Source organism: Brienomyrus brachyistius, chromosome 22 (genome assembly GCF_023856365.1).
Source record: "Brienomyrus brachyistius isolate T26 chromosome 22, BBRACH_0.4, whole genome shotgun sequence".
Lineage (NCBI taxonomy): Eukaryota > Metazoa > Chordata > Actinopteri > Osteoglossiformes > Mormyridae > Brienomyrus > Brienomyrus brachyistius.
The window spans coordinates 948,628-1,020,716 of record NC_064554.1 but is presented as its reverse complement, the minus strand read 5'-3'; the positions used below and the strand labels follow the sequence as shown (position 1 = coordinate 1,020,716).

Sequence of the window (72,089 nt, the reverse complement as noted above, 5' to 3'; positions counted from 1 at the left end):
ATGGTTTGGAAATCCTTCTGTTGTGCTATGCATCCATCCCTCTCTGGGGTACGTTTGCTGCTCAGTACACAGCACTTCTTCACATCTGCTTCGCGTTATCCCCAAAACAAGCACAGACACACACACACACACACACACACGCGTCTGCTCCACCTTCAGACACGGTCATGGTGCCCCCCATTTATTTATAATGCTCTATCATTCCGATGTAGAGCATTAGCGATAATCTACTAGGTGTCATTTCCTAGGGTAGTAAGCAAGACTTTGGAGCTGGGAGCCTTTATTAAAAGCATTTGTCAGAGAGTGTCGTGCTCATGCCCAGGGCTTTAAGCCCCTTCCAGGATCCTTCATCTCCTGTTGGATCCCAGTACGACCAGAAGCATTTCCCCACCTGATATAATACATTACAAAGTCATTGCATGAGCTCTTTTCTTGTTAAGAACCTTCTAGATCTGTCACCACATGTAACCTCACATGTCAGTCCTGTATAGGAATCTGATCCCTAAGTCACTGGCACCTTTAAGTTCACCTTCCTTGGAAAGAAAGGAAGGGGAAAAAAAAACCACGACGGCAGATTAAATGATCTTGACATCGGACCCGCATGGCAAGCAGTACAGCAGGATCGAGTAAAATCTCCGGTTTCATGTAATTTTCCATCACAGCAGGAAAATCTTCCTTATGTCCTAGGAGGCGTTCCTTAAATTAATCAGGCTGGATAATTAAAGTATAGATCTCAACGTGATGTCGTTTGACTCAGAAAGGTCCCAGCATCACTGAGGTTCTCTGGCTGGAATTGTGGATGGATGGATACATTATTGGAATGCAAGCCAAAATGTAAAGGCTATGCAAATTATTATAATATCATCACAGCCATGTAACCTGGAAAATTCTGGAAGCCGGCAGCATTGTCTCGGGTAGGATGATAAGAGCGGATGTATGTAAACCGTCTGTGTCTCTGATACACCGACAACCCAGAAAATCCCCAGCAGATAATCGACAGGTCAAATGTTTGACTTTAAACTGTTGCAGTTTGGGGCGTGATTAATGGTGTAGGTGCCTGGGTTTAGAATAGGTGCAGTCCGAGAGGCCTGAACTGAACACAAAAACGTTATTCACGTTTATTTTGCAGACACTGTTATCCATATTTTTGTATTTTTGAGAAAGCAGGGGCAGACAGTCCCTGGAGCAACTGGAGTTTAAGGGTTTTGCTTAAGGGCCCAGCAGTGAAATTGCTCTGGCAGTCGTTGGATTCGAACCCACAACCTACTGATCATGGGCATGATCTTAACCTGCTGAGTCACACACATAAGAAAAACAATTCAGTTGCATACAGGTATTAGATGGGCAGCGGTTTAATTAATATCAACATGTTTGTATGCATTGAAGAATGCTAATAGTATAATACAAGTACTACAGAAACTAGGTTGGACACGCCCCCCCCCCGACTGTGACTTGACACAAATCAGGAAACATAAGGCTAAGGCTCCTTAAGGTCGTTTAAGGTTCGCCTTTGCTAGGAGACACAGCCTGGAATAAGGGTGTGGCTCTGCAGGGAAGACTGGCAGCCAGTGTAGTGGGTGGTGCTGCAAATGGGCACAGACCATGGCCAGAGTGCACAGCTGATGTCAGGCCAGCCAATCAGCCGGCACAAAAGAAAAGCCTGAGGACGGCCCCTTTCTATTGAGCAAACACCGGACCAATGAGAGCTGAAGTGAAGTTCACCCTCAGCCTCAGAGCCAACTCAAACACCGTGCGTGTGTTTGTGCAAATGTTCTCCTGCACATGCCTCTACTCTGTGTTTATTGCTGAGTTCATCTGTGTCGTCCAACTCGCTTCTCCCCAGTTTACGAGAGGAAGCTGGACTGTAAACAAGCTCACCCACTCTCAAGAGCCCTGTAGTACTTTGAAGTTTCTTTTCCAAAAGGAGGATTCAAAAAAAGATTTATCCAGGAAATAATACATCCTAGCATTCCGCTGTTAGACAGATTTACCTCTTCGTCAAACTGAGGTTATGGGTTTGCTTCACAATCATGACTGAAGCCCCCCGTGTGATGCGGCAATGTCAGTTTTGTGATATGGCCGCATTCTGACCTGCAGTGCATCTGGGAGAAAATGGAAATGCACCATACCCTGCCCAGCTGCTTCACTGTGCATGGGAGCTGCACCATTATCAGGTTGGCGACAGGAGCCTCAGTGACAAAGGTTCACCCTACTGCTAAAGTCCAAAGAGTCACATGGTTAGCAAGGTGAAGGGGCGGGGCATTTAATAAAGGGGTGGGGCATTTAAAGGGGCAGAGTATTTAAAAGGCATACAGAAAGACTGACAAAAATATAAAACTGTCAGACTAAAAATGCAAGTAAAGACAGATATAAAGAAGTTGCATGAATTTATCTTTTTTATTAATTTAGCAGATGTGCTTGCACAGTAGAGAAAGCAAGGTCTGACAGCTCCCGGAGCAGTTGGGGATTAAAGGCCTTGCTCAAGGGCCCAACAGTGAAATCACTCTCTTGACCATGGGATTTGAACCAATGACCTGCCAATCGCACACATAATGTCCTAACCCTCTTCCCCGTGAACCACACACTGTCCCCGTGCATGCATGTGTACTTCTAGAAAAATCTGCATGCCTGGTCTTTTATAATCTTGCAGGGAGGGTTTTAGATGGGATTTGTATATAGGTAAGCGGTATTCGGCGGAGATGTAAACACTACAAGCATGCCAGACGGGAACCTTAGCGAATTCCATCAGAAACACATTTTTCATGATTGTCCATGGAGCCTAAGAGGTGAGTGAAGCAGGTTTAAGTGACTATCCTGTAAACAATTACAGTTTATTAAATACACACTTGTCATACATGTCAGGCAATTCACAGGCACGTTTATTTAGATAACATTAACGAGAGAGAGAGAGGGAGGGAGGGAGAGACAGCTAAACGTCCCAGACTAATGGCGACAGATAAACATCACAAAACAGGAAAAATGACTGAATTTATCTGCTAAGTACACATTTTAAACCTCTCATATCGGTCGATCCCTAGAATCTATGGTCAATAATCAGTCAGTGAGGGACGTTTCGAACGGTTTAATTTAACCAGTTTAACATTAGACAAGTTTATTGTTTTGATTAGAATGCTTGTTTGTGTTTAAGGTAGCGGATGAAAAAGTTGGAGAAGCTATTATGCGGCGACAGTTTATTAAAGCTTCTTATCGATTAAAGGTGAGTCACCGAGAAGCTGGGCGGTAAGGGGCCCACCCGGGGCCCACCCTCCCGCGCTACCGCCCTCCTGTGCTGCCTCCCGCCCGTGCTGCCTCCCTCTTGGATGCCCTCAGGTGCAGTATCCCTGCGGAGATGAAGACGGTGAGCTTACGTGCAGTGTGGCCGGGAGGCTGGGCGGCACGACTCACTCACTGACTAAATGAACCCGTTTTACACGCAATGCGGAAGGAATGCTGGGTAGCCAGATTTTGTTGCTGTCTAAATTAACTTTGCCTAATTCATTTAATTCATATTCAGTGTGGACTTGAATGCAATGAGTAATTCTAAGGAATAATACAGCTGGTAATTTGGGTGATTGTGTATATGTCCTATGATGCACTGGCCTCCCATCCAGGGTGTCGTCCAGATTGTGACCTGGCTCCCTGCACTGGATTAGTGGTTGGAAGATGGATGGGTGGATGGATAATCGGTAATTGATCAGAGTACAGAAGCAGTGTCAAACTAACAGATTCTCCTCCCCCCCACCACCAGGATGGAGTCACATCAGATACAAGACACGAGTGGTAGCATCATATCAGCCTATCCCACAAACAGGATGAGCGCCCCCTATCTGTTTCCGAGATATTCACCTCATACTGCAGCGTAACCAATGCAGCGATTCTGGACCTGGGAAAACTGGGAAGGGAACGAAGTGCGCGGATGAAGTGGACCAAAGAGGGTGCACGTTTCGGGGGCATGGTGCCAGGGCAGAGCTGACTGCACCCTGGCTGCCAAGGCCCACACCGGGGTGCTGCGGTCCAGGCCAGCGGCTTGCACTCATGGTAAAATCTGTTAGCAGCTGAGCGTCGCCCCTTTGGCTGCCCCGCACATCGCATTATACGGTGCTTTGCGAAACATAGCGAGGGGGCTTGTAAGGTTAATATGCTCTGGTGTTCGCCTTTCAAGCCGCTCACAGGAAACATAAAACGATGGAAGAACACGGTCATGACTGGCAGCTCGCCCCACCCTCGCCCCACACACCTCTTCCAGTCACACAATTGCCCGCACTTACGTGTATGTACCCATCTGCCGTGGGTGATTACTACTCAGACAAAGCTGCTCGGCTGTCAACAGGGAATAAAGCAGTGGGAACTGATTATGAAACAGCAGTGTGTACCTGGAACAACTGGTAGTTAAAGGCCTTAATCAGGGGCTCAAGGGTGAACAAACCTGCAGACCCTGGGGTTTTAACCAACAACTTTCTGCTTATATGCACAGCAACCTAACCTACTTGCCAAAGCACAAGCGCATATCTGAAGCATTGACATTATTTGTCAGGCTTCTAGAGAATGTACATTGGCTCTTTTCTACGTGTTTTTCCAGCAAACGGACAGCCCTGTACTTCTTTATGGCCTCCAAAGTCCTTTTCTTGGATTAAAAAAAAAAAAGCTATGCTGAAATCCATACCATCTTCATCGTGGAAACCGCCCCCGACACAGAAGCACCCACATGGTTGCCAGGTGTCAATTTCAATCCATCTTGCCGAGGGAAAGGGGACGTTTAAATATAGCTGTTTTTTTTTTTTGGACACCCTCCTGTAGGGAAAGGAACGCGACCCGTGAGCCGCCGTCCCACCACGACTCTCGGGTTGAGCAAGAGGACACCAACCTGCTGCCCACAGGCATATGGATGGTATAAACCTCCCGTTTCCACAGGATATGCGTGCTGGCTCAAGTTCGGGATTAAAGCGAGGGGCCGTTAAGTACTTCCTGTCTGGGGGCACCAGCTCTCCGTTGCTGCCGTAGTCGGCCGGGGAAGCTGACTCAGTAGGAGCAGACGATTCTGAGGACCAGTGCATCACTGCGAAAGGACATCGTGAACCCCCCCCCCCCCCCCCTTTGAGTATATCTAGGCAACATATAGCCTCATCGTAGGTCTTCCGGCAGAGAGGTAACCCTTCTGGCCGCCACACCGGGTCCTCAGTTTCAGTCCCACAGTGGTGAGGCACCTTTAAGCAGCTACGCTTGGCTCACAGGTTTACAAGTTACTCATACAATGCCGCATATTTCATTGAAGCACTACGGCTTAAGTGCATCTCTCGTGGGCTGTATAGAGACCGAAAACTGTTGATCTTCCATCGGGAATCTGGTAGCAAAACCGCCATGCCCCCTACTGGCCTGTCAGCCTCACTGCACGTCGGGGAGCTGGTGATGCGGGACACGCAGCACTGTCAGCACGTACATCCCCCATTCACGGGAGGCGGGCGGTGCAGAAGCTGGCAGCAGCCCCAAACTGAGCTGGGATCGCAGCCTGTCGGGGGGGGGTGGGGGGGGGTGGGCGTTACGGTTCAGACAACCGTGGAAACCAAATAAACCTGCAAGTAAATGAGTGAAATCTGGAAGGAGTGCTATGGAGCTTGCCGGCACGTTCCTGCCAAGCAGAAAGTACGAGCATACTTCCCCGATGCTGATGTGTAGATTCTGAACACACGGTGGAACTGTTGTCGCTGACCGGCAGCAGAGCCAGGTGTTAAAAGTAGAACAAGATTACTGAGATTATTGATCCAAAATGAACAGGGACTTCATTCCTTCCCATAGAGACTTAACCTAACAACTAAATCTGCCTCTGACATTCAATAAGCATGCCACCTCTGTAAGCCTGAATCTGTTGATGTGTGTGGGAGGTAATATTAGGTCCGTTACGTAGTAAAATCACATGGGTTTAAACAACGTTTAGGAGCAATCAAGCTTTATTAAATTATAATCAGTTCAACTACGACCAGGATAAGATAGTTACCTTTTAAACGTCCAACGATTCCATCGCATTCGAAGTTTCATGCTCTCGACTCTCACCAAGGGGCAGTGACTCAGCGGAGCAGAGGGGCAGTTTGGCATCGACGTTTCCTCCGATATGCTCGATGAGCCGCCATGGGGCAGCCCTGGCACATGCAGGAGACGCAACACAGTTGGGGGGGGGGGGGCACGTTGGCGTAGCTGGAAGGCAGATTAAAGAGACTATCATGGGAAAATAATCCATTTGTTTCAATTCTCATATCACCATTACTAAATAAACTAAGATTATTACAAATCACTGCGCCAGAAAAAACACAAAACACAGAACATTCTAGAACTGTAATGTTGGTTAACGTATCGCTGTCAGCATCAGCAGTGAACTGTTTCATATCTGACACTAGCCAATGGAGATGCATACAGATTAGTGTCACCAGAGCAAACTGCAGCACCGATGTCACTTCCTGTTAGTGTCACTTCCTGTTGGGCCGGGTGCCAAGGCCAGATTTCAGCTTCTGTAACCCACTCATGGAAGTAAAGGCCCATCACTGGAAATATCTGCTCCTAATCTCTCCGATTGAAATAGAAAACAAGCTCCTCCACTGTAATCGAGTGTAACCTCTGCTGTTGCGTACTGACCTCCTTCACAGACACATGGACTGGCTTACTGGGGAAGCCTGTGGCTACTGACAGGTAAACGGATCAGTGTAACGGGCCGCCTGGTGTGGACCCAAACTGGCAAACATTGCACCTCGCTGGCAGATTGATTCAGTATAACAAGCGACTGTACCAACTCTTACGGCGCTTAATGATTGTCTGCTGTAAGCTGGCTTTTCTGACCCCCCCACTCACCCCAAGAGAGCACAGCTTGACAGCCATTTAATGGCTCCTTGAGGCCCTGGGGGGGGGGGGGGGGGTCTTCAAACCACACATATCTAGATGTTGGATTTACAGGACGTAGCTCAGGGGGCCAGTATGCCCCTCAGATGGATTAATGGGGAGGGACGTGGCTGTCGGTTTGTGGTCCATCCGTCCCCCCCCCACACACAGGGCTAGTTTCCAATAGGGACAACTGATACAGTCAGGGACAGGAAGCACAGATCCAAAGCTGGCATTTGAAGGGGTTGTGGGATGACACAGGTCCTGTGGGGCGGTTAAACTGGTGCAGGATCAGTAGGAAGAAACAGCAGCAGAAGCGAAGAAGCAGAGAGGAGGGTGGGGGTCCTTTCTCTCAGACGCAGCCACAGCATTGGGCGTCCGCAGGTAGAGAGGCCGAGCCGTAACAGAGTTTTGTGCTTGTTAATCTTTTTTTTTTTATTATACTTCGAGGTTTTAGCGCTTTCCTGCCGTTGCCGCGACACAGCACTTTATCAGTGTAATAATCTCTCCTCAATGTGTCTCACTCATTCTCCGGTAACCGAAACCACATGCGGGTCCCTTTTACTGGCTCAGTACGGAGACCTGACAAATGAGGTGGATTTTATCAGAAGATAAAACACGGGATGCTCTACTTCTCATAAAGAAATCACAGAAGTCCGATCACAGAGTCTCAACGTATCTCTAGTTGCTCTCTATTTATAAAAGAAAGGGTAAAAAAAGCCTGTTTTATAGGACAGAAGAACTCAAAACCCTTTGTAAGGTCCAAAACACAGACGACACATGCATTTGCATGAACTCACAAAAGATGCAAGCTTTTCTATGGCAGATTTTCCTCGAGAGGGACAAGTTAAGTGCATGTGTTCGTCAGCGTGTCTGTGCTGATCGCGCACAGGGTTGCACTGACCGGCCTTTGTGACATCAGCATCATGTCGTTAATTTAGATTCTCTTTCTCTCCCCCCCTTTTCCCTTCGTCCCTTTTTGTTTTTCGGAGCTGACTGGTAGCATCTCACAACCCCCGCCCCATTTTTTTTTTACAGAGCCAACCTATTACCATAACAAGGGGAGCTTGGATGTAGCCCCAGCCTTTAGCCGTGCGGAGGCCCGATCGACGGCCTGGGGGCTTTGGGTTTGAGTGCATTGGTGAGGGGGGTGGACCTCCGCAGCTGGGCACGGTTTTTGTTCAGCATGCAGCTGGCCCACTCTAGGTGCCCAGATTCCAACACACCGCCTGCATAAATCTTCACCACCCCCACCCCCCCACCCCCAATTGGAGGCGCCCACCCCAGCAACAATGCCACCATCTCATTCCATGCCAAGACGGCCTTTTCTCGTACATTTGGGGACGGATAAATGGCAGCCATTGTTGTGTGGTGGGGGGGTGGGGGATCATACTCCCGCCATCGCTCTTTGTTCTCACAACTCCGATTTTTTGTGACGGGGTCCGTTGTCCCGTGCCGGGAATTGGCCTGCTGGCAAGTCATGCCGGACAAGAGACAACATAACTTTTTGTCGGGGGTGTGGCCAGCCGGCTCAGAAGGTGCCAGAAAAATCCGATCTGATTTATTAGTTTAAACCCATTGGCACAGAACTATTAGCGTTTTGTTTTGGATCGAGGAACGAAATCGTTTTTACTGCACATGATATTGGGGCTGGCAAATAAGCCTGAGACCTGAGATAGATGCGGCCATCGTGCAACATTATAAAGTGCAGACACTGTGGGCGGACGGCTGGCCTTTGAGCTCGATGTAAGTGCAGCCATGTTCCGTGGTAACGGGATGCAGTAAAGAACTCCGCTAAACAGGCACGTGCGCACTGACAGACAGCGTGCCCTCACACAGAGAAGCCTGTCATCTCTGGCCCTGCCCTTCGGGTGAAGGTGGGCAGGGGATGGGAGGGGGGATGTGTGCACCTGAAGCCCCCGGTCGGGCCCCCACACCGAGGTCTGGGGCCTCCATGGCGGTCCCCCTTCCAAAGCCAATTCGCAGTTTGGGGCCCGTCATTAATAACCAAATAAAGAGGTCTTTATTGGGGAGGGTGTCACTTTTTGGCCTCGTCTGGGGCAGGGGGGGTGAGTGTAGACAGATGAATGTGCCGCAGCTGGGGCTGAGCGGCGAGGAGGGGGTAGTGGGGGCGTGGTAACAATGGGTACAAGGCGACGCAAAGATGGCAGAGAAGGAAGGCTTTGTTTGGCACAGGTGCCCATACCCCCCCGCCCCCCGCCCCACCCCGTGCCCTGTGTGCATTGTGCGGCTTTGTCGATTATGCATGCGACCTGCGGACGGGATTGGCAGCTTCCTGTCTGCGGCCGGCAGCCAAGCCAGTACTGCACAGCACCCGGGACGGCAAAAGAAAGGGGCCAAAAATGACCCGCGAGTGAATAGGGCCAGGAGTGTGTCGGCTTTGCGCTTCTCCTGCACGACTGCGTGCTGCATGGCTGCCAAGCCAACACAGACAGCTGGAAGTGGCACGCGGTCAGAGAGCCAGGGCTCTCCGCCACCAGCAGTGAGCGAAAAGCTTCCCCACAGGTCACATCGGACAAGTGTCACAGTGCCACTTTATCTGTTTATTCTATTCTTTCAAAAAAGCTAAGTTAATGGGCTATAATTACATGACAGAATTACAGTAATAGGCATGTATGAATCTTCTGTGGTTCAGCATAGGGTGAAATCAGCCCAATTACGCTTAATTTTTGTCCCACTGTGCCTCCTCATCAATATTACCTGACCCAGTGGCGCCTATATCCCTATCCCACTGCCACCCCCCAGCTGGATCGGTCACCACAGCCTGTTATCAGTCACCAGGCGATAGAGTCAAACTACCCCCACGCCCCGTGATAAAATGCCTTTTCCACTCTGGTACCGACTCAGAAATACAGCCCTTATACTACATGATGTTTTTGGGAGAAAGACCTCATATCAACCTTATGTCATTAATCAGGCTTCCCATCGCTCAGTTTCACCCCACTGAGACATGGGTAGCCTCGCCTCAGTGTCTATCCCACCCACACACCTGAATGATGGATAGCACTGTTTAAACGAGCAATTCCAAGCTTCGGGTGTAGAATCCACAACCTACAGGAAAACATATAAACTCCTGTGGTGTTTCTTTAAAGTAGTATGATCTTTAGCAGCCCAGAGACAGGAGCCTATGCAGTTCTGGCTCTGGGAGTTTAGGTAAAACAGAATCTGGTGTGACAGGGCTGCTCTTTGTGTGACATTATCAAGGACTCGTAATGTGGGACCAGCATATAGCCAGACACTGTATACATGTCATCAGACAAACTAACATAATACCAGATTGGGTTACAGTGTTGTTTTACAGACCATAATGCAAATTCACTGTACGGCTTCAATCCCAAGCCCTCCTACCTGAGCCTCTGTCTCTTTAGACTGTTTAGAGTCAAAACACCTTACAGGATGCTTTTCTTTTTTTTTTTTACACTGTTGTCCATGTGCACCGAGACTGAGAGACCAGCGGGGCCCGGCGTTCCATGACAGCTTTAGCGTGGATGAAACCTGTGGCCCCCATGGAAACGTGACCTCCGACCCCCGGCCCAGGCTCTGACGGATTGCGGGGGCACCTCGAACTGACACCCCCGGGCCTGTGCGACGTTTGCACCTTTTCAAACGGCACCGTTGCCCCCCAAGTCTGACAGGAGGTAAGCCTTTGAAGCTGCATCCATTTCCTATGTGTTCACAACATCCATGAAAAAAAAAACGAAACCAATTTACATGCGCGTGTTTGCCAGTGAGCGGCACGTCGAGACAACTTTAATCCAGACATTAATGTAGTACTCCGAGTATTGTAAATGGCTCCAGATGTTCTTCTAGATCTTTTAGTGGTCAGTTCCAGGTTACTGTCTAATTGTTGCAATATTGGTTCGACAGAACTTACAGTGACTTCATTTCACATGTAGCCCATTTGCGAGTGAACGCCCACAGCAACAACTGTTCAGACTCCTTCTCTTGACTTTATTTCTTGAAGCTTTTGTTTCCCCCTCTCCTCTCTAAAGCGACAGCGATGTCCCCTTAAGGGCAACAACGGCTTCATTCGCATCTCCCTCAGATCGATAAATTGCAACCAGACACATCTGCCAACACATGTGGAGGGCGTTATCTGATCACTACACAGTCAGGCCAGAGCTCACAGCGCCGCCTCTGATGTCTGTGGTCACGCACAACAAAGCACTGGTTGAACAAATATTGTTCCATAGATCAGTGGCACAACAATTTTTTTTTCTCAGTCTGGTGCCTCTCGTCCTACATCTGTTGTACACAAGAAAATAAGCTCATGACTTTTCCCTAGCAGGATACGGCCATTCCGGACACAGAGAAAGGTTTGGAAGGGTGATCAACCTGCTGAAAATGGCTCTTACATTCCTTAGATACGTTAAACTATCTTCTGATGTCTTCTGCAAGGGCACAGATTTGGGTATGGACAAGTACCTAGTTAGTGTCCCTACCCAAAGCTTAATTTGTAAATTAGAGGGTGCCGGAAATAGAAGAACGTATCACAGCAGACGGGTACGAAGGTGGGCGCAGGTCCCGGAAGATGTACAAAACACAAAACACAGTGCCTGACATACTATATGTTTTTAAGAATAAATCTAACCTAAAAGCACTAGAAATTGAGTGAAAAGTTGCTCTGTAAATAAGAATACTTATTTAATTGTTTTTTTTTATTTCGTTGGCTTTTTTTCACCTGATTGCTGCAGGATCTGGCACAAATTAAGTACTGCTCCACCAATATTTTTAAGATCTTCAAGCTTTTGCACCATGAGATCCTCAGAGTAGAATTAAAGCCGGAACGTTTCCTTCTGCTGTCATTTGTTGTGCATAATCGAATCGCAATACGGTTCCGTTTCCTTGTTCGACTAGCTCATCGTCATCCTCATTATATTTCACAGAGATGGAAGAAGGGAACAAAAAATATTGAAACCACACCTAATGTGCAGGTTTCTGACTCCCAGTAGTGACTTCCTGTGGTGACTCTGAGCGTCCAGTCACTCCAGATGAGAGAGCAGTCAGATTGACAGTATTGTTTAGTTTGTGTATTATAAGCACATAACCACGGCAATTTCAGATGATTATGTTTGGCACCATTTTTGCTAATGGCACAGTTTCAGTGGTTCACGCAGTGTGATCGCCCAGTGTGATCGTGCAGTGTGCTTCACTTACTTTTACACTCAACTTTTACTTTGCTGGTAACCAATTACATTGTTAAATGTGTTGCGATTTTGTAAGAGCATATATTTCAATATGGACGGGGCGAGGGGGGCATGCCCCTACCAATATTGCGGGATTTCCGTGTGTGTTTAGGCGGGTGGGGGGGTCAGTGCTGATTTGGTCCCTACCAATGTCAAAACCAAAGCAACACCCTTAGTCTCATATGTTCAGTTTCAACAGCAAAACATCTTCAGAAACCCTACCTGATACTATGAGAGCAGCTGAACCATCCAAAGAACCATGAAGAAGGGGTCCTTCCACAAACCTGCATGAAGAACCATGTGATGGAGCTCATGGAAATGCACAGTTTAGCAACCTGGCTGGTTTGAAGCTACTTGGACCCCAGGCAGGCGTGACTAACAGGCTTGATGTTTCCCAGAGCGGGCCTGCGGAGTGCCGCGAGCAGGACCCGGCACCCTGAGTGCAGCGGGACACTGCCCCGGGTCTAACCTGAAGGGGGGCGTCCCCCGGCCAGCAGGAGGCGGTTAAAGATGTTAGCAGTCAGGCGGGAGTCCACCTTCAGTCACAGCTCCTCACCTGGGGAGCTGATGCAGGCCCAGTAGGGCTCGGAGCCCGAGACTGTCGGCTTTTTGATCTCTGCTCCAGGACATTAACTAGATTTTTAAAATACATATAATCTGTGGAATGCAGCCTGGCCGTCTGATGCCCCCTGTGAGAGCAATCAGCTGGACACCATCAGACAGCAAAGCAGAAGTTTCAACCGACAGTGACCGATCACGAGTACAATAAGTTCTCCTTAATAAAATTCTCTTCTTTTGTTCGTCTTGGTTACAGCTATTAAAGAAGCGGTTGCTTGCAAGCTAAGAATCAAATTTGTATTTTGTATTTGAGGATTCACCAAAATTTATGGCCCGTTGTCAAACGGCAAGGGTCTCTACGCTTCCAAAACAAGCAGCAATTTCTGTCAGAACCATTTAAAACAGTCGACCACGGTTTTAAAATCTAAACATAGCACATGTTGTAATCCCAATGAACACAACTGCTTGTGTTCTTTTCAATAATCACAATTAAAAAAAAAAATCAGAGTGCTACGTTCCCATGTGAAGTAAACTGCGTGGAATTCTCATGCTGCTTAAATATCCCCAATTATGTCTGAAAGGTAAATAAAATAAACAATCAAGAGGGGAAATAAGATAGCTTACATGCCACAGTTTAAGTGTTGGTTAGGGTCCGTGCCAAATTTGCATACCTCTCAGAAAAACAGAAAGGAAAATTACCTATGAAAAGAAGTCATTTAGGTCGTTAAGCAAGCTGTGTACTTTAATAGCATGAAACAGTGACAAAGAACACCTCACACACACACCCAAACACACAACAGGTCTCATGTATCCTGAATGTGGCTATTTTTAAGGGGGGGTGATCTTTTTTCTTAAATTGCTGAGTTGTATGAAGGGGTGGAAAAAATAAAGCAGGTTTTTTGAGGACGGCGCCGCCCAGCGCTGCTCTGTGGTCCTCAAATTGACCGTCATTTTGCTCCTGAGCCAAACTTGACGCCACAGGGGCCTCAAAGGCCCCATTCATGGCGAGTCGAGGTGACCAAACGTCTGCTTGAGCGTGTGCTTCGGCAGCCATGTTTCCTGCGGCGGACGGGACGCACGTACTGGTGACGCGCTGCCCGCTCTTCTCTCGCCTCCAACGGTGTCTGGTGGAACCTTGGCCACTGATAAAAGCTGAAGAGGCCGACACAGATAAATAAAAAGCTTCCAGAAGTCTCCTGAGGCCAGTCCGTCCAGGAGGCCGCCAGCCCCTGCCAAGTCTGTTTGTTTAGTGAAGGTCCATAAAAGCGCGCAGTAGGTGGTACTGGTGTATTTAAATTACACACTCAAGATAAGTAATTTCGTTTTGGGTTTTTGTTACCATAAGAGTCGCTTTTTCCCCTAAAAAGTCAACAGACAGTTGGACTTTTGGCCCAGTCCTTCACAAATACGTTAACCACCGAATGTTGCCAAAATTGGCAAAAGGAACTAATAAGAATCTGACCCAGCAGAGCCTGAAGCTCAACAAGTAGAGCATCGCACTAACAATGCAGAGGATGTGGGTTCAAGTCTCCATCAGCATGTGTAAATTGTAACCCATCGATCTATAGGAAAATGCTTTTTAAAAAACGTCAGATTGATGTCAAGGACTGACAGGCTGACGGAATGAAAATAACTGGGAAATGTAAGGCAGGTTTTTATGCTGAGCAGAAAAAAGTGTACTTATTTCCAAGGATGCGGAGAGTCCCAGAAACACTGGATTTGTTCGTCTTGCATCTATGTTCAAACCCTTCAAAGAAAGCTTACAAAATTACTGTAAGGATGAGGATTACCAAACAGGACCACAGCAGGCAGTGAAGGGGGTCACCCCCGCTGCTCTACCCAGCAGAGATATTACACCACTGGACTCTCAGGTAAGCCTGTCCCACCCCCACCCGTGGTAATGAAACGAGCCACAAGCCATTCGCTGGTCTTGGGAAATGGTGCATGCATCATCACCAGTAACTGAACTGAACTACTGGTCATGTTGCTGCAGGTATGATTCAGTCGCCCATAAGAATACCGACACACACACACACACACACACACACACACACACACTGTCTTTGTCTTTGGCCCCAGTCACAAGTTGGCCTGCAGGCACATCTGAAGTGATGATGAGTGGAAGTTATATTACAGGAGCCAGTTCCCCCATACCATCCCATAATTTCTGAGGGACTTAGGAGGGTCCAAACCCATTTCACAAGCCTATTGTCTTCTGGCTGTCAAACAGCCCAATTAGTATCCAATCCCCTCCCCCAATATTGGAGGGGCAACATAACTGCATCCCAGGGCAGCTGACGTGGGCCCCCAGCCATCAGACGGGAGGGGGTGTCAGCCCCAGACCCCCAGGACATTTCGCATTACATTCCAGAGGACACAGATCCTCATTTGGTGACTTCTACTTAGTATCTTGATCTTCTATTCAGTATTCTTTCTACTGCTGCTTAAAGGTGCACTTTATAAATGTGCTGGCAGTGAAACATAAAAGTAATATAGTTTGGTGTGTCTGAACGCACTTTATAAATTTTTTTAGAAATGTTGTTTTTTTTGCGATGTAGACTGATGTCCACTAGGGGCTGTCAGGAGACCACCAATGTTGCATGCAGGCTTTGGCCACAGGACAGGTTGCAAAATGGGTCTTTTGGCATCATTTTGAGAGAGAAGTATTACTAGAAGAAAGGGAAAAAAACGGCCTCCCAGGTACAACCCCAGACCTGCCACCATGTCCAACTGAACAACTGCTAAACCACAATGTTACTCAGTGTATTAGCAATGCACTCCATTCCCTGCATCTATAATTCAGTCATATGATAATTTTATAGTTCACAATTAAGATTTAAACATACACTCTGTGGCCACTGTATTAGGTACAACGTATTAAGTAATGTATTAGGTACACAGGGTGCAATTTTCCCTCTAAAACTGCTTTGGGGATGGCCCAGCTGTGCATTCGTAGTTGCAAATCAGTTGTCCTGTGCTGTTGTTTTTGTACTTGTTTTGTGTTAGCTTTGACGAGTCTGGCCATTCCCTACTGACCTCTCTCATTAACAAGGTGTTTTCAGCCCCAAAATATCATTGACTGGATTTTTTTTGTTGTTGTTCGTTCGTGCTTCACACCATTTTCTGCAAACTCAAGACACTGTAGTGCATAAAAATCCCAGGAGGGCGGCTGTTTCTGAGGTGCTGGAATCACCATGTTTGGCACAAAAAATCACACCATGTCCAGACTCACTTAGTGCCACATCTTAGCCACGCTAACGCTTAGCCAAACAGTGCCAGAACTTGGAGGCCCTGTCTGCATGCTGTACAGATTCAGCTGCAGTGACACGATTCATTGTATATGGCAAATAGCTGTTTGTCTTAAAGAACAGATATAACTAATTAATTAGCCAATGTAAGTATAAAATAAAAACATATTCAATATATAATTACATAATCTGGTAACTACTGGAGGGGGCACAAATAATGCAGTAGTACATGCTTACTTAATCCACTAATTAATCAGAAACTAAGTATTAGTTACGTACTGATCTCATGTTCGTTCATCATTATTCAATCATAACTTCATGCATGTCACATAGTTAGTTACTATATTTGCTCATGTTTTGCACTTGACTAGTAACTCGGTAACTAAGTCATTTGTGCCCCCCTCCAGTAAAATGTTACCTATAAGAACATAAGAAATTTACAAACAAGAGGGAGCCATTCGGCCGATCAGGCTTGTTTTGGGGAGAACTTAACTAATAGCTTAGAGTTGTTATAATTTTACCTAGCTCTGATTTAAAGGAACCCAGGGTTTCAGCTTGAGCTACACTAACAGGAAGACTATCCCGTACTCTAACTACATGCTGTGTAAAGAAATGCTTTCATAAATCCAGTTATAATGTTCTGCTGTTAATTTCCACCTATGGCCACGAGTTCTTATATTTGAACTAATATTGAAGTACAATTCTGATCTGTTTTGAAATTACACCCATAATTACACCCAGACCACAGGGAGGCTGAGGGGAAAATCGTCAAATGCCGTTCAGTGGTTCGTTTTTCAGACTGGCCAGACTTGCTGTGGCATAATGAAACGAGATTTTGCGGGTATATATACTCTCACACTACAGGGAAGTGACTCTACTGCATTGCTGCTCGCTTATTAGCGTGATGCTAGTAAATGAAACAGCAGTCCAGTTCTCTGGCGTCCCAAAGCTTAACTTGAGACAGTCGCCTGTCCCTATGGGTCTGGCGTTTTATACATTTTTATTCGTAGCTCCAGTTATTTCAAGTCATTATATTTTGTGCATTAGCAGAGAAAAACAAGAACTTATGTCCTTTCTGCATAAATGACCAGGCAACCCTAAGGCTTCTGCACCTACTATAATCTTTGCCTGGGGCAAAATGGGCGGGTCACCTGCACAGGATATTAGCGGAAAATAAAAGCAGCCTTTTCAGGGCCGGTTTCCATTGGTTCACCTTGATAAGGGGATCTGAAAAGATCAAAGAGGTCAAGGATCACACCAGAGGAAGCGCGGAGATCCTGACCCGCTTGCAGGCAGAGCAGTGGGCAGACGGCCGGACGGCGTCCAGAGCGTGACTGAAATAAACAGACTTCACATGGTAGACTCCCATCGACCAGCTGCAGTCTGAAAACCAGAGGCACCATTAGCTGAACCAGTCTGGGTAACAGAAGAGACAGAACCGCTGTGTTCGTGGCACCCGGGTTCGTATCTGCAGCGCTAAGGCCGGGTACAGCCCTGTGTTGTCCATAACATGTGTATCTAGCACCCCAGAGGAATCGTTCTCGCACAGGGTGAGACACTGGGCCAGTGTAGGCGTCACATGACCATGAGGACAGGCACTGTCTGATCGTTGACAGAAGGTTGGAGGGCCAAGTGCTGGCAGCATTTACATTTCCCATCATGCCTCATTTTCCAATTCCCTCGCTGATCAGGAGTAGATTCAGAAAATCCCTGTAGAGCAGAGACTAATCTCCTCTGGCCATCTACGGACTCGGCCGCTAAATGGCCTCTTACATCGCCGTCGCGATCACGGTGCTAAGTCCATCGCTGTTTCCGAGACGCTGCGTCCAGTCGATGTGCGGACTTGGCGCCCTCCCCACTCGGGGGCATTTGACCCTACAGATTTTAAATTTTTTTTCATTTCGCTTTGTGGTTTTCGAGCGCACGCTTTTCCCTTAGCGAGACCGAAAAGACTCAAAAGGCTGGAAAGGCAAATATTTTCTTAAGTCTCCTGGACGCCAGGTTGCATAAAAGCTTCCACAGCCGTTTGCATCGACCGCAACCGTCAGGAACCACAAATTCTGTTTTTATAGCCGTAAAACTGCCCCCACCAAAAAGCATCAATATATTCCATTCGCTCGATTCTTATAAATTTAAATGAACTGAAAAATGAGGCTTACTCCCAAAAAGAAAACAGCCAAATAGGCTTATCTGTCCACTTGTTTTGTAAACTATATTAAAGTAACAACTCAAACACTTCAGTGTCAGTTACCGCTCCCACAGAACATCATCCGCTGATTCAATTTACTTATTTACACAAAAATTCACATAGTGACATATCATACATTTCCAATGTATGAATCATTTTTGCTTCAGTTGGTATAATAGAATACTTCACAGATTAATAAGATAAAGCTGTGGTACATTTTTTCTCTGTGTACTCAGCGTGGGAGTAGAGGAATTAAGGATTTAAAAGCTCATTTTAACCCGTGACATATACAACATTCCAGTTTAATTGGTGCCACATAGATGTTCCAGAATTTGCGTATATTTTCCCTGCATTTTACAATAACAAGAAAAAAAGTGATAGGTCTCTCAGTGGAAGTAACCTCGGGGGAAAAGGTCATATTTAGGGTCAGTGTCACAGGTGGTTTGGCGCTGCTTGGCTCCAGTTGTCATAACAACGGTGGTGAAGCACATGTAGACTCTTAGACAGCATTTAGGCTTTAAAAAAGGGGGGCGTAATGACCCCTCCTTGTTTACTGATGGCTATGCCCCCTGACATCCCTTTGGTCTTCTTTCAAGGCAGGGGGGAGGATGCCTAAGCCCTCTTAGTCCCCCCTCCTTGTATGAGCAACAGGGTCGATTACAGGTGTGTTTGCAGGCTTGTCCTGTCGCAGTAATTACAGGTTCCAGCTCAATCACTCGGCGACCTGTCATTGGGATGGAAAGAGGGCACGAGCTGCTCCTGGTAGAGGAACCTCTTTAATCTGGTGAGCAGAGAGGCCAGCAGAAAGGCCCACGACCTCAGATAACAGGCCCCCCCAGCCCCAGATACCAGCCTAGATATCTATAAACCCACAGTGCGCAACATTCACAAATAAACGAAACCCTGCAAAACGATTTATTTAGAAAACGATTGGCTACCCTTCCCGACTCAGTTACAAAATCGCAATAAACACGGCTATCAATCTTCATCACAGTGCTGGGGCCCTAAGGATTTTTATTTTTTTTTAATCGAGGTAAAAGGGGTCATATATACGCCAAGTGGCTGGACTGGAATGTCCACAGTAAGACCTTAAGGTGGATTTCGGGGAAAGATGGAGGTGCTTCAAAGCTTGAGGGCGTCACCTAAATCCCACATTACTCTACCGAGTGGGAAGCAGCTACTTGTGTGTAAACGCCACGTCTATACGCAAAGGAGCCCAGAACAGAGGGGTAAACAAAATCCTGCCTGTAGACAGAGCGACCACAGGCTCCCCCTTGATTTAACGACATAAAATACGATAAAAAAAGAACGGGGAGTGATTAAAATCCACTGCATACTTCAAGCGGTAAGTTTCACTTTTATCCATCTTTTCGCTCTCTTCTCACCGGTCTTGAATATAAAGCCTCTTTACTCTGTGACATTAATGGCGTGTACGATTTTTTTCCCCAGTTCTTCATAACACACAAATGGCCACAGTCCTGCAGGCGAAAATGAAAGAAGATGGTTCTGTTATGGTAGTGCTGGCAGTTCAACCAAATGCTCAATTGGAGAAACAGGCCGAAAGCTGGGACTGAGAATCGCTGTCCGTAGCACAAACACGCCATGTGAGAGACACCCCAAAAACAAATGGGGAGGATAGTTTCCCCTGAATCACTGTGAGCAGTGGCTTACTTGGCGGGATATTCAGGGGGCCCGGCCTTGCAGCACTGTTTTGGGTGCCAAAATCTACCATCACCCCCCGAATATCTAGCTTTGCCACTTATCTCTACCATATAGTACAGGGCAGCATACTTTCTGACACCCAGTGGTAAATTTACGGCAGCTCAGCAAAGCAGATGGTGTTTTATCATTTTACTTGAATGTAAAATGGCAGTGCAAAAGGTCTTTATTTATATTTAAATTTGCAGTTAATTACAGTGCAGTTCTTATGACAAGTGCATTAAGCGACAGAAAAAGAACATCGAGAGGACCACATAACCATCCATCCATCCATTTTCTGAACCGCTTATCCTACTGGGTCGCGGGGGGTCTGGAGCCTATCCCAGAAGCAATGGGCATGAGGCAGAGAACAACCCAGGGCGGGAGGCCAACCCATCTCAGGGCACACTAACACACCATTCACTCACACATGTACACCACATAACCATATAAGTTATAATTAAGACAGACTTCATGTAATTTTATCTCAGTTTGTAATTACAAATTTAAAGGCACGTAGTAGGATAGTGATTAGAGTGACCATCTAATCCATATCAGGGAGGAAACTTGGAGCTACTCCTGGTTTTACAAACTACTTTAATACGGAATGGCTCCTGCGCTTGGCTAAGTAGTTCTATAAAGTATGGGAGACTGACCAATCAGCACACAGCAAGAACTCCTTTTAAAGAACAGGTCTTTTTAATTGAAATAGTGGTTTACAATCCCTGTTCTAGCTGAAAGTGTCCTCCCTTACCTGTAATGTATAATGAAATTAGTTATTTTATCACCAGCATAGAACCCTGCAAGTCCCTGAGTCTGGTGTCTCTTTCATTTTGGTTGCATGGCAACATCAGACTGACCACCACCCTCCACGAAAGTCCTGCAGCATAAAGTTACATACCTTACAATACACCAGGGCCCATCACACAAGGTCCGCTCACCCCAACAAGTCATCAACAGCACTACAGTCGGCCAAAGAGACATTTAAACCCCCAAGCTTCATTTAAGCCCTCAAGAGTCACTTGACATCACTTAGCAATCAGCTGATGGAAAGAGCCGCTTTAAAGCTCACGATTGACATGGCTAAGGAGGCGCATGGGCAGGAAGCGGAATGCGAGAGAATGTGAAGGTCACATGGTATCTGCGGGTCATTCTGCATCAGCGCTACCTAGCTGCCATCCTTCGGAGGGACGATCCTGGACTGGGAGGTGTGAGTGCCCCACTGAGTGACCTCTTCACGCAATTAGGCCTAACAAAAGGCCAGCAGGGTTTAAATGCCACGCCTCTCCCCGTAGCAGATAAGATCTTGGATCACGGCACCCCCGAATGCGGTCTCTGTGTGCGGCCAGGCGGATACAGTTGCAAAGGAACACCGATGGGGACAGTGTGCGGCCAACAGGCCACCCCGCCCTCCCCAAGACATCGCTCCCCCATTAATTGATCGATACCTGATCTCTCAGGTAGATTCAGGGGCGGTTCCCCGGGGGCCTGACCACGGCAGAGTGATACATGTGGGAACTGAGCAACAGCACATCGGCGCACCTGCTAAGTGACCGTACCCTTGCGCCCCCCCCCCCCCCCATTGTGGCCAGTTTATATCCAGTTTCCCACTGAGATGGTTTTGCGAGGGAAGAATGGCAGAGCTGAGCCGAGCCTTTTTAAGCGGGGCGCAAGTCGGACCTGCAGAGACGTGGAGCCTGAAAATGGGCCGCAGAGACAGACTTAGAGGCAGAATCTCCGACAGCAGAAACAGCGGCGACTCGGTTCACGTTTCCGCGCCTCCGTTTCCACGAAGGCTCCGGTTTCCGTCTGCACCGCCGCGAGGTGATTTCATGAGACAAGCATGTTAATTCCCAATCAAACAGCGAGTCGTACGCACACGCACCCACCCGCAGACCGGTGGGGGAGAGCATGGCTTTCTGAGGCTGCTATACGGCAACGCCACAGTCTGACGACATAAAATCAATACGCACCGGAAATTAAAGCGTTATTGCGATATCCAAATATCGTCCACGGGCCCTCTACTGAAACGAATAGTTTATGCTGAGGTAAATTAAAATCTGCTCGCCAGTTGCGAGTCTGTCCCATTGAATTAAGCTCTTGGGCAGAAAGACAGGCCACACATGTGTGTTTTCGTTTTTAATACCTCCAGAATGGCCAGCTGTGAAAGTGAACGCTGGATGTCGTGGGCAGAGATTTCCACAGAGAAAATGTTTAAACCCTTCAAAACAACTGACATGGAATAATGTCAATGTAAACCATGCATTTACCGTGCCAACATGATCTAACCCAACACTTACCCCTTTAAGAGCTTTTGTGAATATCGTGAATATAAAATGTATAGAATATTAACTATAATTGATTCTTTTGGGAATTGAAGTTCAGCTATGCAATATAGCAATTTTATGTCTAATTCAATAAATGCTATAAAAATATATGATGTACCTTTAAAACAACTTACAATGATTTAATGCATTTTAATAAAAAATGGTTAAATCAATCCCTCGAACGTCATTGCGGGTGAACGGCAGCACAAAAAGCTGTCCTTACCTCAAGTTTAGAAAAATTCAAACCCAGAATGACAAGACAGTAGTTACTAGTTACAAACCCACAATTAGATGTAATGAAAGCAGCATATCATATGGATTGTTACATGACCCCCTGACCCTGCTTAATGAAATCCATAATACTGGGTATCACTCTGTCAGCACACCGGCTCATGCGAGCCTTAACGACCGGCTGGATGAAAGTCGCCCGATAAGGTGGGCCATGCAGAGAAGCGTGGCTTCATTAACCCATTTGGAACAGGTGTGGTGATGGCTAAAGCCCTTACATCCCCTTACATTTCACCGAAATGAACAGGAAATACTTGTGATATACACTCCTTGACCAAAGAAAAGGTCACAATTTGAATTTAAAATCAGTAAGTACTTAAAAGCCAATGACTGGATCAGTATTACAGCTCAGCAACATTATGCAGCAATAAAGTGAAGTTAGCTGAGTACCCGAATCTCCTGAAAGGCCAGGTTATCCCATCAATGGATTCTTCTTTCCTAACAGCCTGGGCGTATTCCAGGAAGATAATGCCAAGATTCATTGGACTCGAATTGTCAAAAAGTGGTTCAGGGAGCATGAGGAGTCATTTTTACACGTAAACCGGCCACTGCAGATTTTTGACCTTAACCCCATTGAAAGTCTTTGAGATTTGCTGAAGAAGAGTTTACCGAGCGGTTTGACTCACCAATCATCAATACAAGATCTTGACAAAAAATTTATGCAAATCTGGACGGAACAACGCATTGACGGATGTGCACCATAATCAAAGATAAAAGCAGATTTGCAAGGTTAACAAATCCATAACCGCTGACCTGATCTGTGATGCATCTGACACACATAGTTTAAAATACATAACTAACAATAAAGGATGGTCTCAGAGACAACAGAAAACAGCCTTAAAATATTTTTTAAAGGAGTATGTCTGCTTCATTCATCCACAAAGAAATTGAATTTCATGCCAAGGCACAGTAAAATCTCACTGAAGGTAAAGAACTTTGCAAAAGTCATGAGTCGTCAAAGAAGATAAACTTTAAATGATTTTAATTTTGGTGTAAAACTATGATATTATGCCTGCCGACGTGTGTCCGATTGGCCACTGCAAAGCCTCTCATAAAGTCACCCCAGTATTTGCAGCAACTGTCCAACACACCCATGTATGTTTGGACTCGACCAGGTGGTGAAATTTAATGAATACATGGAATGGTTGCGCTGCCCCTGAGGAGAGATTTGGGAACGGAAGCGGTGATAATCTAGACATCCAGCAAGATATCAGTAACTTTCTGGAGAAGATAAGAAATTGTCAATTTTTGTTGCGTTACTATTAATTTGCATATGTGTCTAAGTTAATTTGTGTCTTTTGTTCTGAACAAATATGCACTTGCTGTCATTATCTCTTTATGTCTTTAAAGGGCTCATTATGTTCCTAAGGAAATGTCATATAATTAGGCATAATTAGTTGAGCAGGTGGCTGTACAGGACATACAGTGAAGACCAGGAAGGTGGTGTGGGGGGTGGGTCCAGCAGATAATGATAGAATGCCCCCCCCCCCCCCGCCTCAGAGAATGGATCCGAAAGCTCAGTTTGTGTACAGGGACAAACCCCCGTCACACCGCTGACTGATCAGGCTGCAGCACTTGGTCACAGGCCTCCAGGCGTTTCCTACAATCAAAGTGCACGCCGACCCGCAGCTAATTGGCTGTCATGCAGACATCAGCTGCTGTCCTGGTGGGCAAAAAAAACAGAAAAAGAACAGTCCCACTCAGGAAAAGTGTCCCAGATCGATACTGAGCACCCTAAGCACACACCCCCCCCCCCCCAAATTGTTTGCAGTTCAGTTTAAACAAATCAGATAACGCAGCGGGAGAAGAATCCCAGGTTCCCACGGCTCCCAGGACCACTGTTCCCAGTCTACCAGACTGGGACCTACCTGATCCAGCAAGAGGGAAGCGTGGCCCACTGGGTCCTGAACAGTGAAAGCGAAAGCCTAACAGTTGTGTCCTACACTAGTAACGCAATGCCAAGCCTCAAAATCAAGGCTTTTAACCTTACACCCCTATAAAAATTATCCAGTTTACCAGCAGAGCTGAGCAAATAAAATAACAGAATATCTCTTACATTGCTGTTTAGGCAGCAGACTGGCTGACTATTCCAATGGTGGCAAAGGCCAGATGACATCATCAGTATCGTATCAAAAGACACTGTGCTGCTGTCCCCCGAAAGTGACCCTAGAGCCATTCTCGGCTTAGCGTCTGCTTCTGGGGGGGGAGTTAGGTCTGACTGGCAATGATCTTTTTACTATGCTGTACTTTGCATCACAGATTATTCTGTCCAGCAGTCATTGCCACAGAAACCCAAGCGTTAAGCTGGTTTCAATTTAAGTCAGCAGAGAGTTAATAAGTTTGTGATAAATCCTCCGGGCCAACTCTACGGTGATTGGGCCACTGCGTGCACTTTCTGCCTCCTGATTGCCTTGCGTCCTCACTTCGCTGGGAAAGCACAAAGGGCAGTTCTGTTCCCCTGCTTTTGTATGGAGCCCCCCCCCCTCTCCCATTGCAGCCTGCACCCCCCCCGGTCACTCTGGTATCACTGTCATCAAGCGGGATCGGGTTACCAGTGCCCAGCGTGCGGGTGACAATGCTGTGGAAGATTCTAGAAACACATCATCACACCTACCATCACTCTGCCCTGTGCCCTGTCAGGTCACCAGTAGTTTCTGTAAACACCGGTGACAAAAAGCCCCAAGAGAACCAATTTTACTAAGTATAATACTCTGATTTTAGAATGTGGAGTTACGCTACATTGTAACATCTCCACGTAAAAGCACTATGTCTCGCTCAATGCAGTATTTCAAATACAATACAAAGTGATGTGAAACAGTAGGCAATCAAGACCTGTTTGGCTGCAAATCATTTATAAAAAGATTAATTAATTTCTATTATGTATAATACTCTGTTTTTATCTTTATTGTGTGAGTAGAGTTGCACTACAGGTACATTAACAAACATGACACATCAAAGGCACTATGCCGATGCAATATTTTGAATACAAAATTAAGTAAATATGAAGAAGAAGGTAAGGTTACCATAACTGGTTTATCTGCAAATAGTTAACAAAAAGATGAATTCATGTTCTATTTAGGAAGGGTCAACACAATAGTCAGGTTACCACAGAAACTGGTGGTGCCAGTGAGCATCACATGCACAAGGTTATGGAGTTTTTAACCAGCAGAGGCTCCGTACTTTCGGTGTCGCGAATATGAGACCCACCACCCGATCTTCTCTGTGCAGGTCAATTAAAGACAATTTAGGGCTGAAGCAATTAAGTCTGATTTCAGGGGGGAAATCACTGTAAAGGTTTTGCGGCTGTCACCTCGCGAATAAGGGGAAATATTTTGACAGGTTTCTGCGAGGTGCGTTCAGAAGCCGCGGGGCGGAGGGGGGGCTAATTTCGCTGGCTTGATTGGAGGGGTCAGGCGAGGTCTGGTTTGCACAGTTCTGGATTGCTTGAGAGGAGATTAAATGAAATAGCATATTCGTATCCCACCTTTCAGCCAATTAGCTTTAAGTAAACAAAAGGGGCAGCGGGCAGCCACACACAAGAGCGTCAGACGCCCCCTCTCGGAGGTCCGACCTCCCTCGCCACGCTTACTGACCTTTCGAGGGTCTCCCAATAAAACCGAGCACGTGTAGCCACTCACTTACCGAAACGGCGTCGTTATGTCGAGCGGCCGCCTTTCACACTGGATCCGTCCTAGGAAGAGAGTAAACATCTCCTTTGCAGACAGACAGGCTGCAAAAACACGGATCTGAGGGGTCCGTGATTCGCTGACTGAGGCAGCATCTGCAGGCCACATTTATGCAACCTGTAGCACAAAGGATGCCGAAATTAGTCCTGTAGCTCAACATGTAGAGAATTTTGGTAAAAGATGGAAAGGATGTGGGTTCAAATCCCAGTGAGCACCTATAAATTAAAACCCTCCTTTGCTTTGGACAAAAGTGTCAAACAAAACTTGAAATAAAAAAGACACAGCCTTTGATTCTATACTATTCATCTTTTCTATAGGTGTGACAGCAAGGATGAAGGTTTGAATCTCCCGCTCCCCCTCAGCTCATCAGGATCCTATTAGCCCTGGTTCTCCCGCAGCTTCTGGGTCAGCTGAGGACGCGGCCCTGTGACCTGAGCTTCAGCGCAGTGACTAGCGGCACCATTCGAACCCATGATGACATCATAGAGCCCAAAGCCAAAAGACTGCCACATACCTCACATGGATGTTTGATACATACCTCACTGAATGTTGTAGCATAAAAATCTACTTAAATATCTAATTGCTTGAAAGAAGACTCCAGCTCATTAAATGGATACATTTACTTCTTATAAATAAAACTAACAAAACTAACAATTATTCTGATACGCAAATATTTTTTTTGTACCTTAAGAAAACCACTCAGATCTCCTTCTCAAACTGCCCACATCATGCTGCCTCTGTTTAGTGTCAGTAGCGCCCCCCCAGGGGGAGCCACCCAGGAACCCCATCATGCTTTTCCAGTGTGCCCCTCTTCCCCACATGCCAGACGACACCTCCAGGATTCTATGCCAGGGGAGACAACAGCCCTGGCAGGGGAGCCCCAACCTCAGGTGCTAGATACCAGCTTTCCATACCGCTGCAGGGCCCTTGTGGAGAAACCAAGAAGCAAGACTCTGCTGGGTATCTGCAGAAGAGCCGATCGCTACCAGCAGACCTCCATTGCTCCTTCGACTCGTATCCGCACAAACCTCAGTGACTTTGACTCAGCAACTCATGTGTCACACAAGCCTCACATGGCGAGAGGAAGCGTGACTTAATCAGCTCAAGAGTGACTGCTTAATTTCTTCACTTGCATCTCGGCAGCCACGCTCAACTCGGGGTAGGTTTTTGAGTTCCTCGAAGCCGCCTATTAATCATTTGACATACATGTTGCTAATCAAAACAAGCTAATTATTAAAAAAAATATATAAGAACGTCATGGTGTGTGAGATTAATTCTGATGATCGCGATATATAAACTTTTGAATCTGGGAACGGAATTCAGAAGGATACTAACGACGCATCTGTTTTTAAGGATGCAGGCTTGATGACTACATCTCGCTGGCAGGCCCAGGCTTCTATGAAAAGGACTAAGACAAGCAGAAGCGCCCAGAGCACTGTATCGATCAGTAATGCCTGAATTGAGGCTCCTACAATTATTAAGCTGCCTCTTTTTTGGGGATGAGGCTGGGATACATGAGGTCTTTTGTTCAGTAAAACCACAGGTAAGGAATCAGGTTAAGGATTCCTTTAACCAGATTTCAGTGCATTTCACAAGCCATCAATCACATGTGCCTGTGAAGCTGACAGTTGTTGTAGTTGTTATTTTTACAGTTCGATTTTCCTACGAGCAAAGCGCATCATTCATTTCCACCGAGCGCATCATTACTGCTGACGACTGGTTTTGAGCACCATTGTAAAAATGCCGTAAAGCCGCATTTTAAATCATGCACCCGGGATTAGAGATGGGCCACTTGCTGGGAGGTTAAGTAGGTACTAAACCCTCTTGGTTCTCCCTGATTATACCGTTTAGCAAGAGGCCATAAACAGCTTAACAGCTTTCAGGCTGACGCTGGGGTGAAAGGTGTGAGCCTGCTGTCTGAGGGTATCTTCTGCCGGTGATATAATCCCTCATTTTGATCCAACAGATAGCACTGACAATTCAAAGTTGGTCTTCTTTGGTTTGGGGGCTGTGAGGTTGTACAGGTTAGGGTATCACTTGACGGGGCACAAATACAAAGCAGAAAATCAGTTACTACTGAAGTGCAGAACCTGAACAAATACAGTAACTATTTGAAATAAAAGATGCATTGATGATGGACAAACATGGGGTATTTTGTTATTCATGACTTGTTCCTCCAGTATTTCCTTCAGTAGTTCCTTCGGTAGTTCACGAAGGTTTACAGAATTAGATATAGTAACAAATATAGTAACTGTTTAAGATAAAAGATGCATCATGATTCATTAATGATGAATTAACATGAGATCAGTATGTAACTAAAACTTAGTTTGTGGTTAATTGATACATAAGTAATAGTATAAGGTTACATTTTTTGTGCCCCCTCAAATAAGGTGTGACCCATGCGAGCTGTTTTACATAAACTGAAACAAAACTACACATAGTCTAAACCGCAGGCCTTGCTTCCTACACGCCGAATTAAGTTATGTACAAGGAAATTAACGTTATGTTCTGCTTAAAAAGATGAGCAAGGTGGTGAAAGTGCCTGTTCTGTTAATATCAGAGTTTGATTATGAATCATTTTAATGCCGAGTGTTAATTAACTTATGACTTAATAATCATGGGTGCTAAATCACGAGGAGTGTTGCATGAGGACTCCACTGTCCAAATGGATTAGTGTCTCTCATCAGTCAGCCGTCTCAAAGCAGTGAAATTAACTAAACCAGAGCCCTGGAAACTCTACATCCCTGACAGGTGATACAAACTCACTGAATTCCTTCAGTGCTCACCTGGAACCTAAACGTGGCCAGTGGAAAAAAAACCTGTGATCACGGAACCATGCTATCCGGTCATTAGCTGAGTATGTTTCACATTTATATCAGGCTACTACTGTTCAGCTGCTCATATCAAAATGAAAGTGTCATTTTTATGTCTCAAAAGCAATCACAGCTATTGAACAGCTATTTTCCTGAGGTAAAAATGAATGTGCCACTCACAAAAACAATGACTCCACACAGATACATATAAGTCATGTAACTATGAGCATATGCCTGCAATACATATCTTTCTATAAGGGTACATTTGTTAATATGTGCCCATCATGGTATAGACTCTGGATCTGCTTCATCTGCCTTGCCTTGTCGGATGTTTTAAACAGGCACGTCTCAGACAACCCCTGCAAACTGTGAGGACCCAGATGGGGTCCTGATAAATGTCTCCAGGGCATTAGCCTTAGGGACATTCTCAATGTCCCTCCACCACTACAAACCCAAATATGTTCTCCCTCCACCCCCTGCTATAAATCACCTTCAAATATGACAGAGAAGCATGATGTCAAAGTTCTTGAGAAGAAAGCAAGGCCCGCTGAATGAAGCACTCCCTCCTTCCTGCCACTCTGAGGAGAGTGATTCTGCCACATGAGGTGACGAACAGACCAGCCGTCAGTGAGAGTCACGCGTCTGCTATTAAGGCAGGCCTGTCTCCTTGCTCCTCCTACCCCTATTTTCATTGCCAACTCCCCGATCAGGCAGAGGCAGCCAAACTCGCCCGTGTTGAAACTGGACATCACTCCGGCCGTCTGCAAAGCCCCGGTACGTGAGTGTTTCACAGAACACAGGCTCCCCTGCTCTTTCCCAGAGGACAGAAAGGCAAGGCCAGAACTGACCACCGTGTAGGACACCTTCACCAGAACTGCTCCTAGAGATTTTTGCGGAAAGTGTCGACGAGTGATGGACGCCATTCCAAGGCTACTTTGTGATATCTCTCACAATATGGAAGCGATTATTCCGAGATGAGCCCAAAGCGAAGAAGGCTCTCGCAGAGGGAGTGTGTCTAGGGGTCCCGAGCTTTGGGTGTGCTTACGTCTGTACACTCGCTCCATGATGAAGCATATGATTGTAGCATCTGAAGGATTGAAGCTATGCTTTGTGGGGGTGGGGCTGCGTGGGTGGAGGGGCCTCTGGCTGAGATGCTCAGTGTCGGCCTGTATTTGCAAGCACGCCTGGGAGGGACGACAACACTACACCTGGCAGAAACCGTTGAAATCAGCACAGATGGTGCATGTGTATTAAATGAACCCTCGAAGCAGGTATGTGTCTTTCTATAAAAATAATGAGGCATCATGGAAATCTTCAGAGTCTCACGTACCCATATCGCCGCCCCAGTGGGGGTTCAGGAGTGCACCCCAGCATCGTCTCTGACCACAGGCCAGCTTTTAGGCCGTCCACCTCCCCCCGGTCCCACTAGCATGCTGGAAAGGTGACGAGCCGCCCCTGCCTAATAAGACAAATGGTTATTCGTCAGTCTCCCGGCCTCTGGCGATACGTCATAAACGGCCTTTAAGCGGTTCCACGTGGGAAACAAGGGCACTGGCGCATCTGCCACGTCAGTCAGCACGACTGAAGAGAAAAGCCCCCAAGCAAAGGCACAGGCCAAGGGATTAACAGACTTATGATGTCATGGTCATGTGACCTGCTCAGGAACCGCGCCGCCAAGATGCAGTCGTGAGTGTCAGGGGTGCAGTGCAGCATTGCTAGGCGGCTTCTGACATGTCGTAGATCACTGTCGTTCATCTGCCCTGTTCTCACATATGGACACAATTTTCCCATGTCATGTGAGTAATGAGGCATCCTGATGATCATGGATACAAGATATTACAAACACATACACAGACGCACACATGATTTGTATAAAAATATCGTTACATAAACTGGAAGCGTCTGCTGAAAAAAAAAAATCTGCAAAAATTCACGTTTGCTTAAAAGTGAGTAGCATGTGTTTAGCATGGCGGTTGATTACACTGGACTCATCGAGTTCAGTTCCTGATTCCAGGTAATAATGGTAATCTGTAGCTTTCCAAGCCACAGGAGGTCCTTGCAGAACCTTTCATCAAGGATCTGAATCGTGTGGGTAAACCATCCAACTGTAACAAAGAAGGAAGGGACACTATGTAGCTGAGCCTGTGACCGGAATGGTGTGTCTTCAAGTCCCGTCCTTGACAGAATAGTCACATGTCTGGCCCTGGAGCAAGACCCTAGGATAAGCATTCCAATGTACTTGTACTTTACAATACTCGTGCAAATGCCACAAAAATGACCATCAAACTGAAAGTTTCTGCGGATGGAAGCATCAGCTAATCAGCACCAAGTTCTTTCTTAAAACATTGTGAAAATGGCAATAAAGGGCATACATTTGTTTCATTGCCATTCTGTTGTTTGACAGCGCTTGTTCCCTGCTACACACTTGACGTTCCTGGGAGCCTAATTTGGACTTATAGCACGTAAAGGCTACATAGTAGATAATGAGGGGACAGAACTGAGGCACGGTTCCAGCAGTCAACATTAACAACGGGTGAGATGGGGAAGGGGGGGCATGAAAATGGAATCCATTCCCAGCATAAGCCGCAGAAATTAAAGCAGCCCCAGGGAAACTTATTAAAGCCTCATAAAAATAAAGTTCACCAACGCAGAACACTCTAATAAGTATCCTATTCAGTGCTTTACAGGACGTGGCAACTTTACGAGGAACTGGCAGAGGAGGGGACACTCCGGGGCCCCCCATTTATTGCCCGGGTTGCCTGGAGACTTCTGCCTCCTTCAAAGGGCGAGATAGAGAGGAATCTGACCGCTCCGGGCAGGTCATGAAGCAAGCCAGACTTGAAACCCCCTCAGTCACACAACCCAATTCCAAATTAGGCCGATGCAAGCATGCTGCTGTTAAAATGTCACAATTATGGCTTAAATCTCTGCACAAGGACCGGCAGCTTGCTGCTAGCAGGTTATTAAAACACACATGTAGACATGCCCATTTAAAAACACCCTGTTAGTATTTCACTGGGGATGCCATCGTTATTATTGAGAGGACTGTAGCATCCTTGAGAACCGTTAACCAAGGATAAGTAACGTAACCAAGGAAATGGTTGAAGTAAATGAAAAAAAAGTGCCTTTTCAAGAGCCAAAGACAAGGAACACCAAACCAATAAAATCACTAATGAGGGACAGGCAAGCTCAGGGGCCACTATGGGTGATAGAAAGGACCCAGATTGAACTTTGACCTTTTTATTTCGATGGTTAATGAATGACAGTGTGAGAGAAGGACATCGTATGGCGTGTTGTGACAAATTGATACTAAGAGGTGGGTGAGGGCGGGAGAGCTGGGAGGTATGAGCTGTTGGGATCTGCACTCCGTACGTCATAATTGTTGATGATTAGCATTTGAGGGCACGGGGTGTGGAGGTGTGCAGAGGGACATGTGGGCAGGGCTGTACAGTGTATTGGGGAGGCATGTTACAAGAGCTTGGGAACTTTTGTTGCTTCCCTAAAAATAGGGGCTTACCTTTCTCTCAGAGGCTGCGGCTCAGGACAGCTGTTGACAGAGCGAACCCCTGGCTACCACCTCCGTGGATTTTCCTCCGTCATCCGAGGGATTCTTGCTTGCTTCTCCAGTTAGAACCTGGTCTTGCACAGCCCAAGGATGGATCTGAAAGTTATGCTGGTGCTTCCAGCTTTCCTGTCACCAAACCCTGCTCCTGGAGATCTACCACCCTGCAGAGATTATGTACAGCTCTAATGTAACACACCTGATACAAATAAGCATTTCAGCCAACTATTCTGAAGCTAAGTTGGCTCTAATACTGAGATGCTGCTAAAGGACCTGATTATCTGTATCAGGTGTGTTAAATTAAGGGCTGCACCTAAGCTCTGCAGGGTGGTAGATTTCCAAGAGGTTGGTGCCCAGTCAGCCCTATACACCATTGTGTGTATAAAGCTCTTTCATGGGAAATCCAGATAACCACGGCTCAGAGAAGCGTAGCATGGCCAACCTCCCAGATCCAAGGGCTGACTGGTAGCTTCTGATGTGAGTGTTTGGGAAAGGATCTACTGTGCTGGTGATCTTTAGATCTTGTGATATGATGCTTAGGGATCCTGTAGCTTCTGGCCAAACCTGGACTTTCCAGGACAGCCAACTCCTGCACGAGGGAGGCAGGAGAAGGAAGTCTCTCCATAACTCGTATTTGGAGTACTTATTGGGGCTGTTAGCTGGTAACACAAGATGTATCTTAGATCAGGACCCCTCCCTCCCTGAACAATTGCCACCTCCCACTATAATCTCAATAAATTTACAGGGGTGACCCCAAAGTTAATTTGGCAACAGCTTAGGCAGTTTATCAGTGAATGACTCACTTTTACAGGCGTCCGGTGGCACTCGTTAGCCCCCATCCCTCGTTGGGTCCAATTTAAATCACCGCTTAGGGGACCGGGGGGATGGTGCTGACACTGACACCCACACACCCAGCCCCAACCCCCACGGGGTCGGCCACTGCAGATGATGCAGATGCAGATATCTACATGTCCCGGGTCTGCCTGAATGATAAACAGGAACAGATATACAGATAGTGCATTAAAGTTTTTTTTTCTAGCAGTTTCTGTGAGCATCCTACCCTCTCATGTCAGCCTGAATGGCTATCAGGACTGCTTCAGCAGGCAGCGTATGTCACCAAGGTGTTCCATCAAGCCTCATAGCAGATCCATCCTCCCTGCAGTCATTAAACTGTATAACTCCTCCCACACGGTTAAATCTAAACATGGTGAGAGCCATACTATGGCGCAACAATTTCCCTCAGGATAAATCAAGTTTCATCTTACTTTGTCTTTTCTTATCTTTAGTCTTGATCGGGGAAATGTAGCTCGATCAAACATGTACCTAATGCTTCACGCAGGACGTAAACAGAGATGGACATTTCAGGCCCAGAAAGTAAAAATCCAGACCAGGATTTCTTTCAACCAACCAGCTAAGTACTTTGTCACTGTGATTCTTTATGCTGAACTACCTGGTTGAAGCAAAATCCTGGTCTGGATTTTTACTTTCTGGACCTGAGATGTCCACCTCTGGATTTAAACCCACAAAACCAGGGATTCAGCAATCATGGAGTCATCACTGCAGCCATTCGAAGGTTCACATATCCACCCACCCAGGTGTAATAATGACAAACTGAGCAGCCTTTCTTTGATGTTAAAGACTGATAGGGTCATTGCAGCAAACACACAATGCGATTGTTCCAGTCGTGGCTGGATGCGTGAAAGGCTTGCGTCTCTTCCAGCTGACCCAGTGACAAGCTCCGCGTAAGACACGCGAGATTCGCCTGGCCATGGCGCGACAGATTTTCCAGGCAAGTAATTCAAGAGCTTCCCTCCCCTTAATTAACACTGCGGATTTCACCGAAAGGAAATTTGACAAAAGCAATAAGGTGTCATTCTGACATGTGTGCTTTAGTAGGGGCATGAAAGACACCCAATTTTTCAACAATTACACACGTCTCAAAGAAATGAAAATGAGCTTATTCAGTAACAGGGGCCCAGTTCTGATTGGAAACAGATTTCTACATGTTAGAAGCCGAATCATAGGACCCGGCCCGGAATCGCACTGCGGGGTACCAGGGAACACGCTCAACGCAGCACATTAACTTTCAACCTCTGAATATTAATCAACATTTAATAAAAGGAAAATAAAGACTTTGCCACCTCAAATATTTTCAAAGGTGACTCTACCTTTAATTTTGCAGGGCTGTTTTTTTATGTGGGTAAACAATTTTTCGGCTTGCAGAGCGGGAAATTAGAGTTTTTTAAATGAAAGAAAGCGTTGCACTGGTGCCTGTCGCCATGGAAACCCCTCACTTCGAAAGCATGCTGCGGGAGGCATCATGTGGGTCAACAAGGGTGGCCATCGCTTTCCATACGCCTTGTCTGCTACTCTTGGAAGGGAACACTCGTCTTCTTGTTCCCCACATTTTCAGTTTAATACCATTTTCCCACTTGAATTAAGCTCAAATGTGAACAAAGCCAAGGTTACCAGAAATTTCTATAGTAGAGTAGCCTGGCATCATACGTGGGATGATCTCTGTGTCGAAAGTCCTGTAGGTCTATCTAGCTGTTGTTTTTTTCCTAAAGATGCACAAATGGGAATGCAGAAAACAGTCATAGGGTCTCTCTGATTGGCTAAGATTCTCTGGCCTCAAGTGGACCGTCTCAGAGGGAATTGTGTAGTCATGCATTTCAGTGTTTGTTGGCCAGATTCCTCTGCATAGCAGCGCCGGCGCTCCTGAGAGAAAACTGCAAAAATGGATCACCACAGTGCAAATAAAATCAAATAAACTTTATTAACTTCGGGCCCCGAGACTCTCATAATTGCAGCCGCTGACGGTGGACTGAGTTGAGCCTCGTGAGTCAGGGCCTGTTTTCGTTCGTGTCAGTGTAGGAGATATTAAGTGGTCCGGAAACAAACCGGAGGAAGCGGCTAGTTTTTCAAAGGCCCAAGAAATCAGTTGGCACCCAAGGTGGGGCTTCATTTGAAGGTTTTTCCGCAGCTGTGGAGAGAGATGCTGTGGAAAATAAACTCTTGGATTTCCATGCAAGCTTTCAGCTACTGGACAGTCACCTCATCTTTAAAGATGTGTCAGGGCAAATGCTTGGGCAGGACCAAAACACGTCATCATAAAATATGGATGAACTTATACATTACACTACATTTACAATGAGGTTTCCATTTAGTTATACTTATATAAGAAGTGCAAAAAACATACTAATTAACATATTAATGCTAAATTACTTTAGGAAACTGATTATCATACAATTTCCACAATCAAGAAATAAACCAAACAAAGCAAGTTTGTGAAATTCTTTTTCATTAAAAGTGAGTCATTTTAACAGCAGTGTATGCAATTCTAGAAAACGGCGACGTTCAACAAAACATGCCTTTCAAATTTCTCTGATGTCTTTAATTTCATAAAGAAACAAAATCCCATCTTCGCTGAGACAGACTGGCTTTCATCAGATGTGTTTTGACCGGGAAACTCCACGGCCAGGGGGCGGTCCACACAGAAGCCTGTTTGGAAATGCACAATATGAAACGGTAAACTGCTTAGCATGACAGGCTAGGCAGTGGGGATTATCAGTGAGACATGTGGGATTAGCAGTCTGATTATCTTTGACACAGTACACTAGGGCTCTCAGATCTTTCCCAGCTTGGACACACAGCCCTCTTTCTGTGCCAACTAGCAGGACCCACACCTTCCACTTCTCTGGCTCACATGTTAACTCTTATAAAACAGTATCCACTATAAAACAGAATTACAAATTAGTCAATTCAAATAAAGCTATATTGTCATCTCAGCAATAACTAGTGAAACAAAAATTACATTTCTCGTGAATTCATGGTACAACATTCACAACAGGACAGACATTACCATGCAGGGGGGTGGGGACAACAATAATTTAAAAGTCTATTCATTTGGGGGGGGAGATTAAGTCAGACTAAACACTGGGGGGGGTACAGGTCCCCCTTGTCTCCATTGGTTTCTATACTACTGTACAATGCTGAAGACCCAAAGAAGAATATTCCCATAGCGAATGCCTTTGAAGGCTCGTCTCTTCACGTAGACTTTTTAATACACAACTAAGCTGCTTGTAGGGAGAATTCTGATGATCCATCACATTAACCACCTGAGATTGCCTGGGGAAGGGGGATGTCAGTGCCCTTTGACCACCAGTCAGCATGACATTGCCTGCTTCAGCCCCCAGTGTACAAACCATCAGCAGAGTCTACGCTCGAGTGAGAGCTCTCCGCTCGCCTTTCTACTCCCAAGTTTGTACCTCCTTCTTCCATACGCCCACCGACTGATATACTGAGCAGAAAACATCCGGAAGTCTCCTTCCGGCACGTTTCCCCTGAGCGTCATAGTAATGACCCAGGAGACCCTCCCCCACAGATCTCAATAACCACCCCCCCATTCCAAATCTCGGCTGCCCTGTTTCAACAGGCGTCATGCTCAATGTATTTTTCAGCACGTAGTTGCAGTTCCATTCACTTCATACCCCCCTTTCCTTACGTCTGAATCCATTACCGACGGCTAAAATACTATACATGCATTTTTTGACCCAGTTCATCTGTTCTTTTTTCGCACCATAAACTGTTGATTTGTGAGACCAGCATGGCCAAAGCAGGGCTCTTTTATCCCTTTACTGGTGTAAAAATCCTGTCACTCTGTGGATTCTATGCCAGGCTTGGAATAGATCAACCAAATACTGAAAGCGATTTCTGTCCCTGAATCATGAGATGGGACTGTGATTCGCAGGATTACAGTTCAGCCATACTACTGAATCTATGTTAGCATAAATGGCCAGAAAAGCCCCCCACCCCCAACTATGTTCACATTCACTTCATGAAATCTTGGTGTCCCATGAATGTGGTCGAATCACAAATGAGGAACCGCTTCAGTGCCCTCAGGCGACGTTTATGACCTCAGGTTCCCTGTGAAGTTGGTCTGTGTCAGCAGGTCATAAACCATGCGAGACATGGAACTGTCTGCCAGAAAGAAAGAAAAAACATCATGTCATGCGCATCATGATATTTTGACACGGAGGTAAGTGGAATTTTCCAAATTCAACTCAAAGCGGAGGAGTTTACAAGAAGCAGGAAAACAAATAATCTGTCGTTCTTTTTGCTCAAGACATTCTGAGATGCAGGGCTGCTTTTAAGAACCATGACATATTTGTTTTTCTGACACTCGAAAAAGAAAGAAAAAAATTATGGGCACACCTATATCACCCCCTCTGCATACATCATGGGTGTCACATAAGTGGCCTGTTTATCTAAAGCCAATATCTGTAGATGGAGGCCCAGTTTTAAGGACATCAGTAAATCTCTAGAAGACACACCTGACTCACTAGGGGGGCGGGGGGGGTGGGGGGTTAGGGTTAGGGCAACACCCAAAAACAACAAGGGATGAAACAGTAACTCTGGGTCAAAACCGGAATCCCAGATCTCCAAAAGAGCCAAAGAGTCACTAGTGTCACTCGACAGTCTCTGACACCTCCCTGTCCTCATGTCACTCGAAAGACACGAGACAAACAGAACTGTACGAGCAGCAAGCGGAACACACCTCACGTGCAGCACAGGCCCAGTCTACGGGATGGCAGACGAGCCAGGACCCCAAGCCGGGCTAATAACCTCCACCGAAATATGTACCCCGTCTTGCTGTCTCTCACGCTGTTCGAATATTGGAACTCAGGAAGCGAGAGGGGCCAATTTCCTCAGCTGTAACCTTAGACAGCAGGAGCAGGGGTCCCGGAGGCCTGGTGCCATAACCGCTGGGCTGCTCCAATTAAAGTGCATCGCCCCGTGGTGCCCGGAAGGAGAGGCGCTGCAGCCACCCCGGGGATCCCCGGCACATCCTCTCACTCAGACTGCCCCGGTCTCGAGTACCCGTGCCCCCTTCTTACAAACACAGGGTCGACATGTGCGAGCGGAATGGACCAGGCAGGTTTAGGTGTGCCAAAGAGCTCACATACTGGGCATTCTGCATTTCTGAACAACTATCGTTCAAAGTAAGGAAAAATAAACGCGGTTCACGGTTTTTCTCTAAAAATGCAATTTTTCCAGCTGGCCTGCTTTCAATTGTATAAGCCTATCTAAAAAAAATAAAAAATCAACATCGAAATGCTTTCACAGTCCAGTTTTCGTAGAGTTTCGGAAGCAAATATAAACACTGCGAACGGTTCGCTCTTCTGGTGTGAACACTTCCGCTACATTTGCAGCATCCTGCAAAATATACGGCAGACCTACAAAACCGAAATCGTTCTTTCCGATGAATCTTCTGAACGGCTTTTCGCCGCCACACCTCTGGACCGAATTTGCATTATCACATTAACATCCATAAGGCTGAGTAACCCTTTCATTCAGCGTTATGCAAATGAGAATAGCAACAAAGAAGCTGGGTCCCGTCTCGGTCATGTCAGAAGCCAGTCAGCTTCACTGGTCTTTCCCCAACAGAATGCCATCGTTTGCTTGCCTCTACTATTTAACAGCTTTACGGAATCATTATGCTGCAGCGGAATGACTCACAGTACAGTACCACAGTCGCCATTCTCACCTCAGTGTAACTATAGGCTCAGCAATCCAAAGACCACTTCCGTTATTGGTAGCGATATAAACAAAATGTGATCCTGCTCCATCTCAACCACCCGGCCAGAGGCTACAAAATTGAAAATCAGGTATGGTTTGCATTAAACATCCGCTTTTAAAGTCACGAGACATTTAAACAGGAAGTCACCTCACCTGGCGCTCCAGGTTTCTATCAATTTCGGAAAATTCCTGGAAACCATTAGCTACTGTAGCGGTAATCATTTCCACAGCTCGGTGTTTGTTTAAATGCTTTATGAACTGATATAGCTCCTGTTAAGCTGCTTTCAAACGTTTGCGTGCCCCAAACACGCTCCTGGCCTTTGCACCCACAATCGCTGGGCCTACTTTTTACATTTAAGCCAACATTTTAGCATACAGGGGAGCCATGCTCAGATAACAAACAGCTCACAGCCTTTTTTCTTCAGGCTTGCTGAGACCATCCTCTACAGGGCAGAGGGACTGAGGAAATGGCCTTTTAGATATCGTCACTCTTTCATTACCATGGCATTTCCAGACATCACATTGACAGTCCTGAAATAATGGACCTTTTCATTGGATTACAAAACCTGTAGGCTCCGATGTTGGAGGATAAGGGAGGGACAGGAGCCAATGGGGGTAGAGAAAGGACATTGGGAATGACATATCCTAACAGAGCAGGATAGCCCAGGAAGACAGCAGTCTGTTGTACATATCTGCCTGCTGTAAGGCCTGACAACAACACTATGACAGGCTGGCTGGGGGGTGGGACACTGGATGGGTGCCTCACATTGTTTTTTTTTCACTTCCAAGGTTTTTTTGTAGTGACCCAATGAGATTCGACAAAGACTACAATGGTGGCTTACATCGAACGTGCAGAATTCTGATGACGATTCAGTGGGCTCCTTCAAAGGCGCCGTGACATCACACGGCCGAAGTGACGCGCGATGTTCCGTATTCGATCTATCATCCATCTGTGGAAAAACCACAGCGACTTAGTTGTTTTTCTGTCGTCAGTTAAATAGCTACAAAATTGTAATGCTCTCAAAAAAGGTTTTGAGGGAATTTTGGCAGCTGTCAAATGTCAGCGTGATACTTTTCTTTTTTTCTGTGGCAATTTCGTCATCTGGAAGCAAAATACAGAGGTGGGACTCTAATACGGTGTTACACCCTTCGCCTGAAAAAACAGAGGAGAAGCTGAGGAGTGATTGGATAGGCAGGCGATGACATAACCAAAATGTAAATGTTGATTTTCTTGGCCCGTCTGGCCCAATACGGACTGGGTCATCAGAGAGGCTGAGTCAGCCTGTTATATTATGGCTGCCAGCGGCTCTAGCGCGTGAAACCAGGGCCTGTGTGGCTCCTGCAGGTGAGAACAAATCTGACTAAACTCCTTTACAAGCTATGGGAATCTTGAACAGCTCTGTTTTGGAAAAATGTTTATGCATTTTAGCATTTAAAGTATATTTGATCCCTACTGAATATTGGTGCTAAATATGCCATGTCCACTAAGAAAATGCAAACAAATAAACAGCTTTTATGTTTCTGTAAATTTCCAAATTTTGGCAGCTTAAAGGCATCATGTGGCATACAGATCCAAACATGACAGGAATTAAAATATAGCATCTTTCATATGATGGTAAAGGACTGTGTTCTCAGGTAAGTAACACACAAGTAAATGTTTCCCCCTTTCTGTGATTGGCCCTGTGTTGGTCACATGACACATGATTGTGACACCAATCAGAAAGCTGCAGATTATTGGTCTGAAAACCCTGAATGTCCTGCACTTAAGCTGTCAACACAGATTAGCAGGCAGACGGAGAAGGGCCGATCGACACATCTTGTGGATTTCTGTTAGCGGCCTTTAAATGCTTATAGCAGAGAGCTGCGTTTACGTGCCGGGCGTTTGGAGGCACTGGTATCCAGACCGGGGCTTGGACAGTACTGCGGCTAGCAGCCAAGGCGTAGCACACTGTGTTCCGAGAGGCAGAGCGCCCACGCTGACTCAGCCAGATTCAGTTACAGTATGGCAACCGGGACCTGGCTCAAGTTAAACAAAAGAGCAGGCTAGTTGTTGGACATGTGACAGGCTTGTTGTTGTACTTTTAAGCCAGGGTTTACTGCACCTGGCTACCAACCATCCTATTTTCTACCTTATAGCATCCCCTGGGGCACGCAGGGGTAAGGAACGGGCTACATCTATACCTTAATAACTGATTTCCTTTAGCTTACCTTCCCAAAAATTCTAACCATAGTGGACACAAGCCAAACAATCAACTGCTACATCATTCAGCCCAGAAAGACACAAATGCAGACTATGCTGGAGTTCATGACTCCTACGTTCCTCCTAGTGCCAACAGACAAATCTGAACCAATCAGATCCTGTCGTTTCATGCCCCTCCCATTGACAATGACCAATGAGCGCGAGAGTTTAGACTGGCTGATCAGACAGTATTGACCCAGTGATACGTGCTTCCTTTCCCACGTACGTCCTATCAGTTGAAACCTAAGGAGTTTTCTCAGCTGTTGAGGAGAGAAAGATAAGCAGGAGATTAGCACTTATCTGCAGGGCAGCGGCCAGGGAGGGGGGAGAGCTATAAAGGAAGTGCGTCGGCCCCCATTAGTGTGTGTAAAGCAAAAGAAGGGAAAATGGTACTTCTTCCAAGCACCTTGCTTGAACTGCAGCACATACTTGAGAGGAGTAACAGCCCAACATCTAAAAGGTGAGGAGAAACCTCCTGCCCGAGATCCTGGAGGACTTTAAAAAAACACGTTGCACAACAGCTTCTGCGTCACCGTTTGTTTTAGCCATTACACTGAGACCTGGCTTCTCGCCCGAGAAGGGCGATCTTTGCCATTCCGGCTACCGCCCATTGAACAATGAGGCGTGGCTCCTGAAAAGACGCTAACTCAGCGGCCGCATGGGCCAACCTCCGCCACCAACGGCGGCACATCGATACGGCGTTATCTTACGCGCGCAAACGAGCACCTTTCCCCCCTCCTTTCCACGTTATCTCATACCTGGTGCCGTTTCCAGAAGGCATCTGGCTTCCTCACCTATGCTCAGCTTCCATTTCAGGTGACCCTTAATTTGAATAGTTTAAATAATTTTTTTCCAACTGAGCAAATAAATATTGAGGATACATTTTAATTAGTGCTTTGTTTACGCACACTCTCCAAATAATGACTTCATTAATTAAATTTAAAGAGCGAAAGATCACCCTGCAGCTCTTTGCAGATTGGAAATGTCCATCCCAGAAATTTCTGCGGTGAAGCCACTGATTGCATTATTCCGAAGGGGAGTTCAGCGGAAAGACAGCAACAGCTCTGCTGCCAGAGGGAGGGCAGCTAAGGTGGCTTTAACCCCGACATGTGAAGGTGCCAGAGGCACGATAAACCCTGTTCAAACTTCACCGAGATCAAGATGTTGCTGTGTCAATACGAACCCATGCCCAAATGCTCTGATCCGGTCAGGCAAACAGCCAATCGGGGCAATCAATCAACCCGGGCCCCAGTGGCAAACTGAGGAACCGTTTAACTACTTGTGTGCACCCAGAGCTTTAGATTCTTGGTGGCACTGGTCCCCAGACACTGGAAAAAAACGTTCATTTGAAGGATTAACACAAAAGGCCCTTGTCTGAAATGCAAACAGTGAGCTGAGCAGACAAGCATGAGACGAATGGTTAAAAGCTTCAGCCCAAGTGACACTTATTAATGGAAATTAACAGTAAACAAGACACTTTATCAAAATGCTAAAACTTAAAATACATTTGAATGAAAATGTTTGATGCCCTGTGATGAGCTGGCCCCCCGTCCTGGGTTGTTCCCTGCCTCGTGCCCATTGCTTCCGGGATAGGCTCTGGACCCCCCGCGACCCAGTAGGATTAGTGGTTTAGACAATGGATGTATGGATGGATGGATGGATGTTTGAAACAAATAATTGTACAATTAATTGTAGATTATGTGATCAATTGCCCCTTTAAAGCTTCCTGTATGCAGCTCTGTCAAATGCCTTCCCTGGTGCACCATGGGATATGGACAGACAAAAAAGGATATGTGCAAGGTCGCTTCTGGCGAGTTTGGCTCCCCGTGCCCTACCCAATCAGGGCTGCCAGGGCGGCCCAGCCACATGCATTCCCCTCATTCTTAGGGAAGGGGCTCTGGCCAGGTAAGTGAAACAGCCACATCCGCAGCCACACAAGCAGGTGCCAGGCCCTCCTGCTGCACTGCTGGTCGCTTCCACTAGGGGCGCCGCATACTCTGGCCCATCTCTGTTGAGACGGACCTCAGCCTGTTCCGAATACCTCAGGACCTCAGAAGCAGAATGCTGCCTTGAGGAAAATGAGCAGGACCACGGCCCTCAGAAGGGCAGCAGGGGGAAGTCAGAGGGGCTTCACAAGGCTCCCTCACAATACAGAGCGATTTTATTGGAAACAACCGACATAGCTTAGGCACCCATCTTAGCCATTAGCACTGCTGGATAACTTACCAAAGCCATTCATCAGCTGAGGACATAATAGCAGTTTGAACCTGTGACCTTTGGATTACAAGTCCTACTGCAGACATGGTGTCAGTTGAAGGCCTCCAACCACCCTGGGGGGCAGAGAGGGTCTCATGTCTGCCTGTGGACCATCTGGGACACACTACTTTTCCTACACACCGTGGTCCACAATGTTTGGGTGCAGTATGCAAAGCCTCAGCAAAAACCCCGGCTGCGTTCAGCATGCTACATAAGCCTGTATGCGCACCAGACACGCCTTTCCCAGCAACACGCAGTGTCTGCGATGGCTGTCTATGTGGCATTTATGCATACAAGGCAGTGGAAAGAATCAGATAAACGCAAAAAGAGGGAGGAAAAAAATATTGTAAATCCCGCCTCAGACATTTTGCAGAGGAACCCGAGAAAGTGAGAAGGAGGGACAGACACGATTTAGCGCTTTACTCCTAATGTTTGCCTTGAATTTTCTAGCGCCGTGGTTCCAAGTCAAGCTGAGAAGTTTCCCAAGGCCTGTGCTGCTTTTCTGCTGTTTGCCCCTCCAAGCCCAGGCCTTACCCCCTCCCCCCCACCTTCCCGGCCACCTGTGTCCCTTTTAGCAGCTGTCGTTTATGGTGCGTTCCCGGAACAGGGAGGCTACTCGGACTGCCCTCCTCAGCAAGGGCTCCAGAGCCGGCGATGTAGGGGAACTGTTTGGGGTGCTTTGCTGAGGACTGTGTGTCTGGCAAGGCCGCTTAGAGAGGCACAAACATGCTCTTCTCAGAACAGGAATGTATACTGTGCTGATGTTCTGTGCAAAACCTACTAACTCTGCAGTTATTCACTTGCACACCTGTTTTCTTTAAGCCAACAGAACTTTTGAACCACTGCTTCTCCATGAGGATTGTGGCACAAAATAACACTGACAAAATGGAAAAGAAAATGTTATAGTTAAAAGAAACATGCGTGTGCGTGTTACTGATGATTGTACCCAGCAGGTTGTTCCATGCCCTGCACCTCTGGAATAGGCTCGGGACCCCCCCTTACCCTGAATAGGACAAGCTGTTACACAAAATGGATGAATGGATGGATGGATGGATGGATGGATGGATGGATCCAAGATGGTATGGAGGCTCAGCGGTTAGCATTTTTGCCTCAGACCCCCAGGGCTGAAGGTTCAAGAATCGCCTCTCTTCTGTGTAATGGTTGTACATCCTACGAGAATCATGTGGGTTTCTGTCCTGTAATCCAAAGACATGCAGTTGGACTAACTGGTGCCTATTAAGTGCACTTAGTCTGTGTATGTCCGCTCTGATGGCCTGGCATCCCATCCAGGACGTACCCCAGCCAATCGCCTTGAGCTGCCTGGATTGGGCTCCTGGTTTCCCCGTGATCTGCTCCAGGATCAATGGTTGGAAGCTGGATGGGTAAAGAAATTGTCCTCATCATTAAGTCATTACTTATATGCAAATCTGTGCATTTCCATCAAGGTTAATGAAACAACATGCAATTTATAAATTAGTCTGTACAAACTACAATGATAAGACAGGGATGTTTTCCAAAGACTTTAAACGAGCTATAAATTCATACAATCTGGGTCATAACTAAAGATGATAAGGATCATCAGTGATAAAGAAATGGGATGCAGGGCTTAACAGAGGTAACAAAGTTGTACACTACTATTTTTGGAATTGTGTCATTCTTCTTACAGCTGCTTTGGCTCTGCTGGTGTGGAGGCTTGGTGTGTGTAGATGAGCCTGCCTGCTTACTGCCGTCTCAGACACGAGTGATTAAAATCAGGCCTGTGATTACAACTGCAGCTGACAAACCAATCAAACCCTGGTTTTAATTAAAATCTGAGGTCATATCCATAGCCATTGATATGCTGAGGGGGGTTGTAGATACAACGTGTTTGAATACGTTGCGTTACAGTGCACACACGTCCCTGAACTTAATTTACGATCTATCGGTGTAGCTAAATTTTATTTATTATGAGTCATTTCCACATACCAGCATTAATTTTAATGAATTTTAGCTGCCAGCACAATCTATTTGGATGAGAGTCCTGGGCACATTGAATGCCTTGAATAATTGCACCCCCAGACTCAGCCATATGTTTTCCTGTCAATGTGATCTTTTTAACTTGGCATTTTGACAGGTTGTCGCGTAGGTGTTGTTTTAGAAATCCTTGGAAAAGAAAAAAAAAACAATCAGAATTACAACCCTGTTTCCAGAAAAGCTGGGACGCTGTGAAAATTGTAAAAAAACTAAATACAATGATTTTAAAATGATACAAACCTACATATAAGTGAAAATAGAACAAAGACAACATATCAAATGTTGAGAACTGAGAAATTTCATAGTTTTATGATAAATACATGCTCAGATTGAATTTGATGCCAGCAACACGGTTCAAAAAGGTGGTGACGGCCAGGCTGACCACTGTCCTGCATCGCCTCTTGTAGACATTTGGGAACTGAGGAGACCAGTTGCCGGAGTTTTCAAAGTTAAGTGTCCCATTCTTGCCTGATAGATTTCAGCTGCTCAACAGTTTGGGGTCTCCTTTGTTGTATTTTTCCTTTCATGATGCACCTAATGGTTTCAGTGGGTGAAAATGGGCACGAGGCAGAGAACAACCCAGGGGGGGCCAACCCATCGCAGGGCACACTCACACACTATTCACACACCATGCACACCTACGGGCAATTTAGTAACTCCAATTAGCCTCAGCATGTCTTTGGACTGTGCGGGGAAACCCCACGATGACATGGAGAACACTTTTGAACATGCAAACTCCCCACACATGTGACCCAACTAGAGATTCGAACCTGGGTCCCAGAGGTGTGAGGCAACAGTGCTAACCACTGCACCACCATGCTGCCCCCTGTATATATCCTTCAGCATTAATAGAACCTTCCGACATCTGCAAGCTACCCAAGCCATAGGCACTAATGCACCTCCATACCATCACGGATGCTGGGTTTTCAACTTCTCTCTAGTAACAAGCTGGATGGTCCCTCTACTCTTTAGCCCAGAGGATGTGGTGTCTATGATGTTCAAAAAGAATTCTGATTCATCAGACCACAGGACAGATTCCCATTTTGCCTCAGTCCATCTTAGATGAGCTTGGGCCCAGAGAAGTCAGCGATGTTTTCGATCATGTTTGGATATGGTTTCTTCTTTGCAGGGTCCAGCATTTGTGGATGTAGCGATGAACTGTGTTTACATACAATGGATTTCGGAAGTGTTCCTGAACCCATGCAGTGATTTCCACTATAGAATCGTGTCTGTTTTTAATGCAGTGCTCCCCGATGACCCCAAAATCACAGCTATTCAATATTGGTTTTCAGCCTTGCAAATAGAGATCTCTTTGGATTTTCTGAATCTTTTAACAATATTACGTACTGCAGACAATGAAATTCCCAGATTCTTTGCAATATAATCTTAAGGAACATTATTCTTAAGTTGTTGTCCTATTTGCCCCCACAGAGTGATGATCTTCACTGCACAGACTCCGCCTCTCCGGGAGGCTCTTTTTATACCCAATCATCTTACTGACCTGCTGCCAATTAACCTAATTATTTGTGAGATATTCAACCAGGTGTTTTGTTTTACATGACTTTTCCAGTCTTTTGTTCCCCCTTTCCAGCTTTTTTGAAACATGTTGCTGGCATCAAATTCAAACTGAACATATATTTGTCATAAAACAATTTCTCAGTTTCAGCATCTGATATGTCTGTTCTATTTTCAGTTAAATATGGGTAATACATATTTGCCAATAGTTGCATCATTTTTATTGTATATTTCACACAGCGTCCCAAGTTTTTTTTTTTTTTTTGAAACGGGGTTATATTAAATTAATCGTAAAAATGTTTACTGTGGTATTCTCATGATTACCGGATGATCTTGCTCGATTTTCAGCTGTTCAATGACACATTTTACTATGACAACAAAGCGAATAACGCTACGGCCAGCGACTGTCACCAGCTGCCTTTGAACCACTGTGATGAAATCGTGACCTATAAATAACATCAAACATATATCTGTGACTTTTTGTAATATCACACAAAATGTAGCGTCTTATAAATGCTACAAAAATTAATCAAATGAAATAACGCGAAATAATGCGAGTAACTCACTTTTGCGCAAAGTTACAAAAAAGTTGGTTGTTCAGTGTATACATGCGCTGTTGAAAGTGGGTGAAGAGTTTATGGGTAAATAAACTATTAGGGGGAATGCAAGCAACTGAGGAGTGGAAGACTGTTTGCTTGTTTATAGAAGGAATTTTTGTTAATTTGGAAAACAGGATTACGACTGATTCAGAGTTTGCTATCTTGCTGTTAAGTGATCGCCAAACATTAACTCTGTCGCTCGTACAACGTGGAGAGCAGTAGCTGTATTTCAGTATTACAGAGAGAGGGAAAGAGGGACGCAATGAGACATCTGCAAACCATTAGATGTAAAACTTCAGGTAGCCGAGGAAAGCACACATGCTGCCCACATTATTCTCAAAATTACATTTCCACAACATTAAAAATCCAAATAAACAATTACACAACATACACTGCAATAGGAAAGCAAAAACTTCGACACTACTGAGAAAAATAAAAAATAAAAATAGCTGCTCTGGGTCGCGATGACGAGGAGACAATGAAAGAACAAAGAAATCTGTAGTTAACGCCACGTTTGTAGGCCATTTTTAAATTAGAATAACGGCATGTTTACATTGTTACAATACTCCAGTCGTCTCAGTACATATCCGAATTTGATCACTTTAAACATACTGCCTTTTCCTATAGATTTCAGGAAATATGTGTTCAACCAAGGTCAAAAAGACTTTTTAAGACTTTTTAAAACTTTTTAAGAAAACGAAAAAAGCTAACCAATAAATCATAAGAAAACCAAAAACTGCGGAGTATTAATAGAAAAATAAGAGGATAATGTCGACCTTTGGACTATATATTCCAGTTTGGTTTCCAGCGTGTAATACCCGTATTGGAAGCGGAGACATTTTTTAATAACGCACACAGCACAGAAAACACGAAGAACTGCGGTACACTCATGTGTAATTCACCGTTGGCGACGTTTCGTTTAATAGTGTGATGAACAAAAAACATCCAGTCCATGGCATCTCTGTGACGGACAACATATTAATCAGAGCGGCCAAATGAGAATAGCCAGACTTGTTAAAGCTAACAGGAAGGCCACAAGTGCGAGAAAGGCCAGCTATCGTACAACTGCATGCAGAACGGCTTCTCTTAATGCCCTACCTGCTAACTATATATCCACATATATAATTTGCCATATATGTTATTATTACTACATCTTAACGTTACTAATAAAAATATGACATTGACGTCTATTCCATTATGTATTTATTTAAAATGGTTCATACCGTGTAATGACGTGGATCGAATTTTTTTTTTGAAAGAAATATTTTCTAGTTCGTTTTGTAGGGATCCTCGTATACATTAATAACAGTGGCAAATGGGATGTTATAGTTATATGCTAAGGGAACAAATACGAAAATAAAAGGGTGCGAAAAGACCATTTGAACAAGTGTAATGTAAAGTGCGGGTATATGCATATATATGTTTACCTGTAGGCAGTCAGGAAATCAAATAAGACGTATATTCATTTAAAAGCGTATAAGAAGTGGATAAATCGAGTTCTAGAAAATGATCGTTTTTGTAAACAAATATTTTTTAGCACAATACATTTTTTTACATTCATCGAAATATGTAAATGACGATTGTTGTAAACCAAATAAGCGTGAAAAATAATTAGTAATTATGGAAAATATTTTCGTTAAGATCTATATTTTATTGCATCAACACCACCCCAGATACCTACTGATAAAACTAAAATATTGAAATTTGAATATTGTCTTTATTTTCGGCTGGGATGGCCATATTTATTCGATTGGTATGAGAAATATGCATATATATATATATATATATATATATATTAAACAAAACGTCTACTGTAATATATTGTGAAGAATTATAGAATAATTGCTACTGAAAAATTATATTGCATATCATCAGTTAATTTTGAATTGTATTGTATTCGTGCCGAGGATTTTAGAAGGAATACTCGTTTGCAATATTTTTATATTTGATTTTCAGATTAGTTCTGTGATTTTCTTCACCAACTTCGACTCTTGAAACCTCTTCCTTCGGAGCAGATTACTACTACTACTATGCTCATGTGTTCATGGACTGCTGTCTCCCTCTATGGGCCAATGATATATTACCTGTTTATTTGAGGGTGATTTTATTTCGGTTCCCGTCTGTCAAGGGCTCTCGGTATACTAATAAAATCAGCATAGCGAATTAATCTACCGCCTTCAAATTAAAGCCATAGGTAATTTTGATTATGACGTCATAAGTTTACAGTATCACATTTTGATTTGGATAAAACTGATAACAGCACGCAGTTTGGCAGTAACTTGACGTGATCTTGAAAAACGCGCAGGAGAAAAGTCAGCGTCTACATACACGCATAGTACACGTTGCAAACTGCATTGGGATAACTTGCGTCACAATACATGCATAAAAATTTTGAAGAATCATCAAATGTTAGTCGGCATAATTCTATTTAATCCGCAGTATACTCGAACACCGTACAAACAGCAACACCGCAATAAAACTGGTTTTATTCACTCAACTCTTTGCGAAGAATTTGTTGTGTTTATTGTGCGTCTCCCAAATTCTGACTATGAAGCGTGTTTATTAACAAAATAGACGGAAGAACTGTACTACAAAAACGGAACGTATTTCACGGAAATCGTAATAATTAATGAAATAAGCTTGGCATTTGAAAAAAGGACAGCATTCGCGATACTATTGCCATGAAATACCCCTGAGAAAAAATACAAATTACACTAACAATGGGATCACAGCAAATAGACTGCCAATGACATGCTTTTAATCATCGCACTATACGAAGTATATTTACTGCCTCGAATCACTTTAAAGCAGCCCTGATGCATACTTGTGTGGGAGGACCAAATTGTGATACCGCCCCTAATTCCCTCGACCAATCACTGTCGAGATCAACCTTTGCGGAGGGTTTATAAAATCGGGTTAGCTACCAGTGGATTTTGTCTTCTCAGGCAATTTGGAAATAAAGCGAAGGTGGAACGTTATTTCTTACATTTGTTGGTGACAATAAAACAGATGCAGTTAAAGACAGATAGTGCTTGCAAAACTGCAGTTCGTAATTCCGTCTTTGCTCCAAGAACATTTGCTAAAGAAGTATTTTCAAGTCAAGGGGAAAGTTTTGAAACTTTTTGATACCTTCTGCATAAATCTGCAGCCAACTTTTTTGCACCGAGACAGACTGCTTTGATACTCTTGCACAATCGAGGATTTTGTTTAACCCGCAACGGGCTGCAGATTTGTTTCTCTTTTTTTTAAGCTGTAGTTGTTTATACACGTTTTCTCGTATGAATCTACTCGACCCATTTCTGAAAATGACAGACGAGCATGAGAAGTGTCTTTCTGATGCCCCAAGTCCGAGCATGTCTGAGGATTCCGCGGGGTCTCCTTGCCCGTCCGGATCTGGCTCCGACACCGAGAACACCAGACCCTCCGAAAACCATGCAGTGGGCTCCAACGGGGCGCACAGCGATTTCAAGAAAGACGAGGAAGACAAATTCCCGGTTTGCATCCGCGACGCCGTTTCCCAAGTGCTGAAAGGCTACGACTGGACCCTGGTGCCCATGCCCGTGCGAGTGAACGGGTCCAGCAAGAACAAGCCGCACGTGAAGAGACCGATGAACGCCTTCATGGTGTGGGCGCAGGCTGCGCGCAGGAAGCTGGCGGACCAGTACCCTCACCTGCACAACGCGGAACTCAGCAAAACTTTGGGCAAACTCTGGAGGTAGGTTTTCCTACCACTGATACTGCTGTTTATATGCAACCAAGGACGTGTCGCTGAGGCAGTGATAAACAGAACGAACTGATAAAATTGTGAGCGACTGTCGGAGTCTACCTAAGCGCAATTTGCTATTATATATGAAGGGTGTGTTAAAAAGATGTAAAATAATATGAATAATCAATCGACCACTGACAAACTATAGGTGTTCGTTTAACTCTCTGTTTAGTAAACAATTACATTATTTTTATTACAAATCATAACTTGATTATTTCAGCTTATGAAACTTTTACTTCTAGTTGCTTGGAACGCAACTGCCCAGTATAATGAGCATTTTAACTTTTATTACCATATCTTACGTAGCCATAATTATATGCATTTTCTACAGATTGCTGAACGAAGGCGAGAAGCGTCCATTCGTGGAGGAGGCTGAACGTCTCCGAGTGCAGCATAAGAAGGATCACCCCGATTACAAATACCAGCCGAGGCGCAGAAAGTCGGTGAAGAACGGGCAGAGCGAAGCGGAGGACGGCGAGCAGACGCACATCTCCCCCAATGCCATCTTCAAGGCGCTGCAGCAAGCCGACTCCCCGGCGTCCAGTATGGGCGACGAGCACTCCTCTGGCGAGCACTCCGGTAAGCAATACCCGCACAATCCGGGAGGCATTTCACTTTGATACAGTTGGTATTACTTGCAGAAGTTTCGCTTCCTGGTCTTATGGAAACAATACCATGCGAAACATCTTGTATCAGTCTACACTAGTAATGGTAATTAAACGCCTTCCTTTGAAAAAAGTATATTTCTCAAGTTTAATTGTTTCTTACGCAATTTAGAATTTTGCGCTTATAATACCAAGTAGGCATTTGTAAATCCTTACGAATTTTATAGGCTGTAATGTGAATATGCCTTTATTGTGCAGCTTATCTGCTTATGAAAACGTCCAGTGTATATATTACATAATGTCACCTTTTCTGCCGAGGGTACAATTCGTATCTTATCTCAACATTCTAATTCCAAAAAAATATTTTCATGATGCTATCGGTTATGCAAAGTGTGCACCGTACTTGACTCATTATTTTGATTTTTATCCTACACAGGCCAGTCCCAGGGCCCCCCCACACCTCCTACTACTCCCAAGACCGACATTCCGCTGGGCAAGTCAGACCTGAAACGCGAAGGGCGTCCCCTACAGGAGGGCACAGGCAGGCAGCTCAATATCGATTTCCGCGACGTGGATATTGGGGAGCTCGACGTCATCGACGCCATCGATGTCAACGAGTTTGACCAGTACTTGCCGCCCCACGGCCACACGGGCATGCCCATGGCTGGCACGGGCAGTGGCCAGGGTGGTCCCGTTCCTTACACGGGCAGTTACGGCATCAGCGGCGCCCAGGTGTCACAGACGGCAGCCGGTGGCTGGATGTCCAAGCAGCAGCAGCCACAGCAGCCCCAGCAGCCTCCTGCTGCACAGCACACGCTGACTGCCCTCGGTGGAGAGCAGGGGCAGACCCAGCAGAGGGCCCCACATATTAAGACGGAGCAGCTAAGCCCCAGCCACTACACCGAGCAGCAGGGTTCTCCGCAGCCCGTCAGTTACGGCTCCTTCAGCCTGCAGCACTACAGCACCGCCTCCTACTCTGCTGGTGCCCGCACGCAATACGACTACTCTGACCACCAGGGCGGCGCCAACTCCTACTACAGTCACACGGGCGGCCAGGGCTCTGGCATCTACTCTACCTTCAGCTACATGAGCCCTACCCAGAGACCGATGTACACCCCCATCGCTGACACTACAGGGGTGCCCTCAGTTCCCCAGACCCACAGTTCACAGCACTGGGATCAGCCAGTGTACACACAGCTCTCCAGGCCTTAAGGGTACCAGAGACTGGATGGCAGCCCAGCCTTGGCCAGAGACTCAAACTCCCAGCATGCCCTGCATTCCACACATGTCATTACCAGCAGAAAGAGATTAAGGAGCTGGAATTTAAGTACAGAAAGTATATCAAAATGGCTAACATGGTGCCTTTTTATGCTTGGAGTTGTGATTATATTTTTAGATATAATTAAGAAAATGGAAAAAGGTCCTCTGTGAGGACTGAATGAATATAAATATTTTAGTATGTACTGTGTATGTTATGTGATCAGTCTTTTTTTTTGGGGGGGGGGGATTGTATGTACTTGTAGAAAGAAGTGAGCTTTTATTTTTTTTCTTCAATCAGTTGTAAGTGAAGCTCTATACAGCCTTATTTCTTTCAAGAATATTTTTGTATGGACAGTAAATATTTCACTGCTTTCTCGTGACGTCTTTTGACTGCAGATCACCCGCTCGCCAAACGTTTTTTTAAATGCCAGCTGTTGGAATGTTGTGTGCGGTGGCGATTCAACCCTGCTCTCCTTTAATGACAGTCAAAGAAGAGACTGACATTTAAAAAAGATAATAATGATTTTAAGATGTTTGTGTAATTTTCGGAAGACCTTTGGGACCATGTTCCGAGCAATTGTGCACCCAGTGGCCTTAGCGAATAACGGCCGAGCTTTTGTTCGATTGAGAGTGAGGGGACCATGTGGCAGTCGCCACCTTCAGTGCCTGGGGAGAGGCGCTGCCGTCGACCCGCCTGCAACATGCAGTACTTCCCCCCCGCCTTTGACAGCGTTTTCCGATTGGCCTCAGGAAGGGACCTTTGACCCAAGTGTCCCCAGTGCATCTCAGCCAATAGCGTAATCTTATCTCCCTCTCATACTCTTAACTTTGTAATTTATTTATTAGTATTAATTTTATTTGAAAGTAACTATTTAGTCCTTAATTGAGTCGTGTACAACTAATTAAACTGAGAAAAATTACCTTTGAAACATAAAGCCAGCTATAAAAAGATCTTTAGCCTAAGGTGCAGTCATGTGAGTATGGTATGGATTGCAACCATCGTTTTATTTATCATTTGTACATTTTTCGTATCAGATGTTCTTTTCATTACCTAGTTGTATGCAGATTACCTTTAATGATAACTTGATTTGAAAATACTGGAAGTTTCTCTCATTCTAACAAACATGCTAATGTTCACCTGAAGCTTTGGCTGCATTGTAAAGAGTTTTTTCTTTATGAAATTACCAACATACTTTTATTTTTAAAAGTTTCTCTCATTCCGTTTCACATATCTTAGTTCTGAGGTTGGCAACTTGTTAATGCAACTGAACAAATCTTTTGTTTTCTTAGTTCAAACATGTTATTGTCTTTACAGAAGCTTATCTTTTGTATGATATTGTTTGCAATAAAATTAAAATGTGTTTAAAATAAACCACCTTCTCTTTTCAGTTATTGACTTTTTCCCAGAGAAACTGACAGACTGAATGATGGTTTATACTTAAACTACCCAGATCGAGTTTTGGACAGTTGGTTTTGCACTTTCCAATAACCAGTGTGGTTTTGAATTCTTTATATGTTAAGCACCTGAATGACCCAGCTTTAGAGAACTCCAATTGTAAGGGGCGGCACTAACCAGAGCTGCACGGGGGATTACAAACATCTTCAATATTTATTTCTTCAAAAGCATCTCAGACACTATGGACTGTTAAATAAACAGCATCTTTAATATAAAGCAATGTTTCTCAACCCTATTAATACCTCAGGGACTCTCAGCAATCTGCATCTTCGCTGTTTCCCAGCGCCCAGCGCACCTGTACTATGATTTAAGTGTTTCATGATTGGCCGGGAGCTGGGAGGGAACAAAAATATAGATTATCTCGGTGTCTCTGTGGACAGGGCTGAAACGCAATGATTTGAGAGAGGGAAAAGTTACTGGTTTTCATGTGTTTTAAAAGGGTCAATTTTTAAATACAAGGGCAAGAGGCTACTGCCTATGCATGCTGCAATGAGAAATTTGCTAGTTAAGTGACGTATTGACAGGAAACATTTTAGAAAATCTTGAGTTCTGCCAAAAACAGGCTTGCCAAGTCGCAGTGCAATACAGCCACATTTTTAAACGTGACTTGTGAATTGACTATACTGGTGGTACTGGTGGGAGCTTAAATCTGAAAGCAGGGTGCATCTTTTATTGCTATTCCTTGTTGTTTTTTATATGCTAAAAGTGCACAGATGTCACTTAATGGCGAGCCACTCAGTTATTAATGGCGAGCCACTCAGTTATTATAATATTCCTTTCCGAAGGGCAAGAGCCGGGCCTGGAGGCTGAGAGCAAACCACAGGCGGCCCCAGCCTGTGAGCTCACTGGCCGTTTCATGGACCACTGGGATGATCTATGCCTCTTCCCAGATAAAGAAAACCATCAGTAATGGCATGATGCACAGCTTTTCATTATAAGGTGATGTACAAACATGGTCAACTGCTGGGAGAAAGATGGTCCCTCACCTCTGTATCATAAGACTAAATGAACAATCTTCATAGCATCTTTGAAGATGGATCCCTCACCTGATTTGCTGTTGGCTGTCCATCCTCCTCGGTGTACAGACCGCCCTGCCTCATCCGCACACTCATTTGTATCCATATCTTTGTGGGGACTTTAGATTTATTTTTATGGGCAAAACTCTAATCCTAACAATGACATCCTTAACCCCCACCCAGCCATAACCTTAAGCATAAGTAACCAACCAAAATACAAAATTTTGGCATTTTTATGTTTTTGATTGCAGTCACAGATTTTTCCAAAACTGAGTTTTCCCTGATGGGCACCAAAGAAATGACCCCCACAATGTTAAAATTGCAGATTTTTATCAGATCGTGCAGACATTTGGCCACCAAAATGTAACACAAACACACGCACACACACACACGCACACGCACACACACACACACACACACACACACACAGACACACAAACATTAGGTATTTGTACCTATGTGGGGGGACTCTCCATTCATTTCTATGGGAAAATCCCTAATGCCAACAATGACAATCATAATTCCTACTCAGCTCTAACCATAACCATAAGTATATAAACAAAATACAAGACTTTTGGCATTTTTAATCTTCTGATTGCATTCATGGATTTGAATAAAATTGTGTTTCCCCTTTTAGTGACCGAATGAATGTCAAAATAGTAAGTTTTTATCACATCGTGGGGACATTCATCTCATTGTGGAGACACGCATACACACTCTCATCAAGTATGCAGTCACACTAAACACATTTCGCAGGTGCTTTTATCCAAAGGGACAAACAGGTGAGGCAAACAGCACATTGCTGACATACATATGGCTGACAAGGAGTTAACTTAGCATAAGTGTAGCTAGGCTGAGATTCCAATGAATGCCCAGGTAAAAGTTTATGTAGCATCGGAGCAGGAGCTGTCGCGTCCGCATCTAACAAAGCAAGAACCTAGTAAGATGATTCAGTGACCAGAAACGCAACATAAGAACATTCCGGAAATGTAAAGAGGCATCAGGCTAGCAGAGGAATTCATGGAATAGTTGGGTCTTGAGGCGTTTCATGAAGGTGGATGATGACCTTTGGCTACATTTCAGCACTTAGCAGATGAGTTAGGCAGCCACGGTATCCGACGGCAAGCTCCAGATGCCCAGGCTACGGGTGTGGTCACTCCACATCGCATCGCACCACATCGCATCGCATTGCACCACATCGCATCGCACCACATCGCACCACATCGCATCGCACCACATCACATCGCATCACATCGCACCACATCACATCGCATCGCATCGCACCACATCACATCGCATCGCATCGCACCACATCGCATCGCACCGCATCACATCACATCACATCGCATTGCATCGCTTCCGCGCGGCCTCCCTGTCCCTGTGGCGGGCACGGCTGCGCCTTCCACACCGGCACACAGTAAAAGGAACCAAAATTCCTCAATAGGGAGTTTACACCAAGGGAAACTTCCTGCCTTTTTTGTCGTAATCACTGTCGACAGGGACTGTCCATCTCTGACCCAAAGAGTAGTCACTGGGGGATTTTAAAAGATGCACATAGATTCAGCGGATCTTGGCTTGCAAACCCATGCAGGGAAAAGCTGCAGGTTTACGATTAATTCTATGAATTTTGCCAGTAATATAACAGCTTGGCCTAGGGAGTCTGCATCCTGGTCAGTTCCGTACAACCAGACATTCAAAAATCATACCAGCTTTTACCAAGAAGGTTAATCTTCATCAGCTGTCACACACACAGGAAACCCGAATGGCCACCGGGGACCGTTCACACGCTTCATTGACTGGAAGCCTGCCACAGTAAGTATGCTTAACTAGGTGTGCATTTTTCAATGCAAACATTATGTAAATTAACTCCGGGGGGAGCTGAAAAGCATGCGAAAATTAAATGCAACGAAATGGCCCCGAGGTAATTATATTAAAATTTGCCAGAACTCAGTTGTAATAGCTTTGTCGCCTGATCCCAGGCATGGCCGAGCCAACAATAGGCATTTCCTGCTTTATGCTTAGTCACAAGTGTCCTATCAGAGCACATGTGATTTTTTATTTTTCAAGTCAAGCTATGCTGCTGCTTTGATAGGGAGTGGCTACCAGGGGCTGAAGGACTGGGCCTGGAGGTCAGCAGACTGGCAGTATGGTGGGCTAACAGAAAAGGATGGAGAGAACTTTGAAAGTCACCCATCAGTGACGGTCACGAGAAAGGACGGCCTCACGCACTCTCCGCCGCGCCATTAATCATCCCGATCCGCTGCCCGGCGAGCTGGATCTGAGAAATCTCTCTTCCCGTAATATGGCAGTGACTCGGACCCCTGCTGGGGTCATGAATGCCCCTCCCGTTCCTCTAAAAGATGCAAGTCACTTAAAAGAAGCAGACTTCATGATGTGGCCCGCCACCCCCCAACCCCACCCCCTCAGTTGGGGGAAGCTAGCATTGCCAGTAAGGCTTTCCGGGACAGAACAAAACAGAGCACACAATAGCTCAGGAAAGAGTGCAAAAAAAGCAGGGCCCAAGTGGCAGGCAGGCAGACTGAAATGAGCTAGTAACTTAAACAAACAGCTAGAATCTGAAACAAGCCAGTAACAGGCAGACTGAAATGTGTCTGTCATCAGCAGGGACACCTACGTGTGCTGAAAGATGCAGGACCACATACCAAACTAATAATTACTGCGAAAACATATAATAACACACACACACAATCATGGTCTGCACTGATGAAACCTAGAGATACGCATCAGTGACGGGGATATGAGTATTTTCTGAGTTTAACAGAGCTTTCGTTTAGATCTGGATTCTAGTAAAATCAGGAAGTGGAACTGCAAATACGTAGTTTGTGCCCTTTGATACTGTGTTTATATGTTGGAATATAAAAGAATGGCATCGTTTATATTAAGATTTGATGCAAAATTTCTGCTCCAAGAGATCATTTGCATTTTTGGCCTCATTCAAAGACTTCTACTGTTCCAGTTACAGAGTTCCAGATTTTACCAAAAACTAGAGCAAAATACAAGCCATGCACAGCACTGTGAGCGGGCTGCTGGTGTGACAGACTTCTGTGAAGTCACTGCCTGAATGGAGCACTGCCAAGCCCCATCTGGACCAGGTCAGGAGGGTCTACTGAGACAGTGTTAGGGCCCCGAAGGGGATCGAATGAAAGTGAACATGGAACAAACAGGAACAGGGAAAAGATCACAAAAGTCAGGGGTCAATTAAACATATACCTATGAAGATCCACCTTGCCAGGCACTCACTAATACAACGTTTCCTAACCCGGTCCTTGGGGACGAGCAGACAGTCCATGTTTTTGCTCCCTCCCAGCTTCCAGTAATGAGGACTGTCTGTCTGGGAGTTGGGAGAGAGCAAAAACGTGAACCACCTGGGGGTCCCTGAGGACTGGGATGGGAAACGCTGCTCTAATATAGAGGAAGAAGAGAAATCAGAGGAAAGAGAGAGAGAGGAAAAGAGGAGAGAGGGTAAGGAATGAAGGAGCCACCTTGATCGTAAACTGAAACTCTGAGAATGCCATCAGGAGCTTATGGTTATGTCCAGGAAGTGGCAGTACACGGATTTCTGGACAGGCTGCGGTGGATCCTCACAGACACACGTGTGCTTGTGCTCTGCTCCAAATGGAGGCCTGCGGGGATAGTGGATTGTCGCTGTGGTTTCCTAGCCTGTGGTCATGCGCTCTCCAGCATGTCTAACCAGTTCCGAGAGCCCACCATGACAGGTGGAGAGCGAGTGGTATGGACCAAGCCCATGTGACTCATTGCCACGGCAATGCTGTAACCGCAGTCTGATCCACAGATCCGCAGGGCCCTTGCAGCTGCCAGTCCTCTGGTTCCAGAGCATCATGGGAAGGGGGACGAGAGTCCTTAGGAATCCATGATGGAGGAGGCGGTGCAGAGGAGGGACTCATGTCTGCCACAGGGGCAAGCTACTGGTCGCTCCTGAAGCTAATGTAAAATGGGCTCTTATTTATTTTAGGTTTTTGGACCCTTTTCTGCGGGCAGTTTTCCCAGGAGGAACCCATTATTATTCTGCACAGATGCGGCTCAGGGAACACGCCCCCCGCTCCCCCCACCCAGAGCCTTTTGGGTGGTCCTTTCAAGTATAAAAGCAAAAGAAATAGCAAAAACAATCAGCTGGCGATGCAGCCTTGGAGACTGAACAGCGAGTCACAGAATAATACGAATCGGGCCCTGGCTGAAATGAGAGCCCCACAATAGTCTCCGCAAAGTCATTAAAAATGAAAGGGACTCGCATCTTCACGTTAAAAAAACAAGCCGGGGGAAACATTCAGTACTTCCGTGGTTTGAGATGATATAATACCCACAGCGCCCCCTTGCTGGGGGCCAGGACAGCAGTGCCTTACAGCAGCCTCTCAGCTTCAGTCTGCAGATTCCCCGTCTCCCCACAGCCACACAGATAAACAAAAAACAGATAATGTCACACTAGGCTGCTATTTTACATTCCTTTAAAAGGTGACGCATAGCCGAGGAGGACTGAGCACAACCCAGCCTCGAATTCAGTCAGCCTCCAGTCTCATCAGTCATAAGTCCGATCAGACTCGAGTCCGGCCCGCCTTAAGTTCACCATCCTCCAGTCTGGTCATCCTCGAATTCAGTCAGCCTCCAGTCTCATCAGTCATGAGTCCGATCAGATTCGAGTCCGGCCCGCCTTAAGTTCACCATCCTCCAGTCTGGTCATCCTCGAACTCAGTCAGCCTCCAGTCTCACCACTCATGAGTCTGATCAGACTCGAATCCGGCCCGCCTTAAGTTCACCAGCCTCCAGTCCAGTCATCCTTGAATTCAGTCAGCCTCCAGTCCAGCCAGCCTCGATTCTGTGCCTGAAAATGTTAGTGCTCAGCCACAGACAGGCATGAGTGAGGCCACAAGCAAAGAAGCCATAAAGGAGAGGAAGATTCCAAGGGCCCCTGAGTGACAGGGACCCAAAAAAATTTGGATCGGTCTGGGTGCAACATGCTTTATAGCCCAGAATCATGGCTGAAGGTGCAGCAACAGTAACTTCTAGGTTATACAAATACATTGTACTTTATTCCCAAGCAGTCTGTCTATGGGTTCATTAAATACAGACCACGCAGGTAGTTGTTAATTATGGCAAAGTCCAGATTGTGTATTGGGAAATAACATTCACACAATCCACTGGTTACATATAATTACATAAACACCACCCTGTGCCTTGGTCACTGGGCGAATAGGAATCATATTTAAACAGCATATGTAAACACCTTTATTGCAGCTGAAATCTATCAAGACCCATATTAACTCCTGTTATGTTGGCTCATGCAGCAGTTTTCTCACATGATATTCAATCCCGTATTCTGAATTTCCTCAACTATAAACCTTATTATTACTTCAAAGATTAGATTTTTCATACAGGGATCACAAATTAAAGAACAGCAGAAGGACATCCTGCATTGGTCCTACTGCCATTTTCACTAATTTAATTTAATGATCAAATGAGCCAGAGGCCCAACCTGCCTGTAATCTGAAGGTCGCCAGTTCAAATCCCAAACTCAGCAGAGTGATGTCATGCTTGGCCCCCTGAGTGGGGCCCTTAACACCAAAAGGTTGCTTAACCCTGTTATCAATTGTGCATTGCTTTTTGGATAAATAAATGTATCATACAGATTTTTGTTTCAATGAAAATTTGCTCCATTGTCTTCTTCCTGGTGATATTTAGAAGCCCCATAGGAACTCCAAACAGGCCACGCCCCCCCTTCCTGTCCCCCCCAGTCTCCCACCCCTCCCCTGCTCTCCTGTCCCCCAGGTGGGAACTCGCATTCCAGATGCTGCATGTTTACGCTCGCAGAGCTTCGGCTGTTTTGTTTCGGGTTCTGTTTCACCCCCCCCCCCCCCCCACCGCTGCCCCCCCCTCCCCCACCGCTGCCCCCCCCTCCCCCACCGATCTCTACTCACTTTACCCATCACGAGTGTTGAGGCGATGTCCCTCCCCGCCGCCTGTGCTGCACACTGAGGGACAGACCCAGTGAAATGTGGGTCTGATTCTTCTGGCTGGCTGGACCTTCTGCAAGCTCATTTCCTCCACGCCAGACCCTGTTAGGACTCACCGCAACAACGATGGAGAAAGACGCACGGCTGTAGGGCGTCTGCTAGGGGAGCACGTCGCTCGTACCGTATTTGTGGACCAGACACTTATATTAAAACCAGCTTGCATAGCTATCAGTCTGGGAATTCTTAGGTTTGTATGAAATGGAACTGGATACGGCGATACTTCAATTCTTAAAAACAGAAGCTGCATTAACATCAGCAGTCTAGGGCATGGATTCGCAACTGGCTTAGCGTCAGGACCCAGATATTTTCCCTGGTCATTAAGTCGAGACCCAAACATATTGTCGACAAGGGACATGGCATGGGGCGGGGGGGGGGGGGGGGGGGGGGGGGGGGCAATGGTAAAAGATGTCAACTGGAGAGGTGTGCCAACAGTAAAAGTAATGCTTTTAAAATCATATGCTCCACGTCCCACTCGAAATGGGCCCACAGACCACCTTTGGTTTGCGACCCACCAGGTGAGAAACCGTGGTCGAGGGCATTTTCCTGGGTAAATCCGTGGTAAGCATCAGCACTGTCATAATTCTGTCTCCTCACTGAAGCACCATGTGACAGGAAAACATTGGTGCAGCATGCTTAGATGTTTCCCATGATGCCCTGTCTACTTAAAGTTCATTTGCCAAATGCAGATGCTTTGGGGGGAATCGGCACGGTGGAGTAACATTTAACCCAGTCAACCCCAGGGCTCTCCCCATGTTGTTGTGGGGTTTCCTCCAGGTTCTCCAATTTCCCTCCATAGACCAAAAACTAAGGTGAATTGTAGGTACCAAATTGCCTGTAGGTGTGTTAAGATCTTAAGATGAATTAGAGCTATCAAATTGCAAAATGGTGTGAATGGTGACTGTGCCCTGCAATGGGTTGACACCCCATCCTTGGTTATTCCGTGCCTTGCGCCCTTAGCTTCAGGGATAAGTTCTGGACACACACAATCCTGCACGGGGCAAGCAGATATGATGAATGAAAGAGGGATGCAATAGGCAATGTAATATAGGCATCTACATGTGTATGACCCCCACAAAAATGACTCTCCAACTGTGCCTCTCGCTTATAGAGACATGTCATGAGGAACAACTTAAAAGCAGATTTCCAGGAAGCTTGACACCATTAATGCCCCCCCAACAGCTGATTTCCCTCTTGCCCTATAAGAAACATCAGCCTCGTACGACAGAGCTGCATTTCTCCTTAATCACCCGCCCCATCTAATGCAGGAATCAGATGCTCATTACCAAGGTCAAGCTACACGCCTAAAACACACACGGCAAAAATAAAACATGCTAATTTCAGATCAGCTGAGGTGATCGAAAGGAAGTTAGATCTAGATTTGATAGATCTGATTAAAAAAAACAGTATCTGGGGTAGCGGGAGTGAGGGTGTGCTGTGTACTGTAAGGTCAAAGGGGTTCAGTTGTCAGCATTAAAAAAAAACCAGGAGAGATATGCAGCTGCCTCTGTGTACATCTGGGGCAGACAGCTGCAGCGAGGAGCCTGGCCGGGCCAAGGCACTGACAAACGCACCAGTGCATCTGGGCCACGTGGAGCCAGGGCTCCTCTCCGCAGCTCCACCGTAGCCTAATAAAGCTGTAGCTGTGAACGTCTGAGTCACTTAGGCGGAAGATCCGGGTTCCGCCGCGGTCCTTCAGCAGATTCACTCTGGACAGGAAGCCAAGAGCTTTGGATGGGGGGGGGCTGTTCACTCCCCACCTCTGTCCCTCACGCGCTGTCATAGGTACAGCAAGGTGTTTGTGGCTGGCAGCGGAATCATCTGCAGGTCGAGATTTTGCCCCGTGCCGTCGGAGGGACAGCTGAAAAGGCTCCGAAAGGGGCAGTTGTTTTGGAGGATTTGGGATTTACTCGTAGCTTGGACTGTTTCCCTCTAAAGGCTGTTTTTTTTTGAGCTTTCCCCACCTGGCTGCTGGGGGCGATGAGGACGGGCGTCCCGGACAGGGCCAGGCCAAGGGCCCCCAGCAGCAGTGGGGGCTTTAGGGGAACAGGTGCAAGGAGACAGCATGTGTCCTGGGTAGAAGGGGGTCAGCCACATGCTGGCCTCATTTAAGCCCCCCCCCCCCCCCCCCAGAATTTTAATCTGGCGTTAAAGCGGACGGCTGCACAGTGGGGATTTCTATACACAGGGAGAGCCTCACGAACGAAGCCCAGGACGCCCCGCCCACTGCGATGTGTCAGCTTCCCTTTCATCTCTCCGCAACAGCGGCTGGATTTTTGTGACCTGACGTGAAATTCCTAATGAGTAGCTGCGCCCCAATGGATGAGCTGTCCAAACGGCGGGTGTTTCGGGATGCTCTCCGGCTTGGTGCCTGGCTCTCTCTCGGCTTCTTACCCTTTCTTTAAATGACTTATTTGGCTTAAATCTTTACTTCGTCTAATTTAAGGTATGAAAAACTTGCCAGAAGATTAATTGTGGAGGTGAAGAACTTGTTAACAGGCTGCTGGGCCAGTTTTTCAGGTCGCAGATATTATAGGATTTACGGGGCCCAATGACGCAACGAAGGTGGGACCCAGGGTAATGGACCTGGGAAAAACTGCAAGCCACCAGTGAGCGATGGCTGACAGGAGAGCGCTGGGATTCCACTTCCTATGTGTTAGTAAACAGAGAAGGACATGCAGAGTCTGTTTGACACCACACAGTGCTCGCTCTGCCCAGGCCAGGCGCGGGACTCTGCTGACCTAAGCTGTCTCACGACTGTTTCTAATTTCACCTAAAAACGGTCGCAGCAGGCCTGCCGCATTTGGGGCACCAGATTTCTCTCCATCTTCCCCCTCTTTTTCTTTAATGAGCAGAGCAACAAATCTGTAGTGCGGCGCGTGCTAACCCATGCTAACGTGCTAACGTGCACGCTCAGACCTCCCGCGTTTCAGCCGCCCCGGCAACAATGAGCCAGAACCCAGCAGCTCAAAGCTAGTCGCGGCCGCCCACTAAAAAGCCACAGATCAGCGATCTGAGCACATGCAGCTACGGATTATAAACACACAAAATTGCATTCTTGGATTATAGACTCCGGAGACTTAGCATGGCTGCCAAAACACGTCAGGTCAAGCCAAGACCCAGGACCTTGCCGGAATTGCACATAGAGACTGATCCTGGAATGCCGTGCTGCATGTCAATAGCCAGTGCGGAGCAGGAGAGAGAAGGAACAAAAAAAAGGAATAAAAGACCTACCCCCCGCCCCCCCCCCCCCCAACTACCCCTGCGCTGTACTGAAATATGACAGGCCTGCATGGGGAGAGTTGCAGAAAGCCATATTGCAACAATCTCATTCTGTGGTCATTAATTGTGTCCTGCTGCTCCAGTCTCCCCCACTGCGCTGGCTCGGCATACGTCAGGCACATTTCCCCTGTCTCCAGGCTCACGCTGGGCCGGGGGGTGCTGGGTCGACAAAAAAACTCAGTGGGCCTCAGGTCCACAATCGGCACATAATCCGTGGCGACCCGGGCCCTGGAGAATAGGGGACTGCCGGGCCCAGAGAGGAAGTCCTTCGGAAAATGCGGGGCTGCAGGCTTTGTGCTGCTTTTTTCATTTCGGTGTGGGAAATAAAAAGGTAGAGAGAGAGAGAGCACTCCCACTGCAAGGACTGCAGGCACATTTACATACTGACTTTCAGGCAATGATTACTTAATCCAGGCTTAATAATGATATCTTGGGTCCTGTTGCTTAGGTTAACGCTGAAATGACTACAGAAGATGGTCGAGAAGTGAAGACGCCTCACAGTAATGGTTTCACTGGTCGGGCGTGAGTCTCTTTCATTGCAGGTAATCATTGGCTAAACATTTTCACCTGCCTATTTGCGTGGTATATAATGGCTGCCAATGCTCTGTGATTTGAACTCTCAGCCCTGCACGTACAGGTATGAGTCCTCGTTGGGTGGGGAAGTGATATTTCGGAGAGAGTGTCTTCCCCCCCTGCCCGGAAGTAAACGGAAACCCAACAGGAGGGAATCTTGTTCCTGCCCATATCTATATGTGCCCCCCCCACTCAGTTAAGCCACAGGCATCTGCCATGCTTCTCATTAGTGGGCCCCCTAGGTAGCTGACTTGCCCCCTTCCCCCATTTATCTCGTTGAGTGGCAGGTGCCAGGACTGAAGAGGAGTGTGTCTACCTCTAGCTCAATCTAAGTCACTCTACTCCATGTTTTTGTGTGTGTGTGTGTGAGAGAGAGTGTGTGTGGGGGGGGCCCGCAATGGGGGGCTGAGGGCCTGGGGGTGCCTGGGTCATTTTGGCCCCTATAGTGGCATTAAAGGGAGGAGCAGTGGCCCTGGAGAGGCACTCAAGGAGGCCACATGAAGCAGAATCACAAGGCTCCTGTGTTTTTAAAGAGACAGCGCCCTCTCACTAAGTGCTAGCTACACTGTAAACTCCTCTGGGAAAGTAGAGCAAATAAATGTTTTATACTCTAGTTCTAGTGCAGTATGAAGACGCAAAAATCTGTTAGCGTAGCGACTTGCGATCAGCATCGTACACATGGAACCAGTTTATGCGAAGCAGCTGGGCATGGTTGTCTGTCTTTGTTGTTTTGTTTCAGTTTTTTTTTTTCCCTGAAGTAATTCAGATCAATTTTTCATTCCTCCACAGCCTCTGTGCCCCCAAGCTGCACACAGCACACGGCAGCCCAAGAGAGGGAGTGTGAGTTTTGGTAAAGTTGCCTGCCAACTTGAACAGAATGTGATTGCAGTTAATCAGAATGGTATTAATATTACTAACAATACAGTAATTAAAAAAAAAAATACATATGATCACGTGAGGGATGGGACAGGTTGTACCTTTTGGAGGGAATATGCTGGTTTAGAAAGGGGGTCTTGATGACCCGTGGGGACCAACTGTGAGGAGCATCAGCAGAGTCAGTCATCAGGGGGAGGTGGTGGGGGCTCCTGGAGGGTGGGTGATGGATTAGGCCTCATCGTCGGGGTTAGTGCCACATCTCAGTTGGCGGTCACCATCCATCAGGACTCCTGGGGTCTAAGGCAGCCCCCCTGATACCGGGGGGTGGCATGTTTCCTTTTATCTCCTCTCACAATAAACATCCACCAATCCCTCGGGAGACGACTGATGAACCGAGAGGCGGTATTACCCAATTAGAGCAGCGGTCAGCTGGGAAGAATGATGTCCCCACCCCCTCATATTTGGAAAGCAACCTGATCATAATTGCAGTGAAAGTACTAATTGCACAGGCAAGCGCCGGGAGAATAAGCAAAGCCCAGCCTGGGCATTTCTGACGGGCAGAATCTGCCCCGCGATGTAATTGGGCTTTGACTCGCTAACCCCAGGCAGTACGTCTGCGACTGTGTACGCCAGATCTTCGGCAGGTAACGGGAGCCCAAGTCTGGTAGCGGAAGCCCAGCCATCCCTCTGCCAGCCACACCCCCAGCCTGGCCCCCAATTAAATTAAAGCGGGCTGCGCCACACGCCAGGTTGCTGGGACATGTTGACAGCTCTGAATGCGGTAGTCAGCATTCGGCATGACATGCGATCCCCTCTCCGGCCCTGGTGCGGTGGACGTCATGCCAGCCCACGCCGCCATGATGACTTCCAGATGGGCCCAAGAAGTGGCAGGATGTGTTTACATGAACCTACCCCCCTCACGCCCCCCCCCCCCCCCCGCCCAAAACCTGTCTCCAGGCCCATTCCCCCCCTCCCAATTCTATTCCCCTCCCTCGTATGGGTCCATGCAAACAAGCAGATGAGAAAACAGCTGGCAGGAATGTGCTGGTGCCCAGGGCCGCATCAGACCCAATAACCACCCGGATTTCAGCTACAGGGCTGCAACCTCACAGCTGAAGTTAACTGAACGCCGCCTCTATGGACAAGTGCTTTCAAGATTTTTCAATCAGCTTCCACAAACTTTTCACAATATTTTAGGAGACACGTGTCTTTCTTGACTTAATATCCCCCATAATTTAAGGCTCTTAACCACCACAAAGGTCTCCTGGTACCAGAAAGTACTATAAATGGAGACCGCAGATTTTCCTGGCTGCGCCACAAAAACATCTACAACCGGATCTCGATCGGCTGCAGAACGCTACCACTTCACACATTAACTCTGCTTGACTTTTAAATGGATTTGATGTTGTGTCATTTCATAACGTAGCTACTCGCACCACAAACTTTCATGCCAACGTCTTAAAAATACAAGCAAACCAGATCCACAATGAAAATGTTGCGGACAAGACATTGAAATTTTTCTGTCCTAATCTGTTCTATCAGGTTAAATCTGACACTTCAGACAGCTTTGTTTTGTCTCCAATGATCGATTTGGAAAATACTTTGCTTTTACTTCAGCTTCAGTATCTTTTCTGCATACCCCTTTGTTTTTATATAGCCTCTTGTCCACTACAAAGAAGAAAGATGGGACCTTTCAATGGTGCCCCAGACATGAGTGGCTCCACCTTCTGGTAGGGTGGTTGAATTGACACAATTTCCCCATCATATCTCTCCTTTTGCTCTCTTATCAATAGGAGGCCATCTGGTCTACAAACTGTTAATGGAAACCACAGAAGAGGAAGCCTGATTACCTGAGGATCTTTCCCTTGGGCGTCTCTCTCTCTGCCTGCTTGCTATCTTTTCATTAAGTGGCTCAGAGGTATGTACAGTAGACATTAACAAGTAGAAACACAACCTCAAGGTCCCTTTCCTCCCTCTCACAGATTGCTTTACAGAAAGGTGGGGTGCCTCGCCTCTATTGAAAACACCAATTCACCGAGAGAACACAAACCTCTCGAAGCTGTCCAGGATCTCACCATCGCCTACTTAAATAACCACTTCCCTTGGAATGAAACCATATACATTTGACAACAGTGATGTCTCTCCCCTACTGGGAGATCCCCCCCCCCAAGTCAAGATCAGTGGGATATGTGGAGTAGGGGACCAGAATTCCTCTATGTTGATTCTATGGAAGTATTTAGGGTGACCTCTGCAGGCCCAAATGGATGCGGACGCACCAGTCTAATGACTTCCAGGTCCCAGAATCTCATGCATGTCGTCATTGTCCAATCCACTTTTTTTTTCTTTTTTTTTTTTTAGAATTGTGACATTTTGCTGTAGAATACACCCATTCTACTCTGTCTACTGATAATTTTGACAGCTAATTGGCCCCTCGAAATGTTTTAGAAAGTCACCCATTTACAGGGTTTTCTACTTTGGTCAGGTGTGAGATTGCATACTCTGCAAGTCTGCTTACTCACGCATACGCATTTACGTGCATGTCAGTTTTATTACCTTGTGAATAGTCCGCAGGCTTTGCAGACTCTCAGCACTTTTGATGTAGCTAATTTTAGATTTATAATGAAATAATTTAGATTTGTCGTAAGATTTCTTGCGTGAGCGTGAGAGTCTGACAAGCAGGAGTGTCACGCCAGATGTGGGAGAGCTGTCAACCCTGCATTTAACTAATGTTTGTACTAGTTAATATTCATATTGATAATGCTTGTCTGTATTACTTTATATCGCTACTTTTAACAACTTACTTAGCTAACTAATACCATTGTTGACTGTTAATACATAGCAAGATTAGACGTAACTTGTTGAAAATAATCCATATACAGTATGCCTATTTAAAACATTAAACTGTTCTCACGGCAGTTTGAGAAAATGCATTTTTTCCACAATTCTGAAATAATGGCATTTTGGCAATGGTGTTTTTCATTGGACAGAGACAGTATATAATTATTAGTTTATTGTTGGTTTTAAGTCCGTCAGTTTATTGACATTAGGTACTGGAGGTGGGGCGGCATGGTGATGCAGTGGTTAGCACTGTTGCCTCACACCTCTGGGACCCGGGTTCGAGTCTCCGCCTGGGTTACAAGTGTGTGGAGTTTGCATGTTCTCCCCATGTCATCGTGGGGTTTCCTCTGGGTACTCCGGTTTCCCCCCACAGTCCAAAAACATGCTGAGGCTGATTGGACTTGCTAAATTGCCCATAGGAATGCATGTGAGAGTGAATGGTGTGTGAGTGTGCTCTGTGATGGGCTGGCCCCCCATCCTGGGTTTGTGCCCATTGCTTCCGGGATAGGCTCCGGACCCCCCGTGACCCAGTAGGATAAGCAGTTTGGAAAATGGATGGATGGATGGTACTGGAGGCGAACTCATGTTATCTCTACTCGTCCATCAGAATGCATTAGAAAGACAGCACTCGCCGCAGGTCCTACAGCCTGAACTTGGACTCACACATTACAGACGCTTTAAATAGCTTGCGCATTATTAAAATGCTGGCAAGGGGCTATCCGGTGATGACGCTACTTTTCATTCTGACACCGCTGTGACCCGTAACGATACCCTCAAGGCTGCCAGAAGGAGGGAGAGATCTGGACCGGACCTCAGTGTGATGATATGGTCTGGAAGCCTTCGCCGATCGTGCTTCAGGAACTGCCCATCTTTCACTGCTCATGGAAGTATTTCATGCGTCAAAGACAAGCAGAAACGTACGCCAGCTGTGAACGTGGCGAAAGGATCCCCCTGCTTTACAGATCGTTACAAAGGCTGAGAGTGACTGCAAGGGAAAAATGTGGGCACTGAGGCCTGGCTTTCCTGTCATCCACTCAGCCTCAACAAAAGGGAGGGGGGGGGATGGGGATTAAGTCATGTCTGTTTGCTTTTGAAAAAGTCTGATATAACCTAATGTTTTTTTTTTGAGGATTCTGCTGACTATACTGACCTGTTGATCATAGCAACCTGAACATCACATTTTTAAAAAATATTTTTATAGCGCTTTTAAATAGATGTCTGCGATTTCCCAGATAAAATGTTCTGTGTGTGTTGAACAGCATGTATTGTTGAATCCTCCACAAAGATGGATCATGTTTTCTGTACGTGTTTTGTTAGCAAAGATGGTATCGTATTAGATGTCATTTGATAGGCTGGAAAAAAAAATTACATGCAGGCTGATACAACGGGACGGCAACTCTGGGTGGTCACCTGCTTGGCTGGATTAAGAATAATGGAAAGTAGTGTCTGGAAGTCCAGAAGATACCTAAAGTCTGGATTTTACACAACAGCAATGTGCATCAGTAGGAAAATTAAGCATGTAATGGCTCACTGAAATACCTTAATCAATTGATCCATACAGCTGGAGACTCTGTGGAGAAGCTTCCAGATGTTTTGTTGTCTTTAACCCTCAGTTGACGGCTGGGGCGCCGCTAGGAATTTTGCGCCCTATGAAAGCATATCATATTGGGTCCCCAACCGAAACCAATCTAATTATGTTTCAAATTTTAGGGCCCCCTGTCACTCAGAGAATAATCATAACTCCCCCCCCCTATTTTTGGTGCACCTGTATGTAAGCCAAGGAAGTGATGTCAGAATAATAGTGAGATGTACATACACTCAGTTGCACACCCAACAGCCGTCTTGGATTAGTGTCACCTGCAGTGATTCTCCTGGCAGGATTCCAAAGTGCAACAAGTAGTTCAGTAGGTCAATTACACTCTATGTTGTCCTGCTCGCAAAGGAGTCTGACCTGGGCGGGCGCTAAGGATTTTGAGCCGCATATCATATTGGGCCCCCAGCCCAAACCAGTCCAAATGTTCCAAAGTTTTAGGGCCCCAGTCATTCACAGGTCCTTGGAATCACTGTAAACCTGTCCTGGAAGGCCCAGGGGAGGAGTGGGGGGGCCGGTGGGGGTCTCACAGAACAGTGCAAAACTAAAACTACAAACAAATGAGAAATGTCTGGAGAGAGAGGAGGATGATGATGAAGAGAGACATACCGTCCCTGTCGGAGGCTAGTGTAGTGACTGCCTTCCTCTGCAAAGCTTATCAGCACATTCATGTGATGCCGCAGCCACACTCGGAAGTCCAAGCAGGCCGGGAAACTTTTGGAGTCATTACTGTGTATGTTGAGACCCGCAATTGTCTCTGTTTTTTAAATGCTCTGTATTGTGTAGTTAAATTCTGGGGAGTGTTAACTACCCGCCTGTCTGAGGATACATATGCCCCAGCTTTCATTGTTTACATCCATTCTTTTTTTCCCTCTTCCCTTGCCCTGTTTCAGGAGCCACTTTGGATACAGGATATAGTAATAGATTGCCTTGGAGTCACTGTGTTCTGTAAGGCGCTATATAAAAATACATTGATAACGAGAAATTATCCCCTGTTGATGGATTTCAATGACAGTTTATTTTGTATGGAAATACACTTGTGTGAGGAGGGGGATGAGAAAGTGTGTGCGTGTGAGCCACATGGGCAGGCAGTCTGGGAGCGTGTGTGCGTCCGTGCCGTGGATTAGAGCTTAGCTGCCCAC

General features: G+C 46.1%; 1 protein-coding gene and 1 long non-coding RNA gene across 2 annotated transcripts; one reads left to right on the top strand and one right to left on the bottom strand.

The window, feature by feature from the left end:
- Positions 1-44,536: 44,536 nt before the first annotated feature.
- LOC125717890 (uncharacterized) lies at positions 44,537-46,964 on the bottom strand. Its single transcript, XR_007384683.1, has 3 exons — positions 46,874-46,964; positions 44,811-44,887; positions 44,537-44,709 (listed from the first exon to the last, which is right to left on the bottom strand). It is a non-coding gene; the product is annotated as an uncharacterized LOC125717890 (long non-coding RNA).
- Positions 46,965-50,560: 3,596 nt separating this feature from the next.
- On the top strand, positions 50,561-54,643 carry LOC125717857 (transcription factor Sox-9-A-like). The gene is made up of 3 exons (XM_048991200.1): positions 50,561-51,355; positions 51,738-51,985; positions 52,448-54,643. The coding sequence occupies exons 1-3, from the start codon at positions 50,919-50,921 to the stop codon at positions 53,221-53,223; spliced, it is 1,461 nt and encodes a 486-aa protein (XP_048847157.1). The 5' UTR covers positions 50,561-50,918; the 3' UTR covers positions 53,224-54,643.
- Positions 54,644-72,089: the final 17,446 nt, after the last annotated feature.

Bases quoted from the DNA above. Each gene is read 5' to 3' on its own strand.
- LOC125717857 (XM_048991200.1), top strand. From the start codon at position 50,919: ATGAATCTACTCGACCCATTTCTGAAAATGACAGACGAGCATGAGAAG. The intron at 51,356-51,737 runs GTAGGTTTTCCT...CATTTTCTACAG, and splicing joins ACTTTGGGCAAACTCTGGAG to ATTGCTGAACGAAGGCGAGA. The intron at 51,986-52,447 runs GTAAGCAATACC...TATCCTACACAG, and splicing joins CTCCTCTGGCGAGCACTCCG to GCCAGTCCCAGGGCCCCCCC.